The sequence below is a fragment of the Lycium barbarum genome, chromosome 9 (assembly GCF_019175385.1).
Source record: "Lycium barbarum isolate Lr01 chromosome 9, ASM1917538v2, whole genome shotgun sequence".
In the NCBI taxonomy this organism is placed as follows: Eukaryota; Viridiplantae; Streptophyta; class Magnoliopsida; order Solanales; family Solanaceae; genus Lycium; species Lycium barbarum.
In genome coordinates, this window is record NC_083345.1 from 31910949 (window position 1) to 31983037 (window position 72089).

General features: G+C 37.1%; 2 protein-coding genes, 2 long non-coding RNA genes, 1 other non-coding gene and 1 pseudogene across 5 annotated transcripts; 2 read left to right on the forward strand and 4 right to left on the reverse strand.

Moving 5' to 3' along the window:
- Window positions 1–3849: 3849 nt before the first annotated feature.
- LOC132611835 (uncharacterized) lies at window positions 3850–5409 on the forward strand. Its single transcript, XM_060326202.1, has one exon. The coding sequence runs from the start codon at window positions 3850–3852 to the stop codon at window positions 5407–5409; it is 1560 nt and encodes a 519-aa protein (XP_060182185.1).
- Window positions 5410–12873: 7464 nt separating this feature from the next.
- Window positions 12874–12945, reverse strand: TRNAP-UGG (transfer RNA proline (anticodon UGG)). Its single transcript has one exon. It is a non-coding gene; the product is annotated as a tRNA-Pro (tRNA).
- Window positions 12946–24794: 11849 nt separating this feature from the next.
- Window positions 24795–26210, reverse strand: LOC132610786 (F-box/kelch-repeat protein At3g23880-like). Its single transcript, XM_060325162.1, has one exon. The coding sequence runs from the start codon at window positions 26030–26032 to the stop codon at window positions 25352–25354; it is 681 nt and encodes a 226-aa protein (XP_060181145.1). The 5' UTR covers window positions 26033–26210; the 3' UTR covers window positions 24795–25351.
- Window positions 26211–27825: 1615 nt separating this feature from the next.
- Window positions 27826–30128, forward strand: LOC132609860 (F-box/kelch-repeat protein At3g23880-like; annotated as a pseudogene).
- Window positions 30129–30346: 218 nt separating this feature from the next.
- On the reverse strand, window positions 30347–32255 carry LOC132610843 (uncharacterized). The gene is made up of 3 exons (XR_009571330.1): window positions 31909–32255; window positions 31513–31568; window positions 30347–30571 (listed from the first exon to the last, which is right to left on the reverse strand). It is a non-coding gene; the product is annotated as an uncharacterized LOC132610843 (long non-coding RNA).
- A 4358-nt stretch (window positions 32256–36613) lies between these two features.
- On the reverse strand, window positions 36614–38601 carry LOC132610680 (uncharacterized). The gene is made up of 3 exons (XR_009571259.1): window positions 38255–38601; window positions 37859–37914; window positions 36614–36917 (listed from the first exon to the last, which is right to left on the reverse strand). It is a non-coding gene; the product is annotated as an uncharacterized LOC132610680 (long non-coding RNA).
- Window positions 38602–72089: the final 33488 nt, after the last annotated feature.

Consider the following 72089-nt stretch of genomic DNA (forward strand, 5'->3'; position numbering starts at 1 on the left):
TAACAATGAAGTAACGGATGAATTACGATCTCGTAAGTCGTAACCGGGAAGGACAATCTTGAAACACAAGAACAAGACCATTATCAAGTATAATAAATGATAAATATCAAGTAGGGGGGTTGTGGAAGATTCCAGGACCAAGCAAATCAACGAAAATAAGTTTGTCGAAAATTTGGAACAAGTTGGCAGAATTAAGGACAGAATTTTGAGTCAAATTTGGAGGGGTATATCTCCAGGTATATGGGGAGTTTTAAGGTGTTTCAAAAGCCTAAAATGAATTTCATCGAGTCTAGTTTCTAACTCAATAAACCTCTCGTCGATACGACGTCGTAGTAGAGAATTATGGACATTACAAGTTAGGCGGACAGAGTAGGTCGCGCTGCTACAGTGGTGCTACAGTGCTGCTACTGTGATGCCGACTTTGGCACACTATATAAGGGGCAAAACCCCATTTTTCCTTCACAAAAAATTTCCCAAATGCTCTAGAAAGTTCATCTGAGCACCTATATATCATATAAAAGTGAGGATTTTGAGTAATTTCAAGTTACGGAGTATTAATCGAGGTCCGGACAATGTGTAGTGTGATTATAGTATCGTTTTGCGGTGGATTTCGGCTTGGATTCAAGGTTGATATTGGAGATATTATTGTTCTAACAAGGACAAGGTATGAATCTCTCCTTATTGGTATCAATTTCGGCTTTTTTACGGAAATAAAGTTATTAAATAGTAGTATCATAATTTGGTTAGTTGAGAAATTTGAAAAACATCGTGTGGGATGTTTTAGGAAATATATTGGTATGGATAGTGGTGTTGATGATGTTGGTATTGTTGTTGTTAATTGGTTGTTGATATTATGATTTCGAGCTAGGCATATAAACAGGGGAGATGCTGCCCGAATTTCGGCAGATTCTAAATGGATTTAAATTAAGGGTTTAAGACGAGAGTATGACGATGAGCCTAACAATAGTGTGAATGGTCGTACATGTAGATTACAAGGCTACGAATGATCTTAAGTGAATTGCAAGACAGGAAGTAAGTTAGAAGCCGAGAAATTATCTTCCAGGTATGTTAAGGTTATTCCTCTTTCTTTTAAAGGTATGATTCATTTCCTATGAACGCATACGCGCCTTCCACAATACCATATTTCTGAAAATACTAGCAGTTCATGATTCTCAAAATCCTTATGATGCTAAAAACGAATGCTTTCTATAAGGACCATGATGAGGATTATGATGATCCCATTTCTGGATATTCCAAAGTTATGGTTTTAGTGTCATTATGAGATTACTGAGTTGGTTTCAAGATTTTGATTATGTTTGTTGATATTGATCTCATCTTATGATTTTGCTCAAAAGGCATGATTCCTATTTTGTGATTCCATATATGTTTCCATAACTCTCTTACTTCTAAAAGTTAGAAGTTCGTGATTCTTAAAAACTTCTTATGATACTTAAGATAAGATGTATTCTATGATGAACATGATAATGAAGATCTTAATTCTAGAAAATTCTAAAGTTCATGATTTTAATGCTATTATGAGATTATTGAGCTTATTTCATGGCTTTCTCGATTTTATTCATTGTTGTTGATATCGCCTTATAATAATTGTTCCTTCAAGGTGGGATAAATGATGATGACTGATCCATAATATAATCGGAGGCTACCGACCTTACGTCACTCCGATATAGTTGTGGCTTTTGATTGGGCTCTCATGCATGCTTTATATATACATATGTATTTTCTCACACTGCGCCGCGCTATAGTCGGTCGGCCATGGCACGTAGATGTGCACACCACTGCAGTGCGCATGTTATGACACTACTAGAAAATAGGCCTATAGCAACGGTTTTTAAGCAACAGTTACTAAACCGTCGCAGTTGAGTATATGTTGCATCGGTTTTAACCGTTGCAAATACACTTTGACCTAACAGGACATTTTTAAAATTAAACCGTCGCGTTAGTCAGATAACCGATGCTATAGACGTACATTTAGTAACGGGTATTAGAATCGTTGCAATATAGTATTCTATTGCAACAGTCATATAAGAAAATTTAGCTATTGGGACAGTTTTCTTTCCCCCAATATTTCCCCCCAATATTTTTCCCTCCACTTATTTTATTGGACCCGCCAAAACCCCCATTTTTTACTAAAAAATAATGACCCGAAAATAGACCGTATCTGAATAAACATATCAGTGTAAACATTTTATCAAATATTTCTTCTCAGTTGAAGCTTTTAACAATGGGTTTTCTTTAGCAATGTGACTAATTTATTCTGATTTGAAGTTTGTCAAGCAAAATTCATCATTGTCTTCAGCTAATTTCGGCCTCGATTTTTGCATCAACAGGTTTGCATCATCGTTGTCTTCATCGTTGTCTCTCTTAACAAGTATTATTGTTGTAGTATTTTTAAAAATCAGAAATTCTATGAGTTTGTTTGTGGATTTTTAGTTTCTTGGTGTGATAAGAATGTTAACTTTATGTAGTCTAGCTATGGAATTGTTGATTTTCGTACAACATCTTGAATCTGTATGAACTGCGTTTTTTTTTTTTTTTTTTGTGGAAACAAAATATCTACTGCATTTGGTTGTGAATTAATTTCTGGGTGTGAAAAAAAATGGGATATCTAAGTAGTGTAGCTGTAGAATTTACCTTTTTCTTTCATTTTCTTGGATCATTGTTGAAATTTGTGAACTGGGTTTTTGTGGAAACAAAAAATCTTCTGCATTTGTTTGTGGATTTTAGTTTATGGGTGTGATAAAATGTGATATTTATGTAGTCTAGTTGTGGAGTTGTTTTTACTTCCATTTTCTTGGGATCATCCTTCAAAGCTGAGAACTGGATTTTTAAGGAAAGAAAGGTTCTTCTGCATTTGCATGTTTTTGTTTGTGGATTTGATAAAAATGGGAACTTTATGTAGTCTAGCCATGGAATTGTTGTTTTTCTTCCATTTTGTTGAATCATTCTTGAAAGTCTAGGTTTTTGTAGAAAGAAAATATCTTCACCATTTGTTTGTGGATTTTAGTTTCTGGATATGATAAATATCTGATAGGGAAATCTATTCGCCGGTGAAGTCTGAGTAACCGATCAATATTAGGAGACATGTCGAAGTAAATGTGGGGTATTTCAAAGTGGATTTAAATTGTTTTGTTCAAATTGTTGGAGCTGTACATTGCAACAACTGAAGTACTGAATTTTTGTGCTCATGATATATCTGTTAATCAGTTTGATGTTTGAAACACTTTAGTTGTGTCACTTATATTGGACAGTATGTTTTCTTGACTAGGTAGCTTCAGTTGTAAATAGAAATGGCCCAATTTCCTTATTTTTAAGGCAAAAGTCATAGACTGCCCCCTAAACTTGTCCACAAATTCCTCATGGCCACCTAAACCTAAGCTTGTTTCAATTTGACACTCGAACTCTTCAAAACCTGTACCTATTGAATACTTTTTGCTGAGTTGGTATAATGTGTGTGTTGCACTTAGTTGAAGCGCGTGAGGAGGGTAACCTTTTTTTTTTTTTTTGTGAGGAGGGTAATATAATTAAGCATTTCCTTTTTAATTTTTATTTTATCTTCTTCTTCATCTTACTTTGCCATCATCGACCACCAAAAAATCACATATTTATCATATGGGAAAAAATCATTTGCATTTGTTTGTGGATTTGATAAAAATGTGATCTCTATGTAGTCTAACCATGGAATTATTCTTTTTCTTGGATCATTCTTCAAAGCAAAACATTGGGTTGATGGGGAAAAGTGATACTTTTCTCTTTTTGTATGCATTTCTGTTGAAATTTGCTATTTGAATTTTGATTTTGATGTTATGCTCGTGTCACGTAGGATATTCAATGGATACTATAGATAAAAGTTGGATGGATCTCCGAAGATCCACCAATGAGTATGATCGTGGAGTGAAGTATTTTCTTGATAAGGCATTTGAACGAGCTTCTCAAGGAAATGAAATACTATGCCCTTGTAAAAGGTGTTTTAATCGGTATTGGCATACTCGAACGGTGGTGGAGAATCACTTGTTTTGTTATGGATTTGTTAATGGATACACCAAATGGGTTTTCCATGGAGAAGGATTTTCTTCAACAAATATGCCGCATCCAACCAATGATGATGAAACTTCCGACATGCATGATGATATCAATGGACTACTTTATGATACTTTTAGGAATGTAGAAGGTGATCTGCTGCATGAAGGAGTGAGAGACGGACCATCTGAAGATGCAAAGAGATTTTTCAAATTAGTTGACGAAGGGAAACAAGAGTGGTACCCAGGGTGTAAGAATTTTTCTAAGTTGAGTTTCACCATTCGGTTGTACTTGTTTAAATGCATTCATGGGTTGAGTAATGTAGCCTTTTCAGACTTATTAGACTTGATAAAAGAGGCATTTCCATTTGCTCAGCTACCCGAGTCTTTCAACAAGGCAAAAAAGGTGATAAAAGATTTGGGTCTTGGTTATGAGAAAATTCATGCATGCCCTAACGACTGTATGCTATTTTGGAATGACAATGCGAAGATAGATAATTGCTCTGTGTGTGGTTCTTCTAGATGGAAGAATGTTCGTGATGATGTGACTAATAAGAACACTAAAATCCCAGCAAAGGTTTTAAGGTACTTCCCTTTAAAGCCTAGGCTTCAGAGGATATTTATGTGTTCTGAAACATCTGTAGCTATGAGATGGCATGCTACTGAACGACCCAAAGATGGGAATTTAAGACATCCTGCTGATGGGGAAGCTTGGAAGAATTTTGATTCATTGCACCCGGATTTCTCTAAAGATCCTCGTAATGTTCGATTGGGTCTTTCAAGTGATGGTTTCAATCCATTACGAACCATGAGCATTTCCCATAGTACATGGCCAGTTATGTTAATGAACTATAATTTTCCACCATGGATTTGCATGAAGCCGGAGTATATAATGTTGTCAATGATCATTCCAGGTCCATCGTCTCCTGGAAACGATATAGATGTGTTCCTACAACCGCTAATTGCAGAGTTGAAGGAACTATGGGAAATGGGAGTGGAAACATATGATGCTGAAACTAACCAAACATTTCTAATGCGTGCAGCTTTATTGTGGACAGTTAGTGATTTTCCAGCACTAGCAATGCTTTCCGGATGGAGCACCAAGGGGAAATGGGCATGCCCCACCTGTAATTATGATACTTGCTCTCAATATCTCAAACATAGTCGTAAGATGTGTTACTTGGGCCATCGAGCATTTTTACCTCCTGATCATCCATTCCGAAGAGATAAGAAATCATTTGATGGTAAAGAGGAGCATAAAGCTGCACCTACTCCCTTATCAGGCATAGAAGTGCTTGAAGAGCTACGTGAATTCAATAATGTCTTTGGGAAGGGCCGAAATAAAAGGGCTCGGAAGAGTGATGGTCCATGAAAGAAAAGATCCATATTTTTTAAATTGCCATATTGGGCACATAACGAATTGAGGCACAATCTTGACGTGATGCACATAGAGAAGAATATATGTGATAGTTTGCTTGGGACTTTGTTAGATGTACCTAGAAAGTCCAAAGATCATGTAAATTCTCGCTATGACTTGCACGAGATGGGGATACGCAAGGAGCTTCAACCATTTAAAGATGAGAAGAATGGTAAAATTCATCTGGCTAAAGCTTGTTTTTCTATGAAACCAGAGGATAAAAGGTTGTTTTGCACTGTTTTAAAAAATGTCAAATTACCAAAAGGGTGTGCCTCTAATATATCACGTCGTGTGCAAATAGAGGAGCTGAAAGTATCAGGATATAAGAGCCATGATGCTCATTTCATAATGCAGTACTTGCTTCAGGTTGCGGTTAGAAAAGTGTTACCCAAGAATGTGTCTTTGGCCTTGATTAGGTTGGGGAATTATTTTAGAACCATATGTAGTAAGGTTATAAGAAGAAGAGATCTTGATAAAATGAAGGCTGAAATCATAGATATAGTATGTGACCTTGAAAAGATTTTTCCTCCAACCTTTTTTGATATAATGACACATTTGCCTATCCATTTAGTAGATGAAATTAAGCTTGGCAGTCCGGTTCATTTGCGTTGGATGTATCCTAATGAGAGAAACATGTGTAAGTACAAGGGGTTCGTTCGGAATCGATCCAATCCAGAAGGATCAATAGCGGAGAGTTTTCTGGCCGAAGAGTGTTTGACCTTTTGTTCAAGATACCTACATGATGGGGTGAAGACAAGATTTAGTAGGTATCAGACTGAGGATGAAGATGTTCAAACAAAGGGAAATGATTTTTCACATATATTTCCTAAGACAAGCCATCCAATTGGAAGTGAGAAGAAAAGGAAAGGCAAGACATTTGACATGGATAGTCATCAGTGGGTTGAAGCACATCGGTATGCTTTGTTCAATACTGGAGATGAACAAGTAGAGACGTTTATCAAGTAAGAAAAAGTAGTCATTTGAATTTTGAACTTTATTTATTATGATAATGTGTTATAAATTTCATTTTTATATACCTAATGATTAATATAACATACATGCTTGCAGGGAACATAAGAGTATAATTGATAAACGTGGTAGAGGAAATGCATGGGCAAAAGCACGAATTCATAGTCGAGAATTTGGTGATTGGTTAAAAGAGAAAGTTAAAACAGTTAAAGTGCCCAATCATATAATATGGCTATCTTATGGGCCTAATGTAGTGGCCAGAAGATATACTGGATATTTCATCAATGGATACCAATTTCATACGATGAAACGGGATGCCTCATGCAAGACTCAAAATAGTGGAGTGAGTTTGTCAGCAACAACTGATAGTTTTGCTAGTGCCAGAGACCAAAATCCCGTTGATGGAATGGTTGCCTATTATGGAGTTATTCAAGATATTATTGAGATTGATTATTGGGGGTTTTTTAGTGTTGTACTATTTAGATGTGATTGGTTTCATAGTGAAGTCGATGGCTATGGGTTGACTCGGGTATACTTCAATAAAAAATGCAGCACTGACGACCCTTTTGTACTAGCATCTCAAATGCATCAAGTTTTTTATGTGGAGGATCCAATTGAGAAAGGGGTTTATTATGAAAGAAATAAAGTCCCGGTTGATTTGTATGAATTGGAGGAAGAGAATTATCCTAATATTGAAGAAACATTTTGGAGGGAGCCTAATGATGACATTGGCTCATCAGAAAGATTACTCGATGTCGATGTCAGATGGTCGAGAGAAGATCTCCCTGTTGATATCATTGATGTGTCTTCCCTTGCACAACATTCACAAGATGTATCTATGGAAACATCGGAAGAGGAGGCTGACTTCGATGATACCGATTGGGATTGGATGGAGCCTGATGATTGACAAAGGATCTTTTGAACTTGTACAAATATATACCCTTCATCAATTTTGGTAGTGAATAATAAATTCCCTTTTATAATGATGTGAATTGAAAAGTGGACTCCGTTTACTATCTGTTATTCTCTTTCTGTTAATGTGCTTACCTTCATGTTTGTCTCTAAATTAGTGCACATACTGTATGATACATTATGTTATCTTTCTTTCGTATATTCATTTTGAGATTTTTATTGATGAGAAACTTATTATGTATTTTTTTCTTATATTCATATGCAGTATCCATATTTCTGCAATATCTCTGAGGAATCTTTAACTTCACAGGAGACCAACAAAAATTCAGGTTCTAGTCTTTCACTCTATCTCTTAGGTATTTTCCTTCAAATCTAAGAACAAGAAGCAAAACTTTGTTATCATGTTATTGATAAACGATATCTCTTTTCTTCTGCGTAAATAGATGCGCAGAGATTTTTTCCTTTAATTTTCCTTTGTTATAATTATGTTGGACTTCAAAATATTTGGTCTATCTTTAATTTGACCTTTGAACTTTTTCATGTTTTTATCTTCTGTTGACTGAAACTTCATGCCAAGCTACTCTCGATTTATGTATTGAGCATATTCCTCATTCATAGAATCATCCAAAAATCTTGGCATTTCTAGTTACAAGTTCTGTCCAACAAAACCAGTACATTGCCTTGCTATTTTCTGACTAATATACTTACTTATTCTTGGAAACTTGCATTGAAATCAACAATCAAGACAAAACTGTGTTCACCTAGGTGTTGTTTGAGGACTATTCTGATCCATTTTAGATGATAATGGCCTCTTAATGTTATTATTTGCTTCAATTTATAATTTGACACTCCATAGAACTTGTTTTGTGTAGATTGAGACTGTAACTAGCCAATGCATGTCCTTGAGGATTAAAAGTTGCAAAATGAACCTGTTTTGACCCTAGGATACTCAACTGTGGCCATAAGACACTTTGGAACTTGTAGCTCTGATTGTTTCACCCTAAGTCTTAAAATCAGAGACAAAATAGAGCCTACTGATGCTAAGAATTTCTAAAATGTACTTTAACTTCTTACCTTTGTCATTTGATTTCAAGGTTGTAAGGGAAGGGCTTATGTTCTTGACCAAAGGATTAGTGTTGTTGGTGATTTTATCCTGTTCCTTCCCTGCGTCCTGTTTGCAACCTGATTATAGTGTCCATATTAGCTGCCATTGTGTCTTACACTGATATTGCTTATAGTTTATAACTGGCACCATGCTTAGGTGATCCTATTTTTACTTGATTTACTAATAATGTTTAGTTACCTAGTCTTATCTGTTTGTCTAAATCAAGTCTTGTCCGCTGAACCATCTCCTGCACACAAAATAGTGCCATGAACCATTTTGTCTCAGTTTTCCCTTTTGGAATTCTTGAAACTTGTCATTCTTCCTACTTGAAGTTCATTTGCACCTCTGATTTGTTTGTGACTTACAGACCATCTGTCCTGTCTCATGTTGGTTATTTATTTGCAATATTCATGTTGTTTGGTCACCTGTAACTTGTATTTTGCACTTGTATTGTTTATGGACTACTTGGTTCTCTTTACCTAATATAATCACCTATTGAACTAGGTATAGGGAATCTAAACTAGGAACTAAGGCTTCTTAAAAGGTTAAGAGTGATACTTGCTTTTGTGATGCACCCCTCCCCCCCCCCCCCCCCTTCTTTTGCTTAGGAAATTTGAATTGTCTCACATACATTTTTCCTCCTTGCAAACTGTTGAACCATGTTACACTTGGCATTTCATTCCTAGCTTAGGGTAGCATTCATGCACTCATTATGATCCCATAGGTTCCTACTTGTATATGTGTTTTTTTTTTCTGTGCAAGTTTTGGAAATAGAACAAGTTTATGGTGTCCTAGAGACTCTACTGTTAGTCTGTCAAACTTGCTATATGCTGAGGTGATTTTGAAGAACTAAAAATGACTAAAGCTGATTACAGCAAACCTTGATTGAAACCTGGAATGCTTGTTAAACCTACTGACCTGTCTTGAAGTTGTGTTTGAAAAGTTTAGAACTTGTTTGAAATGGCTTAAAACTCTGTGGTTAAGTCTGTCTTGATTATTCTATATGTCTTCTTAGAACCATGCTTGATCCCACATCTGTGTTTGGGCTTCTTAGAACAGTGTAGGAGCAGACTTGAGGTAGATTCCAACATCCTGCAAAATATAAGTTATCCATGTGAGTTCAGCTGCTGTAGCAGCTAAGGCTCTATATTCAGCCTCTGCACTTGTACATATCTTAGTATCCTCTTGACAACCTGAAAGTGCACAGAGTTGGGATTCTGCATGAACTGCCAAACATCACTAGGGATATAGCATGGCATCTAGATGTTGGTGTTGTGATCACCTTAGACTGGAAACATTGGCTCATGTTTTTCATTTGATAATAAGATAGGACTAGGGGATCTATATTTTGTAACACCACCTGACTTTTGGTGTAATGAGGATATCAATAGCAGAATGTGGCATGGCAAATGGAAAAAACAGCAACTAAAGGGATGTTTATATGAAGATTTAGCTCAATACATATTGGATAATATCAAGCCTCCTAAGTAGCAAATAGAGATAGATAAACAAATATGAAGACAGGATACCAAGGGATAGATAAACAAATATGAATACTAAATTATGTTATTTGGAGAATGGGATATAGCATGGTATCTAGATGTTGGTGTTGTGATCACCTTAGACTGGAAACATTGGCTCATGGTTTCTTCTGATAGAGTACCAGAAATCCAACTTCTCAGTAACACATCAGGTAATGAGATGGTGCAAAGAAGAGGCTGAAAGAGTGTTAGGAGTTGATGCCATTTTTTTTTTTGGGACTGAGTTTTAATAACTAGAGATTTTCAGTAGCGGAAGAAGAGCTTAAAGCTCTGATTCCATGAGAAATCTGAGGCTATGCAGAAATGCTTTGTATTCACTGATAATACTTACAGATGCAGTGGTAGTGTATTTATACACATGCACCACTCGTATATCACACTTCTAATGCATGAAGGAAACTAGTCTATGATAGAGTTATATATTTAACTAAACTCTAATACTTAAGCTTATCACAACTACTTAACAATAATAATAATAAGATTGTACTTATCCTAAGTAACCTTATCATGATCAGTGATCTTATCATGATCTTCAACATCTTCATCATGTGTTATATCAGATTTTTAATAATATGTATCATGCTTATTATTTTTGTCCTCCAGATTTTCTCACTTGTTCAGTCTTAGATTTACACAGATCTGGATAGTCATGAATCAACAAGGGCCTTCAACAAGAAGCAAAAGAGCTCAAACCAGAGCATATGCTAAACCTGGTTCATTGTCATCCTTGGCAAATAAAAAACGGCAGTTATTAACCACAAACGAAACTGTTCAAGCTATAAGGTTAGAGAGAGATCATCTGCTAGAATTAATTAGAGAACAGCAGCCAGTAGCACCACAAGCTAACCAAAATAAGCAACTTGTAGAAGAGCAACATGTAGAGGAGCAACAGCCCGTCGCGGAGCAACAACCCGTCGAGGACGAAATGCAAATGGATTCTACAATTCCTCCCACAAATGAACAATGTGAAGAAGGTAACACATAGCTTATGAACTTATTAAATTCATCCATGACTTCTAATTTCTTACATTTTCTTTTAACTTTAGGCCCTTCGACTCAGAATAGAAAAAGAGGCAGAACGCAAATGCATAGTGTGCATAGCCGACATGAGCGTAAATTGATCCTACTGAATAGGCTCAATCAACCTATTGGTCCTTCTGAAGATGTTGTAATAGAGTTTGGTAGCTTCCTCGGTACATTAGCGAGGAATGCGACCCTTTGCCCATTTGATATACTTGATTGGAGGAAAATGGACACAAAAGATGATTTATGGATATATACCAAGGTTTGAAGTTTCCAATATTTAAGTATCTGTTAAAAGTATTGTTTATGCTAACAAAATGACACAAAATTGTAGGAGAAATATGATATTCCTGAAGCTGGCAAAAAGTGGACTTTGAATGCAATTCATGCTGCTTGGAGAAGGCATAAAAGTGACTTGAAGAAACTTTGTTACAAACCAAAAGTTACTGATGAAATCATAATGGCAAAAAGGCCAGTCATATTCCGGAATGTCAATTTAAAGAGCTCCTCGAATATTGGAAGTCTGAGAAATGCCAAGTAAAATATATTTCCAGAATACATTTGTCTTCTCTGGTGCAAGTGCCCTCCTGTCTCTCTGTCTTCTCTTTCGTTGCTGCGATATGGCTGTCGTTGTAGGCTTTTTTTTACCTTTCTCTTCTCTGTTGCAGTATCGCTACTGCTACTGCTTTCTTTTTTCTTGTAATTTCTCTTCTTATCTTCTTGTCTCTGGTGCAGAAAATGTCTAAAACAAATGCTGAAAATCGGAAGAAGTTGTTGAATCCGCACACAGTCGGCAAAAAAGGTTTCGCTTTAGTCCGCAATAAATTGGTGTGTTCTCTTATTTGTTTTTAATTAAGTCTTAACCTGTCATTTTAAGCGATTTTTTATATCCATTTTGATGTGACTAGGAAAAAACCAAGGGAAATGTATCACTTAAGGAGATTTTTGTGGAAACAAGAGTAAGGAAACCCGGGCGCTTGTACAAGGAGTCAAATGAAGACACAACTAGTAAAATTGTATGTATATTATGTATTGCAAGTTATTATTGAAATCTATTATTTATTGTTAGTTTTTGTTTGCTTGAGTGCGGTTGTTGGATTTTCTTTGTTAGGCTGAAATGGAGGAAATTGAAACACAACTAAGCGCAGATGGTAGTCAGCTCGTTGATGCATACTCAGCCGTTATGGGTCCAGAACATCCGGGACGTCTAAGACTATATGGACGGGGGGGTTACAAAGACTTCTTTGAAAGGAAAAGCTGGAACTTTTGAACCAACTTCAAATGCCACAAATGATGTAGTGCAAGAAATGCAAGAAAGGATCCAAAAAATGGAGGAACAAATGGAGGAACAAAAGAGAACTATGCGAGCAGAAGTTACTGCAGATATTACTGCAAAAGTAATTGAAAAACTCCAACGTGCAGGATTAATTAGTCCAGACATGCTAGCAGCATTGTGTGCTCCTTCACCGGGAGAGGCTACGTCTGCCCCACAAGTAGATAGCAACAATTAAGGTTAGTCTCACTTCTTCTCTGTTGCGATATAGCTGACTTATATTGGTTCTACAAATGGCTATACAATGAACATGGTAAAATTAAACTAAAACTTTGAAAAAAAAGTTGTTGATAAGTTGCATACACATCTGTGTGTTGCTGTATATATATCCTGCAAACTAAAAAGGATAAATTATAGCATTTTTTTTTTATAATTCCAAGACTGTAGAAAAGGAAATATGAAGTGTATTTTCTTAGAGATCCCTAGCCAATCGAATTAGGTTAACAATTAATGGCCTGCTTAATTTGAATATAGAGTGGAGGATCAGAGCTGCAAGTTGCAAGTAGTAAAATTGAAGTAAAAACTTGTATTAACTAGGGGCATTCCGAGAATCGAACTCGGGACCTCTCGCACCCAAAGCGAGAATCATACCACTAGACCAAATGCCCTGCTTTTGTTGGTACCCCAGTCTAAATAATAGTTGGAAGTTTCATCTCAGTTTTCTGGAGTTTGTACCATTTTATGAATTAATTTTCTAGGAGGAATGACTGATGAGCATTCTCTGGTGTCTTGGGGGTCCCCTTTTCTTTCCCTTTTTTAAGGCTGAAAGGTTGAGATGAAGGTATTGACAAAAGAAAAGTGAAGGAAAGAAAAAGTTATGCTTTGCAGTTAAATTCTGAGATACTGTTATCCAACTCGCCTCTCATTCGAATCATGTTTCAGTGTATATGTATGTTACGTGCCCTGTTTATAACTATGTGCATACCTATTTGTATATTCGAGTAAAATAGTACATGTTTAAAGGGGACCTCATATAAGATCTGCTATAAATGAATTTAACTGATTTTCTTGATAGTTCAATGTTTTTAAGTATCTGAATAGTCATCATGTTTTTAATATTATGTTTAAGAAGAATGGCATGTATTATTTGGTCTAACCTGAATGTGTAGTACTATTTGCGCATCTTAAAGTTTTCGATTCTATGTGTTGTTAGAATAGCTACTAACTATGATAATATGCCTATCACTCCCTCCTTTATTAGCTGGTGCTGTTGCTGCTGGCCACAAACAGCTTGTTTGGCTGGTGTTGCTGCTGCTGGCTGAGCGGAGAAATATTCATATATCATCCATTCTCTAATTTTGCAACCTTTGATTATACCAGAGATATGGTTGTCCAGTACATTAGGGTGTGTGTTTGAATAAGGTTGTCGATCAAGTGAACACTAATACCTTTGAATATGACTAAGAGTATATTCATTTCTAGTCTTGTCATCATTAGTATGTATGCATTGTAGAGATTAAATTCTTTTATTAAAGCTTTTCTAAATTATTTTTCCTTATCATTTTTTTATAGGTGGTGAAATTGATGAACAAGGGCATGAAAGAAGTGAAGATACATGATCGACTAAGGAGGATTGGGTTAATTTTTGGGAAAATTGAAGACTTGTGTGTTCCACCTCTTGAATGGTCAAACATTATCTTGATATTTTGCTTTTATGTATATTACTTGACCTCTTGGATTATTATTTTGGTATGATCGATGTTGGATCTTGTATTAGTATTTTGGTATGATCGATGTTGGATCTTGTATTAGTATTTTGGTATGACGTCGGATCTTGAATTATTATTTTGGTATATATGATGTCGGATCTTAGATTATTATTTTGGTATGATGTTGGATCTTGAATTATTATTTCATTGTGATGTCGGATCTTGAATTATTATTTTAGTGATATCGGATATATGTGTGGTCTATATTGTGTTAACCCTCTATAGTCTGTTGCAGTAGCACCATAATATCCGTTGCAGTAGCATCATAATACTCGTTGCAGTAGCACCACAATAACTGTCACGGTAGCCCCATAATATATGTTGCGGTAGACCTACAATAACCGTTGCAGTAGAATTATAATAATTGTTTCAATAGTCCTAAAAATAATCGTTGCAATATTAAATAGCCGTTGCATTAGCTCTATAACGACCGTTGCAATAGGAAGAAGCAGTAGTTGAATAGTCATAAATGAGCGTTGCAATAGCGTTGAATAACCGATGCAAAAATCTATATTGCAACAGTTCATATCTGTTCCCGTAAAGACATAACCGTTGCAATGATCGTGAAGAGCAAACAGTTGCAATAGGATAATCTATTGCAACGGTTTTGAAAACCGTCACAATTAACCGTCACAATAGACCTATTGTAACGCAAGCTGTTGTAACAGTACCTAAAACCGTTGCAGTATCAATATAGCAACGGAAAAACAAGCTACTGCAACGGTAACGGCACCGTTACCATAGACCAAATTTCTAGTAGTGTGATATTGCCCCGGATGTGGGCTAATGATGATAACACCGAGCCTTAATGGGCGGGCATGATACTATATATATGACACCGAGCCTTAATGATCGGGCATGATACTATATATATGACACTAAGCCTTAATGGCCGGGCGTGGTACTATATATATGTATAAGAATATTTTTTTTAAAAGGCTAAGCATGCATGACACCGCCATATGAGGCATCCAGATGTACATGTATCGCTCATATTCCATGTTATCTTTCATATCTATATTATGTTGTTATTCATGAATTACATACTCAGTACATTATTCATACTGATGTCCTTCTTGTGGACGCTGCGCTCATGCGCGCAGGTAGGCAGAGAAACGGATCAGACCCGTAGGTGTTCTATCAATGAATTCTCAAGAGCTCTCCACCTACTTCGGAGTTGCAGTCTATTTGGTATTGTCCTTATGATCATTTGTGTTCTATGTAGAGGCTCGTAGACGTGTATGTATAGTTAGATGTTTTATAGCTCCACCGGTTCATATTGTTGTATAATATATTGGTGGCCTTGTTGGCCTTATTTTGTGCTCTTGATACTTTACTATTAGCCTTGCCGGCTTTATGATATACGTTATGTTGTGGCGACCTTGTCAGTCCGCATATGTGCTGAATGATCGGATATTCCTATGTTGGGCCTTTTCTGCGTGCAGGTGTACTTTGAGTTATGGTTTATAATGTTCAAAGTAACGGATAAGTCAGGTGGTTCCCGGCCTACGGGTCGGAGCCCGTCATACTCCTAGTAGGGGTGTGACAAAGTGGTATCAGAGCAGTTCATCCTAGGGAATGTCTACGAGCCGTGTCCAGTAGAGTCTTGTTTATGGGTGTGAAGCGCGCCACACTTATAAACAAGAGGCTGCAGGGCATTTAGGAACCATTGACCTTTCTTTCTTATCTTAGATCGTGCCATAGAGCTAAATCATAGGATATGATGTCCCTGATTCTAACCCCAAATGTTTTGATCATGGATAAGCAGTTGATTATGCCGCTACGAGATAATTGTTGAGAATTGAAGTTGTTCATTCGAAAGGTATGTTTCCTGTTTTATTAATATGGATAGACGTTGATATAGGAACTTGAGCAAAATATTATAGGTATTTGTGATTGCTCTACGGGGCATTGGATGTGTTTCCTGGGCTGTGTGCAGGAATGAGGTAGTAAGAATTATAGAGGAAACTCTGCCGAAATTTTTGCAAATTGAATTGTTTGCATGTCTATAGAGAAAGAGTAAAGGGAAAATGTGACCATCAGCCATTTGGTAAGTCATGATTGAAGGAACAACTATGCGATGCTTTCAAAGAGAAGTTTTAGAGTGATTTTAATTTAATTTAAAGGAGGAACCTTGGAGGGGAAAATGATTAGTAGTTAAGAAATTGGGATGAGTTGCATCCGAGATTTCGGAGGATTGGGACCTATTAGAAACATAAAGAAACTTGACATTAGGAACTCAAATACAGTATTACGATTTATAGATTAGATTGGTTAGTAAGTGATAACAAAGAGATATTGATATGGGAAAGGAAGTTAATGAGTACGGAAAAGTTCCACCCTATATATATATATATATATATATATATATATATATATATATATATACGAGATCAAGATGGGTTTGTACTCATAGTGGAATGTTGTGCAAACTTCTAGGTAGATATTATTAAGTGTCAAACGGGAAAGAGCACTTTAAGAGCAAAGGAAATCAAGGAGGACCTTGAGGACAGAAGTACGAGAAAATGCAGTTATAAATTAATTAAAGGAAGTTATGTGATCGGTGACGATAAGAGGAAGTTTAATAAATTATTAAGGTTGGCCAAAGGTAGACAGTGATGACATACGACAGTGGACTTGGAATAGAGATGCGATTATAAAGGAAACAAGACGAATATACAAGGAATAAACATACATGCGAGCAAGATATGGCATCGTAAAAGGAAATAAGAAATGAACGAAGGGAGAACGAAAAGGGCGTATTTTACTAAAATTTCATGATGAGAGCAAGAATCGGCGGGACATTAGAAGGATTATGATGCATGATTATGATACAAACACTTAGTTAAAAGAAACTATGGGACACTATGAGCTAAATTAAGGAAAGGATGAATCGTGAGAATGAATGAGAAAGAGCATCGACTTTTACTGGTATGGTATAAACCCAACTCGGAATCGAAAACCAAGAGGAAGAGGAATCTCAAGGGTACTGGTGAAATGATAGCTATGAAGGAAAATTGCCGCTGAAGGAGCATGGAATAGTCGGGCATTCTATAAGGAGCCTTACGAATTCCGGTGTCACCATTGATTCATTAACTTAGGGAACTATTAGGCATGAAGGAAGGAAGTGGTTTGAGTTGTGTCCAATGTGTGTGGACGTTTAACTTGATACAAGAATCCAGTTACCAAAAGAGAAATAAGTCAAACCATGCGATGAAAGTAACTCCGGCATTATATGGACTAGAGGAGTTGAACGATCGCTAGGGTCGGCCAAATGATTACCAAAGACGGTCAATACTCGAATGTTACTGGTATATGAGAACATTTTTAGACGAATTAGAATATTCCTAAGTACAGAAGAAGGAAATGTACTGGCTTGAATGAGTCAAAATTCGAGATGAACTAATATAGTAAGGATGTGCTAAAGAAAAGTGGAAATGGACTAAATGCAAGCATATTATGAGACAAACATGGGAAAGGAGACATGACAAGATAATGAAGGTTTAGCAAATCAAGGAAATAAGTTTGTCAGTGCAATACGTTGTGTTCTGGGCTATGATTCGAATTGCTCGTACCAGAGAAATTTTTGGTTACAATTAAATATGCAGCAAACATGCCTCAAAAAGGTAACAGAAGAAGTAAGAAGGCCTACAAGTGACCAAGGATAAGTGTCAGGGATTAGTATAGAGGAATCATAACTGGAAGAGATGAGAGTTTTAAAAGAGGAATATTTATAGGAATTTCAATGATTGTCAAAAGAAAGAAAGACACTATGCCTATGGATAGCACGACAGTAGCACTGCCTGAGACTAGAAAATACCTCATGCATCGGGAAATCATAAGTCACCGTTTATATTAAATTGCGAGAGCATATGTCATAGGACCATATAAATAATCATTCTGATGAAATGGCTAGTAAGATGATGCGGGGACGACAATAAATATTTGAAGAAGAATGGAAGCTAGTTAAGTATCAATTAGCCGCTTGTATAGGAGAGCCAAGGACTTAAATAGGGAAGAATACTCGTATTGAAAAGAAGTCGTGATTAAGTAAGATTTTATTTTAGTCTCATGCTTATGAGTTATTTTGTAATGATGTTAAGATTGGAGGAGAGGAAATTGGAGGAAAGATTCAACCATGGATTTGAAGATATTTTGAATAGTAAATTAGCTTGAGATATGATTATTATTATGTTGTGAGTATAATTTTGTTATGAGGGATAACAATGATGATAAGAAAATGTTGTATACAAGTATATAAGGGGTGGCGCTGAGGTTGTTGTATGGGTCGAATTGAGTCCCATTTGAATATAAATCCCTTGGCTATGGTATTTTTGACGCATTGGATGAGTAATCTGAAGTAGAGTAATTAATGAGAATAATAAGCCATTATCAAGGAAATGCTATGACAAACCATCTAGGCGCTACCATTGGTGGAGCTATGATGACAATGCAAGGAATTTAGGAGTCCGACCAAAGAATTGACAAGGAGATGAGATGATATGTATGTAAAATTGATTAGTACTAAGAGGGATAATCTAAAGTAGCACTAGAGAAGCAAGCAAGGAAAAGTGTCACAGCCGGATAAGAAAGTTGTCCACTAGTAGTGAAATAAAGGGCTGCAAAACAGGAGGGACTAAGTCAACGGAAGGTGAAGTCATGGAAGTAGACGAAGATAAGATCGCAAGAAAAGGATTCAAGGATATAAATAAAAGAGATGGACATTTAAGGAATTAAGAGATCCGTTTGATTGATAAACCGAAATGCCAGATAAGTGCGTCAAACTATGCGAAAGACTTATTAAGTTAGAGTCGGGCAAAGATTAAAAGTAGAAGGAGAACCCCAAAGGAAATGATCAAAAGATATCGTGTTTGATTAGAACAATCGGGTGACAATGAAACCTCGTGGAACAAGCAACATGATGGCTCTTATTGGAAAAGAAATGAATGAAGGTTACAGACAAAGGAAAGAATGAAAAGATTCGAATTCGCTGCATGACTAGGAATCTTGGTTATTCTTCGACAAACTTTTGAATTCACCCCTAATTTATTAGCCGAACTAAGGATCAGAAACTTTAAAAGTAAATTGAAGGAAAGAAATCATTAAAGAAGAGATTTGAGATGTTTTTGATATAAGTACAAGAATTATCGTTAGTTAGCCAAGTGCCAGAAGTCCAATTGAAGGAAAGAGAAATTAAGCAAGACACTTCGGTGTTAAACTAGTTGACAGATAAAGTACTGCAAAGATTAATTCGATTGCTATATAAAGCAAAGGATGCTAAATTATGACCAGTCTTGAGGTTATCTTTAAAGGAGGAAGACTAAGAATAAGTAAGCTCTAAGAAGACAAAGGCCTGGGACATCTATAAAACGTAAGAAAGATACGTGGAGATCGAAGAGAACAAGAATTTCTGAATAAAAAGAAGATGGGATCAAAATTGGATAAAAGTATATGGTAAGTACTGGATAAAAGAGCATACAAGAATGTAAACAACGGAGGTCATTAAAGAAGAGATTTGAGATTTTTTTTGATAAGTACAAGAATTACCGTTAGTTAGCCAAGTGCCAGAAGTCCAATTGAAGGAAAGAGAAATTAAGTGAAACACTTCGGTGTTAAACTAGTTGACAGATAAAGTACTGCAAAGATTAATTCGATTGCTATAGAAAGCAACGGATGCTAAATTGTGACCAATCTTGAGGTTATCTTTAAGGGAGGAAGACTAAGAATTAGTAAGCTCCAAGAAGACAAAAGCCTGGGACATCTATAAAACGTAAGAAAGATACGTGGAGATCGAAGAGAACAAGAATTTCTGAATAAAACAAAATGGGATCAAAATTGGATAAAAGTATGTGGTAAGTACTGGATAAAAGAGCATACAAGAATGTAAACAACGGAGGCTGAAGAGACAATGAGAATGGTAAAGCATAAAGAGTTAGTAGACAGACAGATAATAAGGGAAGGGACGACCTTGAGTACGGGAATAAATTTCGGCTACAAAAGAACAAGGATAAACTACGTGATTCGGATAAGTTCAGTTTTAAATGAGCAAGTAAGAATTCAAGTAAGTAAAGTAAATACTGACAAATACAGGTAAGAACATTGACATCTACCTCAGAGCGAACTCTACTTCAACATTCGAGGACGAATGTTTTTTAAGGGGGGGGGGGGGGGGGGGGGGGGAGAATGTTACATCCCGCACTTTCAGAGCATGAGCATGCCACGTACATAACCATAGTAATGGAGTATCGGAGACGTCCCATGAAGTTTTGGAGGGTACAAGCCATGGGAAGTACGTAACAATGAAGTAAAGGATGAATTACGATCTCGCAAGTCGTAACCGGGAAGGACAATCTTGAAACACAAGAACATGGCCATTATCAAGTATAATAAATGATAAATATCATGTGGGGGGGGGGGGGGGGGTTGTGGAAGATTCCAGGACCAAGAAAATCAACGAAAATAAGTTTGTCGAAAATTTGGAACAAGTTGGCAGAATTAAGGACAGAATTTTGGGTCAAATTTGGAGGGGTATATCTCCAGGTATATGGGGAGTTTTAAGGCGTTTCAAAATCCTAAAATGAATTTCATCGAGTCTAGGTTCTAACGCAATAAACCTCTCGTCGATACGACGTCGTAGTAGAGAATTATGGACGTTACAAGTTAGGTGGACAGAGTAGGTCGCGCTGCTACAGTGATGCCGACTTTGGCACACTATATAAGGGGCAAAACCCCATTTTTCCTTCACAAAAAATTTCCCAAATGCTCTAGAAAGTTCATCAAACATATGAGAGCCTATATATCGTATAAAAGTGAGCATTTTGAGTAATTTCAAGTTACGGAGTATTAATCGAGGTCCGGACACCGTGTAATGTGATTATAGTATCCTTTTGCGGTGGATTTCGGCTTGGATTCAAGGTGGATATTGGAGATATTATTGTTCTAACAAGGACAAGGTATGAATCTCTCCTTATTAGTATCAATTTCGGCTTCTTTACGGAAATAAAGTTATTAAATAGTAGTATCACAATTTGGTTAGTTGAGAAATTTGAAAAACATCGTGTGGGATGTTTTAGGAAATATATTGGTATGGATAGTGGTGTTGATGATGTTGGTATTGTTGTTGTTGATTGGTTGTTGATATTATGATTTCGAGCTAGGCATATAAATAGGGGAGATGTTGCCCGAATTTCGACAAATTCTAAATGGATTTAAATTAAGGGTTTAAGACGAGAGTATGACGATGAGCCTAACAATAGTATGAATGGTCGTATATGTAGATTACGAGACTACGAATGATCTTAAGTGAATTGTAAGACCGGAAGTAAGTTGGAAGTCGAGAAATTATCTTCCATGTATGTTAAGGTTGTTCCTCTTTCTTTTAAAGGCATGATTCATTTTCTATGAACACATACACGCCTTCCACAATACCTTATTTCTGAAAATACTAGCAGTTCTTGATTCTCAAAATCCTTATGATGCTAAAGACGAATGTTTTCTATAAGGACCATGATGAGGATTATGATGATCTCATTTCTGGATATTACAAAGTTATGGTTTTAGTGTCATTATGAGATTACTGAGCTGGTTTCAAGATTTTGATTTTGTTTGTTGATATTGATCTCATCTTATGATTTTGCTCAAAAGGCATGATTCCTATTTTGTGATTCCATATATGTTTCCATAACTCTCTTACTTCTAAAAGTTACAAGTTCATGATTCTTAAAAACTTCTTATGATACTTAAGATAAGATGTTTTCTATGATGAACATGATAATGAAGATCTTAATTCTAGAAATTCCAAAGTTTATGATTTTAATGCTATTATGAGATTATTGAGCTTATTTCATGACTTTCTCGATTTTATTCATTGTTTTTCATCTCACCTTATAATAATTGTTCCTTCAAGGTGGGATAAATGATGATAACTGATCCATAATATAATCGGAGGCTACTGACCTTACGTCACTCCGATATAGTTGTGGCTTTTGATTGGGCTCTCATGCATGCTTTATATATATGTATGTATTTTCTCACACCGCGCCGCGCTATAGTCGGCCGGGCATGGCACGTAGATGTGCACACCACTGCAGTGGGCATGTTATGATATTGCCCCGGACGCAGGCTAATGATGATAACACCGAGCCTTAATGGCCGGGCATGATACTATATATATGACACCGAGCCTTAACGGCCGGGCATGATACTATATATATGACACTGAGCCTTAATGGCCGGGCATGGTACTATATATATGTATAAGAATATTTTTTTTTAAAGGCTAAGCATGCATGACACCGCCTTATGAGGCATCCGGATGTACATGTATCTCTCATATTCCATGTTATCTTTCATATCTATATTATGTTGTTATTCATGCATTACATACTCAGTACATTATTCATACTGACGTCCCTTCTTGTGGACGCTGCGCTCATGCCCGCAGGTAGGCAAGGAGACGGATTAGACCCGTAGGTATTCTATCAGCGAATTCTCAGGAGCTCTCCACCTACTTCGGAGTTGCAGTCTATTTGGTATTGTCCTTATGATCATTTGTGTTCTATGTAGAAGCTCGTAGACGTGTATGTACAGTTAGATGTTTTATAGCTCCACCGGTTCATATTGTTGTATAATATATTGGTGGCCTTGTCGGCCTTATTTTGAGCTCTTGATACTTTATTGTTAGCCTTGCCGGCTTAATGATATACGTTATGTTGTGGCGACCTTGTCGGTCCGCATATGTACATATGTGCTGAATGATCGGATATTCCTATGTTGGGCCTTTTCTGCGTGCAGGTGTTCTTTGAGTTATGGTTTATAATGTTCAAAGTAACGGATAAGTCAGGTGGTTCCCGACCTACGGGTCGGAGCCCGTCATACTCCTGGTAGGGGTGTGACACAGGTACAAGAGCTCCTACTATACATGAAGACAAAATAAATGACACAGCCTCTGCCTGGAGTGAGATGAGCGAGACTGTAGGAGAATGCCTGATAAATCCACATGACAAAACCTCAACTAAAACCTGCAACATATCTACACCCAAAAAGGGCGTAGCAAGAGTAATATCAGTATACCACACGTACTGGCACACATCATTGGTCGACTAAGATTAGTTCGCGCAACACAATATAAAGTCAATAAGATAAGCAAATAAGTCAATGAACCTCAACATTCTCAATAAAGGTTATTACACCCTCACTACTTACCTTTCCACTTTCAACTGTTCACTGCTTTTATTTCCAAGAATTACGGGTATTCTACTTAATTTACTTACTACAATACGATGCATCTAGGGAATGTTTCGCTATCTGAAAGTTTGCTACTACACTTATCTTATATTAACCACCCTTCCACACACCATCTTAACGAAATCATAAAGATAAATAAGCAATATCATTGACGGTAGTGCACACATGCATAACATAGAAATATTAGATGTAGTGTAATGTAGAATGCGATGCAAGGGCCCAACCACATTATACATACATGCTAACTGATGTCATTGCTCAGTAGTCATGACCTGCAGGGGACCCATGGTGTCCATGTACCACTCGTTCCAGATTCACTCCTCGGACCCGAGCCAGAAATCTTCCTCTCCGGAAAGAACCTCGAATGCAGATCCATATCATATATATTCCTCGTATTCAACTCAACAGCCAAAAGACCAGATAACATAAATGCCCATACTCCGCCTTTCCTGCTACATGTATTTCCTCATAACCCATGCAATGCAATGCAAAGATGCAATAAATCAAACAAGTCATGAATCATGCCCTTGTTGGGCGTAGTGCTAATCCAACTCACTTCGATCCTCTCAATACAAATCTCTTATTAACAAGAAAGACAGCCATGTGAATATTTCAATATAACCGAAAATAAAGACGGAAATCACCCACTCCTAGGGATGCATAATTTAAACACGAAGTACCCCTCAGTGATAATAGCATTCCCATTAATAAGCTACTATTTACACACGATTTTAATTACATTATAGAATATGTCCAACCAAACTCCATGTCCGACGACCTAATCATGCAGTCTCCCGTCAACTCTAAAAGTATATACGATTCGCTAATCAAAGTCTAACTCAAGTAAATCATAACCTACCTCGTTGACGAACAACTAATTGATTCCCTTTTTGAATTGCTCGCCTTTCTAACCTTCATCCGAATCCATGAGAGGTAATAGCCGTAGGGAATGATGGGGAGGAAAATAGAAAGGTCTCTTTTTCTTGGTGTCAAGGGTTTTTCTTTCATATGGAACCCTAGGAGCAGCCTTTGGGAGTCTTTTATTGAAAAAGAAGAGAAAAATAAACTAAGTGACCAAAAACGCGGTCACTGCCCTGCGTGGACCTCTGCGGCGGTCGAATTGCCGCTATAGCGGTACTGCTATGGCGGTCTATAGCGGTCCGCTTCCTTCCCTGGCCCAAAATTTTCTAATTCTGTCCAGAATTGATTTTTTTCCCACTCTTAATCCTTAAAACACTCCATAGGGCTTATTATTAACGATCCTAGACCTAGATCGGGCATGGGTTCGCGGAGTATTAACTAACGACCGGACGGGTCGTTACATCTAATGGGCTAGCGTTATCGCCTATAGGCGCATTCACTTGCCATGATCTTCACATCCCCTTAAACACTGCTCAAAAAAAGAGAAAAAATGTCCAATGCCATTTACTTTTGAGTGCTGAGCACAATAAACACTACCACAACCTATAATTGTTCTCATAAAAGTTTCTTCTTCATGGAAATATGCAAAAAATAAAAGGACAAACATGATCCCTAAGCAGATGTGTAAATGTGTCCCTTAAATTGTGCAAAGTCTTTTTTCCGTGTTTGACAAAAGAAACAAAATTGACCAGCTCTCGTGCAAAAAATGTATGAAGTGGAACTCTTACAAGTCATAACTTTCACAATGGCGTCCACCTGAGCTTCCATACCTTTCAGTCTTGTTGTGCCCATGGTTCGTTTTGCAAAAGGGGAGAAACTAGGCTTTCAAAGAAAAACACGAAAGATTGTCCAAACATAAGCAAAACTTCATCATTATTTGAAATTAAAAAGGGTGGATAAAACACCAATGCAACAGGACTATGAGGACACTTGATGGTAAACATCTTTGTCCAAGATTATTTAACCCCATACTCTTTCATAACCCACACATCTAGATCAGTTCTTTGACGATTACCATTGCATATCACAGAGAGATTATTTCCCAACACTCCCAGCACCAAAACACCATCTTTTTCTCCATAGCAAGGCTGCTCCACCTTTTTCCATTTCTCATCAGTCAAATCAAAACAATGATGCTCTAGCCCTTATACAAAACATAACTAGTATTATTAGCCCAATGAAGCTTCCCATTCACACACTTACCCGAACCAAAGCATTTCAGCCCATTCGGAAGATTTTGGATGCCTCTCCAAGAATCACTCTTTTGACTATATATTTTGACCTCAACTTTATCTAAACTCCTGTTATCAAATATACAGCCTACTACCTTATAATCACCATGCAACTTATCATATCCAAAACCATCTATGAAACGGTCTCTAAAATTAGTTGTAAAATCAGGCAATTTCCTGTGCTTTCTAATTGATGGATTCCATATACACAAATCTTTTGCCCTATTAGAAAGACAAATCAGTCCATTAACAGAACCCACAACAACCCAAAAAGGTTTAGGTTGTTTTTTCATAGGATAATCCAAGTCTGCTGCCTCCGGAACAGAGTCATAAAGTAAAGACCTAAGAGAACAGTCCTTCAGATTGTACTTAGGTTGATAAAACCTCAACATAAGCCTATGGTTGGTGTACTCCTTGTTATCAGCAGATATACTAAGATGGGCCTTGATAAACTTAGGGCTAGAGATGAAAGCGAGCCAAGATTTTGAAACAGACCTGATTTGCAAGAGGAAGCTCACTGGAAGCCTCGAGAAGATTTCAGTATTGAGTTCTGGTACAAGGGTAAGGAATGGTAAGATCAAAATCATGCATTGAAGTCGATGGAAATGGAGAATGCTTTATGGGTTTGCTTCGTTTTGGATGTTCATGGGAGGCTTCATCTCCCTTGGATTTCATTTCAATTGCCATGGAAAGAGCAGTGTCAAAGTCATAACAAAGTCTTCCTATATATATAATCTTGAGATGACAATTAATTTTCAGAAACCTCCTTCTATTCGTAACACACACCTTCCTTATAGTTTAAAATAATACCCTCATCTCCCTAAAGATGGGCGTTCGGTTTTTCGGTTCGATTTTTATTAAACTTCGATTCGGCTATTTCGGTTTTGGTTTCGATTTTTTGAAGGTGGACACTGAACACCGAACCAAACTAGTTTGGTTCAGTTCTTTTGGTTTCGATTTTTTCAATTCGATTTTTTTTATATGATATTAGAAGTAATTCCATTTACACTAATTCATATTTTCAAAAGCAATAAAACATAAAACTGATAAATTAAAATCAAAATCAAACAAACATGATACACAAGAACAAAAAATTATAACCATGATATAGGATTACTAGGCATACATACCTTAAGAATAATTAAGAAAACACATAAAGGACATACATTAATCCTAAAGACACATCCTAGTCACATTTCTTTGCTAAGGATATTTGATTTTCTCAATGAAGTGGAAAATTAGGAATACAAAACCAAAAGAGGGCTTGTAACAATTGAGTTTTTTCTTAGTTTTTTTTTTTTTTTTTTTTCCCCTCCCATTTTACCATTAATTATTACTAAGTCAAACAATCAAAATACTTTAAAAGTCATGCAACCACTAATAATTTCTTGAAATTTTCAACTAAATAATTAATAATAAGGATAAAATAGGTATGTATTGATAAATTATCTTTATATTTCCCAAACTATACAAGTAAAAATAGATATTTATTTTTAAATATACTCCCTCTGTTTCACTTTATGTGAACCTATTTCCTTTTTAGTTCGTTCTAAAATGAATGACCTCTTTTCTAATTTGGAAACAAATTCACTTTATGAAGTAATTTATAGCCACACAAATATTCAAGACTTATTTTGAACCACAAGTTTCAAAAGGCTTCACTCTTTCTTAAATATCATGCCCAGTCAAATAGATTTACATAAATTGAAAAGGAGGAAGTGTATGATAACTAAAAATGGAGCGAATAGTAATTAAAAGAAAAAAAAGAATAGCAGTCTTGTTCTGGTACCTGATTTGAAACATCTATCTACTCGAAGAGCTCAAATTTGTTCAATACTCCCTTCGTCACAAATTATGTATCGTGATTATTAAAAATAATTGTCTCAAATTATTTGTCATTTTTAGAAGTTTAAGGCACAATTGATTATTTTTTCCCAATTTTACCCTTGGTAAATTTTATCATTAATGGAGGTGACACATCAATAGAGTAAGTATTTAATGGAGAAAGATTATAACTTACCCATAAATAAGGGTAAAGTTAGTCAAATACTCATATTAATTAATACTCCATCCGTTTCAATTTATGTGAACATTTTCAGCGTATGAGCGTTGAACTTTATAACTTTGACCGTATATTTTGACATAAGTTTTTCAAGATTGTAAAAATAAAATTTATATATTTAAAAATTATATAAAAGTAATTTTAAAAAAAATGAAAAAACATGATTAAAAACCTACCTTATAACTCTCCAAATAATAACATGTTCATATAATTTGAAACAGTATTTCTTGATAGGCTTGCAAAACCAAAAAAGGAAAAATGATTTGACACGGAATGAGTAGAATCTACCCCAAATGGAATGTGAGGGAAATGAGGCCCTCCACCGACACGCAAAACGCAAAAAACCTACTAACATTTCAAATTTTGGTTCAATAACTATCCACATAATAGTTCTTCTACGGGAAGCAACAAGTAGATGACTCATTGAGAGCATAACCTTATGATAATCACAATCTTATCTTTCTTATACATAGAAAAAGAAACGGCTTGTATGATTTTCGTGTCCAAGAAAGAGCTCAAACTTGTGCTACCCAAATGGAAGACCCAAAACGCAGCAAACCAACAATGGATTCTCAATTTCCATCAACTTCAATGCACTTGTCAAACCCTGACCTTCCTCCAGAACTCATCACTGAAATCCTATCAAGGCTTCGAGTGAAACCCCTCTTGAAATTCAGGTGTGTCTCCAAGTCTTGGCTTGCTTTAATCTCTAGCCCGGAATTTATCAAGACCCATCTCAGTATATGTGCTAATAACAAGGACTACACCCGCCATGCACTTATGTTGGGTCCTCGTCAACCTAACAACAATCTTATGTACTGTTCCCTTCGTTCCTTACTTTATAACGACTCTGTTACCCATGCATTTGACTTGGATTATCCTATGAAACTACCCCATAAATCTCTTAGTATTGTGGGTTCAGTCAATGGGTTGATTTGTTTTACCATTGAGGAACAACATAACTTTCTTTGGAATCCATCAATCAGGATGTTCAAGAAATTGCCTTATTCTAGGTCTACATTGAGGTCTAAATACTTTTTAATGTATGGTTTTGGATATGATGAACTTCATGATGATTACAAGGTAGTTGGTATTACTACTTCAGATAATAAGGGTTCGTGTCATGTCAAAATATATAGTCTAAATAGTCACTGTTGGAGAAGTACTGATGATTTTCAGGGTGGGTTGCCAGTCGGTAAGTCGGGTATGGGAAGCTTCATTGGTTTACTTTTATTGCTGGTCTTAGTGCTATTGATCTTGTTGGGCATAATGGTCGGGACATCGTTTCTGTTAATTTGGCTGATGGGAAATATGGAAAGGTGGAGCACCCTTGCTACCGAGAAGGAAAATTTGACCTTACGCTAGGAGTGTTGGGAAGTGATCTTTCTGTGGTTTGTAATAATGGGAAGACTTACACAGATGTGTGGGTTATGAAGGAGTATGGGGTTAAAGAATCTTGGATAAAAATGTTGACCATCAATCCTCCCGATAATCCGTTGAATCATCTGCTTTGTCCGCTCTTTTGCATGTCAAATAAAAGTCAAATTTTGTTTGAGGATGGATCAACTTTCATGATTTACAATCTAAAGGATGACTCGATAAGATATCGAAACATTACCAACTGTGCTGACTTTCGGGATGCAAACATCTACATTGAAAGCCTCGTTTTGCCCTTCCGCCAGAAGAAACCAAGGATGCAGCAAAAACGAGGGCTGAAAAAGTGTAGATGAAGAGGAGTTCTCTGTACATTGGTTCTCAAACTTTTCTTTCTTTTGTCAAATATAGCAGAAGACATTCCTATTACTGGTATCATTGATTGAACCATATCTGCTTGCATATCTTTTTGTCCATTTTTCCTTTTTGCTTCATGAAACAACAATTTTTGCAAGAGCAACTATTTGATTAAAGTTCATGGTTTCTTAATCGTCAAACTAAATGGCACTCAACATTGCCTATCCTCTTGAACAGTACTGATAGGTGAAATGCACCAATAACCCCTGTGTGTAGCACTTCCAAGGCTTATTGTTTGATCTAGGGACTTCTCCAATAATCTTCTTTAGGTGAAAACTTAATAGGGTGAAGGAGGAACCACAGGAATGACGGAACATCAGTTAAGGTCTGAAATAGTATCTTGTTTTGGTACTTTTCCTTGCTCCTAATAGCTAATTTCTTGTTTTCCACTAAGTTTTATTCTTTCCGTGCTGCCAGGTGCTAACTGTATATTTTCTTTAGGACTATCTTCTCATTGTTTTACTTATTTGGTCAATCAAAGGCTACATTGTCTTTTAGTTTGGGCATAATGTTGACATATGCAATGGTATATTGCAAGATAGAGCATTTTAGGAAGCAAATTTAGCTATGAAAATGAGCTATATTTAGGAAACAAATTCTTGACATGTGATCATGATTGTGTGTGGTGTACCAAAGGACATGGAAATGTAGGAGAAAAAGATATGAGAATGAGCTATATTTAAGAAGGCCCTGTCTAAAAGAAGTAAATGAAAATACAAACCTTTTTCATTGTTGTTATTTCTAACAGCAGTTGTTCCTACAATAGTAAACTCCTTTATCATGCTTAGAGTATTTATAATTCGACTTTTTTTAGGAAAAAAATTCTTGTACGTTATTGTCACGCCCCGAACCATGGCCTGGACGTAACACGGCACTCGGTGCCTGACTACATGTGACCGAGCGAACCACATGACTTGCTGAATCATCATGATGCATAACATAAGCGGAATATAACGTGAATGCATGATGAGCCTTTATAAAACATAATAAGTCATAATACTTAATAAAGTACTTGTTTAAACATGAGTGAGCCAAAATGGCTATGCGACTTTGATTATCTGACATGACATAACTGTCTGTTCTAGTCTATGAAACCTCTATCATGAGTCTGACTGAAAAACATACTTACTGGGACAAGGCCCCCAGCATACCTTTAGATGCATAACTAATCATAAGATAAAAGTTGACTAAACCCCGAATGAGATGGGGCTCACAAATAAGCTGATACGAATGCTGTCCTACTGAGCAGATGTGTCGTCCTGTATATCAGTACCTGCATCGTGAAATGCAGGCCCCCGGGCAATAAAAAGGGGACGTCAGCACATTGAATGTACTGGTATGTAAAGCAACCGGAAGAAACAACATGGAACATGGAATAACATAGTTAGAACTGAAACTGAAAACTTGGACATGAACATGAGCATGAGCATGAGTACAAAATCATGAAATTTAAAACTGAAACTGAGTACTGGAAGCATGAGATAGTCTGTAGTAATCTGTAATAATCTGTAATACCGACATAAACCACCACGGGGAGGAGCGTGGAGTCTGATCTCTGCCCGATCAGCTAAGCCATCTCGTACCTTGCCGGGGCACGAGTCATGAACATAACATGAATGGATCCAAATCCCTCAATGGGGAACATATAAAGGAATCGTCCTACTGGGCGGAGCGATTCTTATCCTACGTTGGCATACGTAGTTTCAGGCTATCTGAGCCTTCTCGGTATTATTACAACTCCCGAACATGAAAATAATATAGTTGGCTAAGAAGCCCATGACTTTCGGGAATTAACTTGTACTTGTCTTGAAATCATGATTTCACGAAAGGACTTGTAAACATATTTTCATGAAATAACTTGTAAACTTGATCATGAGAAATACCATAATGCATAATCATACGTTTGTAGCTGACTTGAAAACATGCTTGTAATTTGTAAAATAACATTTTACAATTTCATATAAACATCATGAGAACACATGAGGAAGAATTCATGATTCATGGATTAAGCTAGGATTCCTAATGTCCGAAATGGAGGTTTAGGAACACAATAACGAACATATATACGGAATTCATGTACATACATACATACATAATTACGGGCTACCAATACATTGGGTTTAATGCCCTAGGAGTTGAACTTCATAGAATTTACTAAACGGATCATGGGGAAGAACATAGAAGTTCCCACATGTGGATGGAAGTTCTACATACCTTAACCTTCCGCTTTTGGGCGTATCACAATGTCCTTCACCCCCTTCAACTTCAATCTATAGCATACAAGTCATAGTGATTCTATATTAGCAACAATATCCATGTTTTGTTCATCTAAGCATTTTATCAAACACTTAGTGGGCATGAAGCTCTATAATCCCCATTAATGGTGTTTTCTTCACCAAATCCCCATTCTTTTACTTCTAACAATTTCTACAGTCTCAATTAGATGCAATTAACATCATTCTTCATAATCCATATGAATACAACAATCCCAAGTCATCAATCCAACAATTCTAACATAGTTCATATAATCATCTTCAACAAACCCAATTATTATACTCCCAAGAATTCATCAATTCATAACTATAAATGATTGGGGAGTAAAAATATTACCTTTTGGGTAGTCATCACGAAATCAACACCCCCAAGTCCGATCTTGGGCTTAAAATGACGACAACGACTTGTACTACACATTTTCCTTCACGAGCTTTGGGATTCGGGGCCTTAAACTTGGTTGATTTTCTACTTTCTCTCTCTAATTTCCCTTCTCTCTCACTTCCTCTCTCTAAAATCTGAGTTTTGGAGGAAAAATGGGCTGTTAGGGTAATATTTTCTTTATATACCAAGGGGAAAATGGGTTGACCCAACTTGAAAACGGGTTGGGACCTTGCTGTCTTAAAACATCCATATCTCCTTATCCCGACGTCTCCTGTGAACCCACAACCTATGGTTGGAAAGGTTTTTCAATTATCTACAACTTTCGTTCTTTGCGTTTTCCCAAATTCCCAAGTTATGATAGGGTTATGGCCTCCCGAAGTCAGGTGACCCGAAACGTACTTAACGGACCAAACGACGGTTCAAACGACGGAGCGTCGATCTGCTCCGTCGAATTGGTCAAATTTCCAGTGAACAATGGACAATCGACGGTTCAAAGGACGAACCGTCGATCAGATCGACGAAACGTCGATCTTCCCGTCGAAGTCACCCATTTTCCAGCGAAGACAGGCTTCAGTGAAATGGGCATAACTCTTTGCAAAGATGTCCGTTTGACCTCCATAATATACCGTTGGAAAGCTATTTCAAAGGGCTACAACTTTAATCAAGGATGTTTTCCCAAATTCCAAATTAATAATGGGGTTATAATCGTTGGAAGTATGACCTTCTATAAACTCTCTTGCAAACATGCTCCGTAGAGTGGTTTTCAACTTTGCTTTGCCCAAAGACATTTCTTATGACTTAATTGGTTTTCAAAACACTTCCTATAATCCTCATATTGGTTCCATTATATTATCATCTTATGAGTCAAACTTTCGTCCGAAGTTACGAGGTGTTACAATATCTCCCCCTTGGGATCATTCGTCCTCGAATGATAACCATTCGGGATTCTACAAAAATTTCGCTAGAGTTTCCCCTGTAATAAGGCACTACCAACCTGTCACAAAAATCCATAATATCATTGCCTCACAGGGCTACATCACAATAGCATTATAAATTGGCCACACACGACCAAAAACATGAAAAGAAAGCTTCCATACCTCAAAATCTTGGTGCTTCATCATAAATCTCTTCTGCAGGCTGAAACAAGTGCGGGTACCTGGATTTCATATCCTCCTCGGCTTCCCATGTAGCTTCCTCAACTTTCTGACTCCTCCACAGGACTTTCACTGAGGCTACTTCCTTAGTTCTCAACTTGCAAACTTGACGATCAAGAATGGCTACAGGGATCTCCTCATAGGTGAGGCCATCCTTAACTATTATAGCATCAGCAGGAACAACCAACGAAGGGTCTCCCACACACTTCTTCAACATCGATACATGAAACACTGGATGAACAACAGCTAACTCTTGTGGCAACTCTTGTGGCAACTCAAGTTCATAAGCTACTAGACCAACCTTTCGTAGAATTCTGTAAGGTCCAATATATCTGGGATTGAGCTTCCCTTTCTTTCCAAATCTCATAACACCCTTCATAGGTGAGACTTTAAGGAACACCTAATCATCAACTGAAAATTCTAAGTTCCCTTCGCCTTACATCTGTATATGACTTCTGGTGACTCTGAGCCGTTTCAAACGCTCCTGTATTAACTTGACTTTCTCCATATCCTGATAAACTAAAATCTGGTCCTAGCAACTCTGCCTCACCAACTTTGAACCAACCAATTGGTAATCTACACCTTCGCTCAAAAAGGGTTTCAAATAGTGCCTTACCAATATTAGCATGGTAATCCTTTTTCTTTTATTGTAAGTAAACTCAATAAGAGACAGGTGGTCATCCCAATTACCATTGAAATCAAGGACACATGGTTACTGAACTGAATGAATACAAGATTACTAAACTGCTGAGATACTAAACTGAATGTCTATTGTCCTGACTGAAGACTGGGCTGACTGAATACTGAGCTAACTGAATACTGGATTAGCTGAATACTGAGCTGACTGAATACTGGATTAGCTGAATACTGGAATGGCATGAATACGTGAGTACTGGACTGATATCTGAGTACTAAGTTGACATAAATATCTGAGTATTAAACTAATCATGAATATCATAACATGAGATCTGAATAGCGTATCTGTCTGACCATTTATCTGAGGATGAAAAGTTGTGCTATGGTTCACCTCTGTACCCAATCCTTTCTGAAAGGATTTTTAGAAGTTCGGTGTGAACTGAGCACCATAATCTAAAATAATGGACTCTAGGGTCCCATACAATCCAACAATTTCATTAACACATGACTTGGCATAATCTTATGTTCAATTTGTGGTCTTAACTGGCAAGAAGTGCGCTGACTTCGTAAGTCTGTCCACAATCACCCAAATTAAATCATGCCTCCTAGCTGAATGAGGTAGACCTGATACAAAGCCCATATTGATCATTTCCCGTTTCCAGACAGAAATATCATTATCCTGAACCAAGCCACCAGGCTTCTGGTGTTCGGCTTACACTTGCTGACAATTCTGACACTCAGCTACGAACTCTGCCACATTCTTCTTCGTATCATTCCACCAATAAATATCCTTAAGATCATGGTACATCTTAGTGGAACCTGGGTGGATGGAATACCTAGAGTTGTGAGCTTCTGACATGATTCGCTCTTTAAGCCCATCTACATCTAGAACGCGTAATCTGCCTCGATATCTCAAGGTACCATTATCTCCCCCTTGTTCAAAAGCTAAGGCTTTCTGTTCGTGAATCTCCTCTTTCATCTGCAGTAAGTAGGAATCACCAAACTGCTTCTCTCTAACTTCGATGACTAAGCAGGAATGCCATGTTCTGGGCAATAACTCCACCTACTTAAGAGTCTGAAAGTCAGATTTCTATCTTGGATAAGCAGTGAACTTCTTTCACCTTAGTTATCTTGTCTGCCTAAATCATGAACCATACTTCCCATACTTGATTTTTGATACTTCCTAAAATACTCATAGTACTGTTGTGCGCTAAGTCTATGACTAGCACCTTAAGGGTTAGAGTCTTGTGCAATGGCACTACCCTTTTGACACATAACTGGGCATGATCTTATAGATTTTCTGTGATCGCCTAATCGATAGTAATTGAACTTGATAATATTCGTTCGATGATCATTCTACTCAATTCAGGTTTCCTCTAAGACGAGGCATATTCCTTATGAAGACTATCTCATTATGCCAACTTAACTGAACTAAGGTTCTTCATATCTCATAATAACCATTCGGGTCTTCAATTATCTCGCTGGACTTACTGGTGATTTCTGCATCTCCCCCTTAGACCAAGGCTAACATCTTATACTTATAAATTCTTCTCTTCTGATGGGATTGCAATTAACATTTCTTATCTTCTGTAATTTCTTTGTATTCTACAACACTGACGATTTTTTTTTTTTTTGACTCACATCTGAGCAATTTCTCATGGGAAAAAACTAAATTTACTTACATGAACGGGTTGCTACTGTATTCATAACTGGCATACTCCATCTTAATGACTTAACTCTGCTCACACTGTAAATATTAGGACAACCCCTTTTTGACAACTCTTAAAGGCTATTCTTCTGTAGTTTGCTCTTTTACGGCTTAGCTGATTTCTTCTTCCACTAATCACTCTACTCTGAACTTAACTTAAGCCCTTGGTTTCTAACACACATTCGGATGTATCCGAACTGTCACCCACTCAAGGTGTTCATCTGAATAGGGAATCAAATTATATTTCTCAAGGTTAGCCGCACTCGTAACTTAGTCAAATCTTACCATTCCTGTTGACATGACTTTTCCAGACATATTACGAACTTATATCTTATTCTCCTTCTATTTCTAGGAAAATATTTGGCAGAGTTTCCTATGTATTTCTTACTATCCCAAAACCTGCACGCAGGAAATACCAACAATGCCTCACAAGGCCAACATATATACATATATCATATCATATCGTAGCCACACAGGGCTCCCAATTTTGACAACAGTATAGAAATGATGAACTTACCTCATATGTCCAACTCAAACTGTACCTGTTACACTTTCCTGTTTATTTTCCCTTTCAATCTTTAACTAAAGATAGAGTGGGTCCTGATGACCTCCGGTAGAAAACTGTCTACCACCACTCCTTTGAGATCCTCCATGATTTACCTTTCTCAAGAACATCATTATCATTCAACATACCATTCATTCCACTTTCAATAGCACTTGAAGTCTCATTCGTTACCAGTAAGTACTGCACAATTGTACCCCCTATGGGTAAACATCCTTACTTGGACCTTGAATTTTCTATTCATCTCCTGCACATTCGAAACGTACGTAATTCGAGAGGAAAAGAAGTTTCTTATTGCTCTAAGATTCATGGCACGATCTAGAGTAGAAAGAAATGAGACAATCCTGAATGTCTTGGTGGTCAACTGTTTATATGTATGGCGCGCACACACATATAAAAGTGACCCCACTGGACACGGTTTCATAGACTCCCTAAGACACTTGAACCTAGGCTCTGATACCAAGCTTTGTCACGCCCCGAACCATGGCCTGGACGTAACACGGCACTCGGTGCCTGACTACATGTGACCGAGCGAACCACATGACTTGCTGAATCATCATGATGCATAACATAAGCGGAATATAACGTGAATGCATGATGAGCCTTTATAAAACATAATAAGTCATAATACTTAATAAAGTACTTGTTTAAACATGAGTGAGCCAAAATGGCTATGCGACTTCGATTATCTGACATGACATAACTGTCTGTTCTAGTCTATGAAACCTCTATCATGAGTCTGACTGAAAAACATACTTACTGGGACAAGGCCCCCAGCATACCTTTAGATGCATAACTAATCATAAGATAAAAGTTGACTAAACCCCGAATGAGATGGGGCTCACAAATAAGCTGATACGAATGCTGTCCTACTGAGCAGATGTGTCGTCCTGTATATCAGTACCTGCATCGTGAAATGCAGGCCCCCGGGCAATAAAAAGGGGACGTCAGCACATTGAATGTACTGGTATGTAAAGCAACCGGAAGAAACAACATGGAACATGGAATAACATAGTTAGAACTGAAACTGAAAACTTGGACATGAACATGAGCATGAGCATGAGTACAAAATCATGAAATTTAAAACTGAAACTGAGTACTGGAAGCATGAGATAGTCTGTAGTAATCTGTAATAATCTGTAATACCGACATAAACCACCACGGGGAGGAGCGTGGAGTCTGATCTCTGCCCGATCAGCTAAGCCATCTCGTACCTTGCCGGGGCACGAGTCATGAACATAACATGAATGGATCCAAATCCCTCAATGGGGAACATATAAAGGAATCGTCCTACTGGGCGGAGCGATTCTTATCCTACGTTGGCATACGTAGTTTCAGGCTATCTGAGCCTTCTCGGTATTATTACAACTCCCGAACATGAAAATAATATAGTTGGCTAAGAAGCCCATGACTTTCGGGAATTAACTTGTACTTGTCTTGAAATCATGATTTCACGAAAGGACTTGTAAACATATTTTCATGAAATAACTTGTAAACTTGATCATGAGAAATACCATAATGCATAATCATACGTTTGTAGCTGACTTGAAAACATGCTTGTAATTTGTAAAATAACATTTTACAATTTCATATAAACATCATGAGAACACATGAGGAAGAATTCATGATTCATGGATTAAGCTAGGATTCCTAATGTCCGAAATGGAGGTTTAGGAACACAATAACGAACATATATACGGAATTCATGTACATACATACATACATAATTACGGGCTACCAATACATTGGGTTTAATGCCCTAGGAGTTGAACTTCATAGAATTTACTAAACGGATCATGGGGAAGAACATAGAAGTTCCCACATGTGGATGGAAGTTCTACATACCTTAACCTTCCGCTTTTGGGCGTATCACAATGTCCTTCACCCCCTTCAACTTCAATCTATAGCATACAAGTCATAGTGATTCTATATTAGCAACAATATCCATGTTTTGTTCATCTAAGCATTTTATCAAACACTTAGTGGGCATGAAGCTCTATAATCCCCATTAATGGTGTTTTCTTCACCAAATCCCCATTCTTTTACTTCTAACAATTTCTACAGTCTCAATTAGATGCAATTAACATCATTCTTCATAATCCATATGAATACAACAATCCCAAGTCATCAATCCAACAATTCTAACATAGTTCATATAATCATCTTCAACAAACCCAATTATTATACTCCCAAGAATTCATCAATTCATAACTATAAATGATTGGGGAGTAAAAATATTACCTTTTGGGTAGTCATCACGAAATCAACACCCCCAAGTCCGATCTTGGGCTTAAAATGACGACAACGACTTGTACTACACATTTTCCTTCACGAGCTTTGGGATTCGGGGCCTTAAACTTGGTTGATTTTCTACTTTCTCTCTCTAATTTCCCTTCTCTCTCACTTCCTCTCTCTAAAATCTGAGTTTTGGAGGAAAAATGGGCTGTTAGGGTAATATTTTCTTTATATACCAAGGGGAAAATGGGTTGACCCAACTTGAAAACGGGTTGGGACCTTGCTGTCTTAAAACATCCATATCTCCTTATCCCGACGTCTCCTGTGAACCCACAACCTATGGTTGGAAAGGTTTTTCAATTATCTACAACTTTCGTTCTTTGCGTTTTCCCAAATTCCCAAGTTATGATAGGGTTATGGCCTCCCGAAGTCAGGTGACCCGAAACGTACTTAACGGACCAAACGACGGTTCAAACGACGGAGCGTCGATCTGCTCCGTCGAATTGGTCAAATTTCCAGTGAACAATGGACAATCGACGGTTCAAAGGACGAACCGTCGATCAGATCGACGAAACGTCGATCTTCCCGTCGAAGTCACCCATTTTCCAGCGAAGACAGGCTTCAGTGAAATGGGCATAACTCTTTGCAAAGATGTCCGTTTGACCTCCATAATATACCGTTGGAAAGCTATTTCAAAGGGCTACAACTTTAATCAAGGATGTTTTCCCAAATTCCAAATTAATAATGGGGTTATAATCGTTGGAAGTATGACCTTCTATAAACTCTCTTGCAAACATGCTCCGTAGAGTGGTTTTCAACTTTGCTTTGCCCAAAGACATTTCTTATGACTTAATTGGTTTTCAAAACACTTCCTATAATCCTCATATTGGTTCCATTATATTATCATTTTATGAGTCAAACTTTCGTCCGAAGTTACGAGGTGTTACAGTTATGTTCTATCTTTCACATTATTAAAGCTAAACTAAGTAGGTGCAATTGTTATGTACCACCAAGTGAGAGATGAACTTGTTTAAAGTATTTCAAGTGTAACTCCTACTCATATGCATCAACGATGTATCATGATATTTTGAAAAATTGACCTAAGTCAATGTAGCAAAGCTGTAATAAGGAAAACTAGATAATCCTTGTGTGAATTAAGAGACAATGTCAAGCGTTTGATAGACATGCATCGCCTTATATCAATTTGTTGATTTGCGTCTTTTGTAAGCCATTAAATTGAGGAAGCAAGGGAGAAATGTAGCGCCGGCCAAGGTAACTTAATGTGCATTAGTGGAACAATATGAAGGAGAAAAGGGAAAGAACCAAGAGGTTTGTATTTGTGAGTTAGATTTACTAGAGCTAGAGAGGGGCATGGTTTCTATGTAAATCTCCTTCTCTAAATCAATAAGTTACCCATTTTTGCTAGAATAGTATATTGGATCAGTACGAGTAGCTTGTTATTTATTCTTAGCTTTTATTCTTTTGGCATTTAATAATAGAATATGTATAGTGCATATATACTACTTGAAGTTGCATCATGTTCCATCTAGATATCAGATAAGATATATATAATTGTTTCCTGTTTAGTGCTTAAAAGTTGAATGGGACATGTCTCAAATGTAGTTGGTAGGGAAATGGAGCTCATACTTTACCTTAAACAAGAATGCAGTTTCTAATTAACAGTGATGTTTGCTACATGATGTAGACCATGCATATGGCACTTCTTCCTGAAATCTACACTCCCTTTTATCTAGGAGGTGTTTAGTTAAATGTTATGTACTATTGAACTTTCAAGAAGTGAATGCTGGTGTAAGGAACAACTGATATACTCCTTGCTGACTGCATGAATTGCAATGAGTATGATTTTTCTCTGTAGTTGTTCTTCTTCCTCTATCCTGTAACATTCTGCTGCCTTCTGCACCACCCCTAAGTGTTGTTGGGCTTTTCTTCTTTTATTTTATCGTTATTATTTTGTTCTTGGAAGTCTTCTATTCCTTCTTCTTTCTCCTCTAATTTTTCCATTTTCCAATCTTTTCATTGCTGTACTTGTTCAGCCACTCTGAGCATAATTGGTTATCTGATTGTTAGCGATTGCTCTGCATTCTTTAAACTTTGTGATTTGTTATTGGCTTTTCTATTTTCACGATTAGTTCTAGGGTTTGATTAGATTTCTTCTGTTTGTGCTGGTTGCTGGGTTGTATCTGATGCACTTATGGTACAGCAAAGCGATACTATACCTAATTAAAAAGTTATTCTTATTTATTATGATTTGAAGGAAGTGAAAATTTGAAATGAAGAACACTGCATCTAATATGATGTTCCTTTGAAGTTCTGGCGGTCTGTGGATCCAAACATTTGTAAAACTTATGTCAGTCTGCTTTCTCTTGACGTCAAAACTATTGTTTACTTACAAAATCATAATGGAAGATCAGTGGGTAAACCTAGACAGATCATTGGTAGGAAGCTTGCGCCGAATGTAGAGGATTGCTTATGATGGGAATTTGAACCCTTAAGACTTAAAAGCACTCTTATTAGATTTAACTTCAAATGAGCTGGTTGGCAAAATTGTCTTCGTTCTGACAGTGAACCAAAACAGTTGTTTGTTTGTTAACCTTATCTTCTTTTTGAAGAGATATAAAGAGAAGGGATGAATTAGTCTTAGTTTTTTTTTACCCAAAGTTGAACTCTAGTTTTTTTTACCCAAAGTTGAACTCTTATCTATCACCATTCAGTTTAAACCAAAAAAGGACCAACAAAATTCGATGTCTCAAGTACACTAAAAAACCAAAACATTCTGAGATAAATAATTTCTTGCTAAAATAGCAATAAAGTAACTAAAAAGAACCGATGAGTGAAGAATAATCCAACAGTCTGCATGATATCCCCAGCAGTAAACTTAGTACCCCTGTCCTTGTCAGCTGCTGCACGTCCCTTAGCCTTTCGGTCAAGTACTGATTTCCTGTCTTTGTCAAGCCTGAGTTTTGTAATAACATCTTAGAACAGTGAATACCAACATTAACAGTAGATCCATTGACCTTCTCTCTAGTTGTACAGTCAATGTGAATCACCCTTTTTCTTATAATCTAGAAATCCCCATGGGTTTGTGGTGCAAGGTTTGAAGCTTGGTGGATACTGGGCTTGCCCCTCCACCCTTCTCCTCTTAAATACCAAGCTTTTTTTTGCAGCAGAGTTCGACCCATACATCCCGTGATGTGCTCTTACTAGTAGTCCAAATCCCTAGGGGCGTGAATCACCCATTTCTTGCGGTACACTTGCCCTCTCAAGTCTCAACCTTTGGAGGTCCCCATTGACAACCTGAATTTTGTCGTCATTCCTCACCGGCATAGATGGTACATTGTACTTCGAATGTAAGTCGGAAGATAATGATACACTCATCAACACCCTGCACGCGCTTGACGGCCATGTGGAATGGCCTTCCTGCTGAAACTAAAAATGCTGAAGCACATGTCCTTAAAAGAGTAACTGGTTGAATAATTGAGATGACATGTAAGGTTTGGTCACTTGGATGATAGGAAGTTCTCTTCTTTGTTCCTAATATATGTGGTTCTACTGCGTGATGTTACTGAACATGGATACCAATTTTGCTTCTTGCATAATCTCTGTTTTGTTGTTACTGCAGTGAAAAGGTCTAGAAAGGCGAAACAGCTCTAAGGGTTTTGTGGGCAGTAGTAGATAGCCTCTTGACTGATGTATAATGTAAAAATGAATATCTACTGACTAAGTTAAGCATTGACATGAACCACTATCAGGTTTTTGACTAACATGGATTTTTCTACTTTACTGTCTTTTTGGCCATGCTGTTTTGTTTGTGTGTTGTGTGTGCGGGCGGGGGGGGGGGGGGGGGGGGGGGCGGGGGGGGGGGGGGGCGGGGGGGGGGGGGCTGCTGCTCGATGGATTTGGGGTTAGGGTTCGTTTTGTTTCTTTGCTTTCATATAGTTGAAACTGGTAAGCTGAAATCTCATTGTGTATCTGGAGGAATATGCACATTTGCAAGGGGAACCTTTTATGCTCTGTCCTGTTCATCAACAGTTCAAATGCCATTTTTTAAAAAAAATTGGTACCTGGAGTTGGGCATCTGTGTGCTGTTAATGGCTAAGGTGTAGTCCATATGTGAGGATGAGACTACTAGCTGGATTTTATATGTGAAATGTTCAAAAGTTATGGTATGATCATTTATGTAAAATTGTAAATGTTTTGACTTTCTGGATGAACATGAAATAAAAAGGTGAAAATAGTAAATCGCTTTGCGGTAATGGGTGATCAAGATTTAGCACCTTCTCTACTTAACTTTGTTAGCACCTTCTCTACTTTAACTTTTTTAGCACCTTCTCTAGCATATTTGTTATCTATCATTATGCAATGGCTGATTCTACGAACATCCGGTGAGAATTTTTAGTGACTCCAAAATGAATTCATTTTTATAATGATCTTGGTCAATGGCCAATTCTTGCCTTTATTGTGATAAGGCATAAGTACCCTGACGAAGTGTCATCACCACAAAAATCAAAATTTAAAAATACAAGATATAAAATTTAAAAAAAAAAAATGCAACAGAAAATTAGTAAATAATCAAAATTACACAAAAAACTGCACATTTACACAACCCTACGCAAAACTGAAAACTGCACTACACATCCTCAGAAAAAACCTATGTTTGTAAATTCCTTAAACAAATAATCAGAAACTAAGTAAATAATAAAAAAAACCTAAAAGTAACTGCAAATTTAAATTAAGAGGAATTTAAGTCTTTAAGTTGATGTTCATGTAATTATGGGGAGAGAATATAGGAATCAGGTAGTTATCTTCCGTAATTATCTTCAAATCAAATATTTGACCCTACGTGGGAGACTCCATTGGCCCTTTTTCAGGGCCATTTAGAGACAACAATTGAATGTTTCTTCAAGAATTTGCTAGCATTGAAGATTATACTGTTTGTGGATTTCCAATTTGTTCCACTTGGTTGATTCCAACTCAATCGGTGCCGTTTACCCACTCCCAGGGGTGAATCCATTTACTCGCTCTCAGGGGTGAATCCATTTACTCGCTCTCAGGGGTGAATCTATGTATAAAAAATAGGTCACGTGAACTCATGATCACCCGACTAAACTCGCTATGTTATGTATATAATCCTTAAAATATATCTAATATTAACTAAAGGAACACATGTCAAAAAAAAAAAAAAAAAAACTGAAGGAACACATGGTGAAACTATATCAAGTGCTGGGTTTAGTCCCTTAAAGTTGTGGGATCGAACCCTACTAAATGCATTTTTTGCGTCTTTTTCCTTAATTATAAGGTGAACTCATCCTTTTGAAATCCTGAATTCGCATCTGCCCACTCTACACCATTGAAGAAGCCACTCAACTCTCTCTTCATCCTTTCTGCTATCAATGCAGATTCTCTGGTAAAATAAAATGAACACTCGATCTTTTTCTCTGCAAATTGGTTATGAATCGTAGTACTTATGTTCGTTTATTATTTATGGAGTATTGTTTTTGTGTTGTTGAAGGATGGGGCCGCCATTATTTTAAAGTTTTGTGATCTAAGTAAACAAAGTTAAATTATAAGAACTTTCTGATAAAAGGAAGTAGTGTTGTTTTTTATGCTTTCCTTTGTATATGGAAAGGAAAATTTGTCAAAAGAACTATGAAAATGATTAAGAAAGTATACAAAGGAAAGCATATATAAACAAGATTACTTTCTTTGTATATCGAGCTTTCCTTATTGTTATTTTGACAGGAAAAGTTCAGTGAATGATATGTCAATATATATAATTTCAATTGGATGTCAAATATGAGGATGGACATTTATTTGTTAAAGTACTAACTTTTCTGATGTAATGGCCTTTGCACTCCTTTAGTCTTAAAAATCCCTTTTCCTTATAGTATTTGGATTCTTTGATGTAGCATAAAGTAATCAAAATATCGATTCATTATGTTCCAGTACTTGTGCAGTTGTAATATTTCCGGAACTTTTTAAATAGTCCTAACTATTCTACCAGCAGATCTTTCTATTGGTATAAATCGTTAATGCATCCTCGTTGAGTTTTCTTGGAGAGCAATGTATAGTGATTTGCACTGAAAAATTTTCTGGTCCAGGAACATATGAAATGAGCATTTCCATTTATATTTTTTGGTAGTCAATGTGTAGAGTCGTATTATATTACTTTTCTAAATTCTTCAGTATTTGCAAAACACACTACTTAATCTGAATGGCGTCAATTTATAAAGTAGGAGCATTTGCAAAATATGACTGTAGATGCTAATTTCATCAGCAAAGTTTCCAGCAACAAGATGCAATTGAACTTGAAGGTTCGCGTTGTTTGATTGTAGAAAGTTCTGGATTGTGAGAGACCAGGAAGTTCATTATCGCTAGAGTTGATTCTGCAGGATGAAAAGGTAACGCACACTACTTTTACAATTATTATATTCTAAATTCAAAAATTTGGGTATGTGACAATATATTAAGTAATTGGTTTGTCCAAACCAAGAAATGTCATATTTTCCCCTCTTCCATCACAAATTTCAGTAATGGATAGTGTAAAACTTATTGTTGAGATTGAAGGATGTTTGTATGAATTAAAAGAGGTGTAGTTTTGGAGATCTATCATATCTTGGCTTAAGGAAAATAAAGGTGTGCAGAACATTACTTTTTTCATTTTTGTGAACCAAAATAGTGAATTTTAAATGGTTGAACAGATAGTATAATTTATCAACGTAAACACCAATAGTGTACCCTATCCACCTAAGAACATAACCATCTTTTTTCTCATACTTAAAGAAAGGAATAAATCGGATTGATTCCTTTAAACCCAGATATATTTAGCACCTTTTGCAACTATTTCAAATCTATTTTCGAAAAACATCCAAAATTGTGCCAAAGAAATCAGGTCATTCCCGAAAAATGTTTGACATTTATTCTTGTATTGTAAATCAATTACTTGATTTGCGAAAATAATTGGGTTTTGAAATGACTGCAACTTCAATTTTTTTCGCCGGGAAATGGTGTAATGGTGTTGGAGGGTGAAGATGAAAATGGTGGGGATTTTGCCTTTTTTCAATTTTTTTTTTTTTTTTTTTTTTTTGTAAAAATAAGGCAAAACAATAAAGAAAAAGTCAAAAGGTTATTTATAAAAATAAAAATGATTTGGCACAGTTTTATCTGATGTGGATTCTGACATCAGCAAAATTGAAAAACTCACATCGTCAGAGGGGTTTAAAATGCTTGTTTTGATCATGTTCCGGGGCCTGGATGAAACTTCATGAAGTACAGTCACCAGGATGTCAAATCAGGACATGTAAAAGGGTCTCCCAAGCCATTCTGCCTTTATGAAATAATATTTATGTAATTTTGAAAAGTTTGTAATAATCCATTCCTCTAAAGTTTGGTGCTCCAATGATTAAGCTAAACTTTGGCCTCAAGACCTACAATTTAAATGTACACATGACGATAACCCCACCTTACAAAATGCATCTAGTTCTAGTGTTTCCTCTCAGTTACATGATCAACGGGATCAGTCGGCTAGAGAACGGGGTTAAGGGAAAAGGTGCAAATATACCCCTCAACTTTGCGACATAGAGCAGATAATACCCTCGTTAAAAAACTGGTGTATATATACCTCTGCCGTTACAAAATGGTGTAATTTTTTTTTTTCTGACATAATTTTTCGTAACAATCATTTATCTTATTTTTTTAATTAAAAAAATGCTACGTGTCTTTAAAAAAGTCTCCCATATTTTAAGTAGACATTTTTTTAAAGCCACGTGGTAATTTTTTTTCTGGTGGGTCAGGTCAGGTTCATTTTAAAAAATGAATAGATTTTTTTTTTTTAAAGTCACGTAGATATTTTTTAAACGAACCAGATCTGACACGCCAGAAAAAAAATTACCATGTGGCTTTAGAAAAATATATCGACTAAAAAAATGGGTAGACTTTTTTTTAAAGTCACATCACATTTTTTTTTTAATTAAAAAATAAGCTAAATGAATTTATCTGAAGGAGACACCCAGAAGCATGTTGTTCAGGCACGGTTGGTTGCTTCGGGTGAGGTCAGCAGGGCCATTATCTGAAGGATTTACCATCCGCAAGACAGAAAACTGGGGGAAATGTAGCTCGGTCTACCAATTCAGCGGCTCCCCGAAATTCCCAAGTCTAGCAGGGGTGCGGGGCAGTAAAGTCCGGCAATATGGGCGATGATCAGAACTGTCTGCATGCACTATCAGGTCGTCAGGATATAGAGGCTCGTGGAAATGTTGTCACAGGTATGCTAACAGTCTTCACCTTCGATGTATTTGCTCTTATGGACCTAGGATCCACTCTATCTTATGTAACCCCTTACATTGCTAAGAAATTTGGGATATAACTCGAAAAATTGCATGAACCCTTCGAAGTATCCACACCAGTTAGGGAATCAGTTATAGCTAGACGTATCTATAGGGGTTGTCCAGTGTTAATCTACCACCACAACACCATAGCAGACTTAATAGAATTAGAGATGGTAGACTTTGACGTAATCATGGGCATGAATTGGTTATAGTCCTGTTATGCCTCAGTGGGTTGTAGAACCAAAACAGTAACCTTTGATTTTCCCGATGAACTTATAGAATGGAAGGGTAATTAAGTAGCACCTAGGGGTAGATTTATTTCCTACTTTAGAGCCAGAAAGATGATTTTCGAGGGGTATATTTACCACTTAGTTGGTCAAGTGGCTTATGGGCTTGAATTGCCACAAGACTTCGTTTTCGTACACCCAGTATTCCATGTGTCCATGTTGGGAAAGTGTGTGGGAGACCCGTCGTTGGTTATCCTGACTGATAGCGTAACAGTTAAAGATGGTTTGACTTTCGAGGAAGTCCTAGTAGCAATCCTTGATCACCAGGTTCGCAAGTTGAGAACTAAAGAGGTAGCCTCAGTAAAGGTTTTGTGGAGAAGTCAAAAAGTTGAAGAGGCTACATGGGAAGCTGAAGAAGACATGAAGTCTGGATATCCCTATCTCTTTGAAGAATCAGCAGAAACAGGTGAAGGTATTATAATTTTCCCTTTCAGATTTTTCCTTCTATAGTTTCCACGTTATCAGTATTCAGCCAGTTAGACAGTCAGCTTAGTAGTTACTCAGTTCAACAGATAATTCAGTTTAGCCCCTTTCAGCTCAGTTTTCATGTGCTCATGTCAATTAGTGTGCACGTGTCTCCGCAGTCCCTTTTAACCAAAATCCATCATTCGAGGACGAATGATCCCAACGGGAGATATTGTAACACCTCGAATCTTTAACTTAAGCCTTGACCATGATTTAAGACTTAGAAAACTAGATAAAGAATGTGGGAATTGGAATTTTCTCCTCAGTTGTTAGATGGGGATTTACGCCCCAGATTACGGACCGTATTTCAGTATATGACCTATATTCAAATAGTAATTTGTCATCTAAATCACTGTGCATTCTGGAATTTGGCTTGAGGAATTATATTGTTAAATACGAACCGTATTTTGGAATACAACCCGTAAATTATGGTTGTATTTGAGAAGGAAAATAAAAAAGTGTTTTTGTTTTGAAATATGTTAAATTACGATCCAGGTTTACGGACCGTAATTCAAAATACGAACCGTATTCTAGTCCATATTTCTCAGCCCGCACCAGAAACTATAAATACCTGGTTTCAGTTCTAATTTTTATCTTTACAAGTCCCTAAACCCTAGAACGACCTGTTCCTTTCCTCCATCACCAAGAACACCAAGGTAAGTCAATTCTAATTATCTCAAGTCAATTCTAACATAAGATTACAAACATTAAGCATGAATTCAATGTTCTTAACCTAGGGTTTTCAAGAAAACCCATTAAGGGTTCAAGACTTAGGCTTTTGGGGTTCTTCTCAATTTCAGACCAGTAGTAACAAGACTTGGAGCGTATACAGGTATGTGAGGCTAACTATCTATGTTAGGGATTGTTCATGATTCTCCTTACGCCTCATTCTTCACACTTGTCAGTAGTTTGACTCATAATACAGTTTAGCCCTAGTTTCATGATATGTTATAGAACTGCTATCTTTTGGGTTGCAGTTACAGAATTTGTTCATGGTTGTCAATTCGAATATCATGAAATCAGCACGTAATCTTTATAGACTATGTATTGTTACCACATGAGTCTCAATCCAGAAATTCAGTATGCTCAGAAACAGTCAATGTTTTCAGCTCAGTCCCGCATGTCTATTTCAGTTAAGTATTGTTCATTGTTGTTATAGTCTCAGTATTTATTAATTATCCATAATTGAACATATGTGATTTTACCCGAGGGCACAGTCTTATGTATATGTATACTTGGCCGAGGCCATTGACTGGCGCCCTACTAGGCCGAGGCTATAGCGTGCATTTATTATTAGGTTGAGACCCCATATATACAAACACAGATAAAACATTTGATTCGGATACAGAGCAGGGAGTATTCATATCTCTACTTCCTTTGCTATCACAGTTTATAGTTATCAGTTTCAGTTTCAGTACTTTATTGTTTCAGTTGCGGTACATGTCAGTGCAATTCAAATGTGCTAATGTCCCTTTTTAGTGCTTGGACAGATGCAGGCAACTATATACAGGTTGATGACTAAGCTATTTAGGAGTGCACATATCAGCTATTGGTGAGCCCCAGATTCTTTCGGGGCATTGTTAGCTATCCAGTTATTTAAGTTTTTAGACAGCTATGTTATTCAGTATTCTTATAGGCTTCATAGACACAGTCCAGACAATTAGATATTTGTTATGTTAGCCTTGTTGGCAGTTATACTCAGTTGTTCAGTTGTTTTTGTTTAGCCATGTTGGCTACTTTTAGATATTTCAGATTGTCTAAGTATTTCCGCAGTATGATATTTCAGTCAGACTTCCAATTAATCATCATGTGTTAGTTTTATTTTATAAATCAGTTATGTTTTGGTATCACATGTTGATTCAGCTAGCCAGTTGGTTCGCTCGGTCACATGCAGTCATGTAGCGGGTGCCGTGTTATATCTAGGCCCAGGTTCGGGGCGTGACAGATTTTCGATCAATAGTTTTTATGATTTTCTTTTATATTAGTTTTTCATATGTAGGTCGATTGATCAAACCTTATTTATAAAGATTATGCCTCTAGTATTATTTCTTGTGTAGTTTGATTTATCGTCGTCAAGGTTTGCAATTGTTAGCTTCCGCATGACGTCCTGATTATTTTAATCTCGACAAGTGGTTTCAGAGCCAATGATTCAATCAAAGGTTTAACGAGGTTGAAAACAAATTCAAGACGAGTTCAAATCAAGAGCAACCAATTTAACGATAATGAAGAGTTTTGTCAGAACACACACACACACACACACAAAAAGAGTTTGAAGTGCAACATGCGGAGATGAAGTTTAAACCATATTTTCAACATTCTTGCTGCTGAGTCTTTAAAAATTTAATAAAAATAAAACATTTTAAACTAATTTTCAATCCATAGTATTCTTAACCTTATTTTTAACAATGACAAGTAACAGTGATGAAGATTATGTGAAGCAAAAAAATTCAGGCCAAGGGAAGATTTGTTAGGGTTTTTGCCTTGATTTTCTTACCATATTTGATTTTTATTTTTCTTTTGAAGAAAAGTCAAAATATTACCATGATTGTTTTTACTTTTTCCTGAAAGGAAAATACTATTCTCTTCCATATTTGACTATTCCTTATATTGGAGGAAAAGTTTTGCGCATCTATAAATTGAATACATCCTTCACAATTGATAGAAAATCATAGCTAATAACTTGCCCGGAGACTTTAGCTCAAAGCTTCTCCAAGGCCCACACCATTCTAATTCCTTACTTTTACGATTATACTTCATTCTTGTTAATCTCTATTGCTGATTTTATCATTAGTTTGGTCGCACTGATCCACCTGTTCTTGATCATGTGTACACATTCCACAGTACCGATTTAAGGGTAAATAATTTGACACCCACCGTGGAGCCTGGGCGGTAGTGGTATCATTGTGACTCTGTCTTTTAAACTAATCCTTTTGAACTCTTTTTCTCTTTAGCATATGTTTTAGGTATGTCAGGAGTCAACAACAACCAAACTACCGGAGATGATGCTAACAACGAGCGGATTGGCCCGAATGGCCATCCCCTTCGAGACCCTACAGTAGTTGATCCATCGACCTAAAACATGGACGACATAAAAGCACCAAAAATAAGCCAATCCAAATTGGCTCTTAATTTCTTTCCAATGCTTAGTGATTTTTTTTCCTACTTTGGTCACATACGTGGTTGTAATTAATAATATTTGATGCATATTGCACCCTATTTTACCAAGGCTAAGCCAAGTACAACTTATGGGGCTCTAAAAGGATTAATTATGTACAGAGTTGCTATCTAGTAATTTAAAGTATGCAAAAGTACCTATAAATAATTAATATATGAAATTTAAAAATGGTCAGCGAAAATAAGTGAGATTCTAGGTAAGGGTTCAAATTATTCTGAAGGAAAGATGTTAAGCATCCTTCAAAATCCACAAAATGTGGTTACCGGCTGGACTAATTTTAACTATAGGAGAGATGTGTAAGAATGATTCATTATTACTTACAATGAGTTTTAAAATATTCAAAGAAAGAATGATAAATATGAGTGTTAAGTAGTAAAAGTAAATATCTATATACGCAAAGTATAAAAATAAATTTAAAAACAATAAGATAGATAAGGATGTAGACAATAAAATTCGCGTCGAGAAAATAATAATCAAGACAGGAAAATATCGCAACAATCGTTGTATTTGATTATAGAATATGAGTGTTATAATCTCTATGATTCCTCTGATTCGTCTTTCAGCAATAAAGTCAAGGGCTTTTGAGCTTGATCTTGAACTTGATGGATTTGATCTTGACTTGTACTTGGATTCACGGGCTTGAAGCTTGATCTTGAATCTTCGTCTAGATCTCTAGAACTTCTAGTGAAATACTTGAGTGCTTGAATGCTTTTAGCTTGTAGAGAAATCTACGGTTTTTGATCCACGAGCTCTCCCTGATTTCTTGTTAGAATATTTGTCCTTTTTTTTTTTGAATTATGAGACCCCTATTTATAATTGTAGGATTGAGGAGTTGTGATAAAGACAGACTTCTTTCGATTAATCAGATTTAAGCCGACATGTCGATATTTGATTGTCCGGAACATGTCACTTGTACACGTGACACGTTTTCATTGGCTTTTGACTTGACTAGGCATGCTGCATCATTTTGATATGTGTTGTGATCCTATTAGTTCCATTTCTTGACTTGGCATGCCACATCATTTGACACGTGGCACCAATTTGGGCCTCTTGGATAAGATGACATCTTGGGCTTGACAAAGTGGGTTCATCATTTGTAGCCCAATTAAATGGAATAGCCCAATGAAATTGGATTATTACTTAAATCCATGTTTATTGGACTTAAATAATTAACCCAGTTATATTAGCCCACAATTTACGTATTCGAACTAATATATATTGAAGTTAATATAATATGAATTTCTCACGGATTTAAATTTAAGAAAATTTCGTTATCCACAAATGCCCCCACTTCAAAACTTGTCATACATAAAATTTATATGACCAGACTTGAAGTATTATGAAAATATTATTTGTTTGCATGTACCCTCCGAAGTGCGGCTCTGAATTCCAAAAAATAACATAGGCATAATATACTTCTGCCAAGTGAACATAGGCATAATATACTTCTGCCAAGTGAAATGGATATATATAATCAAGGTTGACGTAACCAAGGCGGGTCCCATATAATATATGCAAACCAAGATGGAATTGACCAACTTATTTCTGCTTAAGGTGAGGAGTACTATTTCTTCCAAAAGGAAATGGATTTAAAAAAGGTGGGTTCCATATGACTCCCCTTTGATTTACTCCTTAAGGACTCCTCCTTATTTTTTTCCACCGCCTTTAGTCTTCCAATTAATTTAGGATACAATTGTTCAGTCCTTCTCGAACTCTAATTGTTTCTTTTGCCATCATCAGACGCCTATAAATAGGAGTCCCCTTCCATCATTTTGGCTTCATTTAAATTCTTTGCTGTACGACAGGAGCAAGGGAGCACAACGCAAAGTATTTTTTGTTTCTTCAATGTAGTTTTTTTTGTTGATGTTTTCCTTTTTTTTTTTTTTTTTGCTTTCTGTTTTTTTTGCGTTTTCTTTTGTCGTCTTTCTTCTTCTCTTTTTTTTATAGGTCCAAACGACAATGATGAGTTTTTGTTCAAGGGGATGATCGATGCATGAAGAAGTTAATCTTAAGGCGCAAAGGGATGGATGCTCGTCCCCGCCCTAAAAACGGTAAGGTAATCTTACGGCGCAAAGGGATGGATACTCGACCCCGCCCTAAGAACGACAAGGTAATATTACGGCGCAAAGGGATGAATACTCGTCCCTACCCTAAGAACGGTAAGGTAATCTTACGGTGTAAAGGGATGGATACTCGTCCCCGCTCTAAGAATGGTAAGGTAATCTTATGGAGCAAAGGGATGGACACTCGTTCCCGCTCTAAGAGCGGTAACGTAATCTTACGGCTCAAAGGGATATGTTCTTCTTCAATAATGATGGAGTATCCATAATGACGAAATACCCATATGGACAGAGTGTCCTTATCGACGAAATGACTATATTGACGGAATGTCCTTATCGACGGAATGCTCACTTTGACGGAATGCCCTTATCGATGGAATGCCCTTATAAATGGAATATTAAAGGAGAAATCCACGACGCTAAATGTCCATATCGACGGAATATCAAAGGAGAAACCCACAATGCCAAATGTCCATATTGCTAGAGTAATAAAAGACAAGTGCACAAAATAAACAGCTTAGAGTGCGAGAGATTATCGTTGCCTCTGACACCTTGAGACAGACAAATGGGGTTACTTTCAATGACATATCCATGAAACATTCATCTTAGGGTGCGAGATATTAACATTTCCTCCGACACCTTAAGACTGACAAGTATAGCTCATTTTAATAATGTATCCATGAATCAATCAGTGGTGCAAGAGATTAACATTGCCTCTGATACCTTAAGACTGGAAATTCAGAAGGCCTCAGCTTGAAGACCATACTTGGCGAACTTTGAATACTTCAACTTACCACGTGGTGGATTTTAAGCTTCAACTTGAAGACTTGTCGTATCTTATGACTTCAATTTGCGGGCATGGTGGATTTAAAACTTGAACTTGAAGACTGGCAGATTTGAAGACTTCAACTTGCAGATATGGTGGCTTTGGCTTTAACTTGAAGAGTTGGCAGATTTGAGGCCTTCTACTTGAAAATCAATGGATTTGCAGATCTCAACTCGTTGATTTTACCACTTGCTATGAGATTACAGTCATCCCATTGGAGAAACCTATTTTCCATGGAAATTTCCCCCATTGGACCATCGGTATTTCATGAAAGTCCAAATTTTAATAAAAGGATGCTTGTATGTACGATTTGCATGTGCCTTGTTAGGCGGATTTCATTCCATCATACTTCACTCAAAAAACATATAGAGTAATTTTGTTTTAACTCATGAGACTGAGCCTAGAATAAAACTCTAAGCGGCCTACGTACCTCGGTGAAGAAGATCAAGTCATTCTATAGTTCAGAAAAATGAGTTTTTTTTTTGTGTCCTAACTTTTGCCTAGGCCGCCCCTTGCGAGGTTTTCAACCTAGCGAATATTTTTTTGTGTCCTAACTTTTTCCTAGGCCGCCCCTTGCGAGGTTTTCAACCTAGCAGACATTTTTCTTGTGTCCTAACTTTTGCTTAGGCCGCCTCTTGCGAGATTTTCAACCTAGCGGATATTTTTTTGGGCTGTGCATAGTTTATACTCTTGTGGGCTAGGAGTTACATGCAGTTTATGCTCGTGCTTTAAGGGGTGTAATATTTCTTCAAGGATAGTACTTCTTCAAGAACTTTGCGTTGATAGGACCAATCCTCAGGCCATCCGCATCAATAAGCTTGTAAGCGCCACTTGAATATGCTTCTTGTATGACATATGGTCCATCCCATTTTGAAGTGAATTTGCCCCCAGACTTATGGGAAACGATGATGGGTCTTCTTACTATAAGGACATGATGTCCTACTTGGAAGGACCTCAAGCGAACCTTCTTGTTGAAGGTACGAGATAGACGGGCTTGATAACATTCAAGATTTTGTTGAGCCTCCAGCCTTTTCTCATCAAGTGCTTGTAAGCCTGCAAGACGCAATTGAGAATTTTCCTTTTCGGTGAGCCCTTCTTGAATAGCAAGTCGTAAAGAAAGTATTTGGCGCTCAAGTGGTAGGACTGCTTCAACTCCATAAGCGAGTATGGGGTTGCTTGTGTTGGTGTGCGGTAAGTCGTCCTATATGCCTACAAAGGTTCTTCCATTCGTTCATGCCAATCTCGTTTGGACTTGGAGACAACCTTCTTCAATAAGTTACACAGAGTCTTATTGAATGCTTCAGCTAGACCGTTGGCGGCAGCATGATACATAGAAGATTTAAACCGCTTAAAGCCGAAGAGATCGCAAATCTTGTTCATCAATTTGTTATCAAATGGCTTGCCATTGTCCGTTATTTTGTAACGAGGAATGACGAAGTGGTAGATGATATTTACTCGGATGAAGTTCGCAACATTCTCCTTCTTCACTTCTTTAAGAGCGACAACTTCGGCCCATTTTGAGAAGTAGTCAGTTGCAGCCAAGATGTACAAGTGCCCACCAGAAGATTTTGGCAACGGACCAACGACGTCTAACCCCCAAGCGTCAAATGGCCAAGATGCGACGGTCAAGTGTAATGCTTCGGGCGGCTGATGTGTAAAATTCGCATGAAACTGATAAGCCTTGCATTTTCGAGCATAATCCAAGAAATCTTTCACCATCGTTGGCTAATAATATCCCATCCTTTTTATGTGGAAGTCGAGCTTTGGTCCATATTGATGTGATCCACATATTCCTGAATGTGTTTCTTGCAATGCTTGGACTGCTTCATCCTCTCCCAAACATCGCAAGATTACTCCCTCAAAAGATCTTCTATATAAAGTATACTTATAGTAAAGGAATCGAGGTGCACGACGATGAATTTCGGTTCTTCTTCTTGAGTTTTCTGGTAGTATCCCATAACTCAAGTAGTGAATGATGGGTTGTCGCCAATCTTCCTTCACAGCTTCAGAAACGGCTACGAGATGCTCAAGCTCATTTTTCGCGCCTTCATCCTCGTTTGGCGAAGGTACTATCTATTTTTGGCAGATAGTCACTTGTGTTTGATCTGGCAGAGTAAGCGTTTAATCTAGAGCAGCTAAAACATTGGTGTTCTTATTTTCCTTCATAGGAACGTGCTGAATAGCCATATCACCAAGCCATCCTATCAACTTCTGAGCATAACCATGATAGGGGAGTAATTCGGGATTATTGAGTTCGTAGCTTCCCAATAGTTGATTGATTACCAACTGAGAGTCACCAAAGACATGCTACTGCAACTGCTTCATGTCGACAACCATTTCAATTCCAAGTATTAGTGCTTGATATTCAGTGACATTATTGGAGCAACATTATGTCAGAGTAAAGGAGTATGGTAGTACTTCTCCCTGCGGAGTAACAAACACCACACCAGCACCAGCTCCATTACGCGATGCAGCACCACCAAATTACAGAGGTCGAATTTCAACGACCATTGCATCTTCATCGGGAAATTCATCAGTTATCTCCCATTCACCAAGTATCAGGTGATCCGCTAAGAAGTCCGCCAATGGCTGTCCTTTTACAGCCTTTTGAGGGATGTATGTAATCTTAAATTGTTGAAACTGGAGGTACCACCTTGCTAGTCGACCATTGAGGACTGGTTTTGATATCAAAAACTTGATGGGGTTTGCCCTGAAAATAAAGTTAACACTATGAGCTTTAAAGTAGTGCTTCAACTTTTGAATCGAGAAGACTAGCGCCAAACACAACTTTTGAATCGGCATGTAATTCAGCTCATTTGGTGTCATCATTCTGCTCAAGTAGTAACGAGAATTTTCTTTCCCTTCACTATTTTCTTGGGCCAACAACAGTCTGACCGACCTTTCCTGTGCTGAAATGTATAGTATTAATAGTTTTCCAGGTACAAGGGCTACTAGAACTGGAGGCTTCATCAAATATGACTTGATATTCTCAAAGGCATTAGTACATGTTTCATCCCACTTGAAAAGGGTGCCCTTCTTCATAAGACGACTAAATGGTTGGCACCTTCCAGCTAAATTCGAAATGAATCTTCTAATGTATGCTAGCTTCCCTTGCAGACTTTTTAACTCATGAATATTTCGAGGCTCAGGCATTTTCAAAATCGCATCAACTTTGGCTTGATCAATTTCGATTCCTTGATGTCGAACAATGAAACTAGTGAATTTTCCAAAAATAACTCTAAAGGAACATTTCAATGGATTCATTCGAAGTTGATATCTCCGAAGTCGCTCAAACACCATTCTCAGGTCTTGCGAGTGGTCGCTCCTCTTTCTTGATTTTACTACCAAATCCCCTACATAGCATTCGACATTTTTGTGGAGCAAATTATTAAAGATATTCTACATAGCCCTTTGGTATGTGGCACCAGCATTTTTCAAACCGAAAGGCATCACTTTCTAACAATAAATACTCTTGGGTGTACGAAATGCAGTAAGCTCTTCATCTTTTGTCGCCATACGAATTTAGTTATATCCAAATGAACCATCCATGAAATACATTGCTTCATAACCAGTGATAGCATCAATCATCAACGCTGGGATGGGAAGCGGGAAATTATCTTTAGGGCATGCATTTCTAAAATCCCTAAAGTCAACACAAACTAAAATTTGGCCAATCGTCTTCTTTACGGGAACAATACTCGAAATCCATGTAGGGTATTTAACTTCACGAATAAAGCCAGCTTCAATGAGTTTGTTGACTTCATTTTCAATCGAAGGAACCAAATCTGGTCTAAAATGCCTTTGGGCCTGCTTAACAGGACGGGAACCATTCTTGACTACCAGATGATGGACTGCTACTTTGGGATCTAATCCAGGCATCTTTTTATAACTCCAAGCACAAACATTCCAATATTCTTTGAGTATTCCCATGTACGTGTCTTCTTCATCGGCTGTTAGAAAAGCACTTAGGTAGGTGAGTCTTGGGTCTTCATCAGTACCAAGATTAACTTCTTTCAAGGAGTCTACCGTGGTTTTCACCCCTTCTTCAAGTTCTAGAGGAGCATCTCTAGCATCTTCATGCTCTTGAGGATCACCATTATTGAAAGATATGTGGTAACACGAGGAGATGTCCTCCAATTTCTTGGCAACCTCCATCTGAAATGAGGTATCTTGATTACTTTGTGCAGTAATATGATATGAAGAGCCTACACTTTCCTCATCTTCGTCACGCTCCTTGGTATACACCACAGTGTGAGGCTTTGCTTTTAGTACCTCCCCACATGAAGCCACAAGGTTTGTTTGTCGCCTCATTTTAGAAGGAATTAAACTTTGTATATCCTTCTGGGTTCTAGGCAAAGCGAGCATTTTCACGCTCTGATAATTTCTGTAGAACTTGTTCTTCTTTTTCATTTTTAACGGTCGCAATCTCTTAAACACAGAACCTTTTGCAGCCGACTTTTCAAAACGATCAAACACCGAAGGCCTTTTATTGGAAGCAACAGACTCATCTTCCACAGTGATGTAGTTGGTACTTGACCTTTTTATGGATATGCGAACTGGCGGAGGTTGTTTGAGTCCCAAACCTTCACGTGATTGTATCATGGTAACTCCAGATGGAAGTTTCCCTAACTTTGATGGTTCGTTGGGGTTGTACCCAGCCTTGACAAATAACTTGTAAGCATTTGGATCAAAGCCTTCATTTGTACCTTTTGTAGGGAGTGCCATATTTTATGGCCGATTCTAAGCCACGAAGTCTCCAAGTAGCTTTGAGGACAAATTTATCACGTCAATTTGTTTGATAGGAAAAGTTAGCCCGCTAGCACATTTTCTTGAGTTTCAGATAGTTGACCTTCTTCTTTCTTCAACTTTGGAATATAGCAGGGCACGGGAGTTGTCTTCTCCTTCTTCTTCTTCAAAGACACGATGTTCCCTTTATTCGGACTAGAGTGCGGCACCTCAGCACCAACCTCAGCTTTTCCAATAGTCTCATCAGCTCTTTTAGTTGCAATCTTATCACTCTTAGTTGTTGCGATGTCATCAAATTTTACTGCTCTCATAATGTAGTTCTTTAAATAGAACTTCGCATCGACAAAGTGTGACTCAGCTTCAGTAAATGGCGTATCATCAGCAACTATCTTCTTTTCGACTTTGCTTTCGAGATACTTTAAACATTGATAGTAGGAGGATGGAACAACTTTGTTCTCGTGTATCTATGGCCTGCTAAGCAACATATTGTATGAAGTCTTTGCATCGATGATATGCATCCATGCACTTGATCGCAAATCTTCGATGGTGATATCTAATTTGATGGCACCTATGGCTCGTTGCCCCTTTGATTGAATCCTTGTATTATCAAGCGGCTTTCAGAAAGTTCTTCAGTTGTGATACCAATTTCCTTCATTGTGCGAATAGGAAGAATGTTAACTCTAGATCCATCATCTATCAATATTCTGTTTATTTTCTTCTCGAGGGCATAACCCATCATGTACAAAGGACGATTGTGTAGTGGTTCACCAAGTAGAAGATCGTTATCCATGAATGTGATTCTTGTATCACATGCGTGTACCTCTTGGGGAGAAGATTCAATAGGCTTTTCAAATGATGATAGAGACAATGTTGATAGGCTTTCATTATTTGCTTCTTCTTTGTCAGTATTGAAGCATGATGCCTCAATGTTATCTCGAGCAGTCTTATTGCGGAACCAACATGGTAGGAATTCCTCCAAAGTTACGGGATGTTGTGGTTCTTGGTGGTAGTTCTCCTCCACTTTTGTTTTCTTCAGATGCTCAACTGATTTTTGCTTCGTTGGTCTTCTAACCATCCTCTTCCTAGTTGGTTGTTTAGATGATTCTTTTTGTGGACTTATTTTACAGCGTCTCTGCCTAGTCACCAGAATCCAATCTTCATCAACCTGGGTTTTATCTTCCTCCAATGGTCCTCGCTCATATTCTTCAAAGCTGCATAACTAGACCGGATAGAAAGAACCAATGGTGATTGAGACTTGATTTGAACTTTCCTTTTCATCGTCAAGCAAAATCTTGTTTTCATTAGCCAACTGCATAACTTTGTTCTTAAAGAAAAAGCACTTCTCAAGAGGATGGCCCATAAGTCGATGATACTTGCAATAGTTCGGGTCATTTGTTCTTCCAGCTTCGTTGGGCCGCTTCATCTATGGTAACTCAATGAGTTTCAGCTCAAGTAGTTTATCAAAAATTTCAGGGACATCAGAATCCAGGAAGGGTATTTTTTTTCTTGCATCTCCTTCAAGGTCGACTTTTGACTTTTGTTATCTTGGAATGAAGTTGCTTTCATACCCTGCTTCTTGCTCACCTTCAAAGTAAACTTTACAGGCGAGATATTGAAGTTCATGGATTCTTTGTTATCACTCTTGGGAATGAACTTGCTCTATTTCTTGGGTTCCTGTTTGTCCTTTCCTTTGCGAGGGTCGTAGATAGGTATTACTTCATTCCCATTGGAAGACATGCTCAACTCCATGTCATGAGGACGAGTAGCTAGTTCTTCAAAAGAGCTTGGATTAATTCCTTGCAAGATGTAGTGAAGCCCCCAATGCATTCCTTGTATACACATCTCTATCGCAGAAGCTTCGTTGAGCCTATCTTTGCAGTTTAGACTTGCATTTCTCTATCGATTGATGAAATCGATAACTGGTTCGCCCTTTCTCTGGCGAGTGCTTGTAAGTTCGATCATGCTCACGGTACAACTTGTGCTATAAAAATGATTGAGGAACTCCTGCTCTAGTTGCTCCCAACTATCAATAGAATTAGGCTCAAGATTAGTGTACCAATCAAAGGAATTCCCCTTTAGGGAGCGGATGAACTGCCTGACAAGATAGTCTCCATAATTCCCATTGTTGTTACATGTTTCAACAAAATATGCAACATGTTGCTTTGGATTTCCCTTGCCTTCAAATTGTTGAAATTTGGGAGGTTGATAACCGGCGGGCATCTTGCAGCTATCAATTCTTGTAGTGTACGGCTTTCCATAAGTAAAAGAAGACTTGGCAGCAACTTTGTACTTATACTTGATAGTCCCTTCGATGAACTCCTTTAGTCGGTCGAGCATTATCCCTTCAGAAGAAACTAGAATTTCCTTGGTAGGCGGTACTTGTTTTCCACGAGGTTCAGTCTCTTGTGCTTTTGGACCCTTCCCAGGTGCGTGGCTGGATTCTCCTTCGATTAATCCATCATCTTGTTCATCAACTTCTCAATCCGAGCGTCTTGATTTTGCATATGCTTGGCCAAGCCATCAATCACCTTTGCCAAGTTTTCTAGTGTTTCCTCCATTGATGAAGCGTTAGTTACCATTGCTTGCATGATTATTGGGGATGTTGGAGAATAGCACGGATTGTCGCACAAGTTGATCTTTGACTGGCCTACTTTATGTGGTGTGACTGGAGAGGATCTGTCACTTAAAGTATCATTATCTTTCTTCATAGCAGAGTTCTTGGATCTTGAGAGATCAAGTAGAGCTAGAGTCTTCTCAATCCTTTCAGCAATGTTTCTTTCTTCCTCCGATGCATTAGTAGAGGATCTTGCTCCTTTTGGGGATGAAGATCCAAAAACAGGAGTTGTTGCGGACGCCACTTGAGTGATAGTTGTCCCAACATGCTTGCTTTGCTCCTCGTAACTGGTCCAACGCTACCAAAGGTAATGTCGAGGATGCTTTCCACATCAGCAGAGAACTTGGAGTTAGCAACCTTGGAGGAGACTGATTTGGAATTGATCTTCTCTGAAGTCATTTTGATATTCTTGAACTTTGATTGTCGAAAAGTTGAGATGAGAGGTAGAGAGTGTCCCACTGGGCGTGCCAAAAATTTTAGACAATAAAATTCGCAACGCCAAAATAATAATCAAGACAGGAAAATATCTCAACAATTGTTGTATTTGATTACAGAATATGTGTGTTACAATCTCTATTATTCCTCTGATTCGTCTTTTTAACAATAAATTCAAGGACTTTTGAGCTTGATCTTGAACTTGATGGATATGATCTTGACTTGTACTTGGATTCACGGGCTTGAAGCTTGATCGGGAATCTTCGTCTGGATCTCTAGAACTTCTAGAGAAATACTTGAGTGCTTGAATGCTTTTAGCTTTTATAGAAATCTGCAGCGTTTGATCCACGAGCTCTCCTTGACTTCTTGTTAGAATATTTGTCGTTTTTCTGAATTATGAGACCCCTATTTATAATTGTAGGATGGAGGAGTTGTGATAAGGACAGACTTCTTTCGACCAATCAGATTTAAGCCGACATGTCGATATTTGATTGGCCGGAACATGTCACTTGTACATGTGGCGCGTCTTCATTGGCTTTTGACTTGATTAGGCATGCTGCATCATTTTGACATGTGTTGTGATCCTATTGGCTCCTTTTCTTAACTTGGCATGCCACGTCATTTGGCACGTGGCACCAATTTGGGCCTCTTGGATAAGATGACATCTTGGGCTTGACAAAGTCGGCTCATCGTTTGTAGCCCAGTGAAATTGGACTAGTTCTGAAATGGGGAAAGGACACAAATGGCCGGTCGGCCCAAACTTATCCCACCCAATGGCCTAACTTTGTACAAATCTAAATTATAGCCACCAAAATAATTCCAGCCGTTAGCCACTTTCCTTTCTTTTTCTGCCTTCTCCATTTTTCTTCTTCATCTTCTGCCTTCTTCTCCATCTTCTCCTCCTCTTTCCTCTTCCACCTTCTTCTCCAATTTTATTTGATGCCTTGAAAGGACGTCTTTCAATTTTATTTGATACAGATTACTTTTACAATATTTGAGTAAAATATACGAACAAGTGCAAAAGATAAAAAAAAACCAACAGTTCATAAGGGAGCACGTACAAAAGGACACATATGATTGTCGTTTTTTGTGAGTTGCAGGTTACGAAAATGGCAGAGGATTCATATGAAACGCCATTGCGGGACTGAAAAAGCTTTGATGTGTAGAAACTGTATCATATGTGTATATAATATGTATCCCTGTTGTATATGTATATAAAATATATCATATGTATAGAAACTGTATCATATGTGTATATAATATGTATCCGTGTTGTATATGTATATAAAATGTATCATATGTATATAAAATGTATCATTCTTGTATAGAAAGTATATATATAATTCCAACATGTGTATATAAACTGTATCATTCTTGTATAGAAAGTGTATATATAATTCCAACATGTGTATATAAATTGTATCAGTCTTGTATAGAAAGTGTATCATACGTATAAAAAATGTGTTATAGAAACCGTATCATTGTGGTATATAATATGTATCACTATTGTATATGTTAAAAATAAATATCGTATCATTATTGTATAATATGTGTACAATAAATGTATAATTAACCTATAATTTATGTATAATAAATGTATGGTTAATTCCAGCATATGTATATAAACTGTATAATTTTTGTATATAAAGTGTATATATAATTCCAACATATGTATATATGCTGTAGCAGCCCTTTAGTGGCGATGTTTAAGTCGCCACAAAAAGTCTTTTTTTTAAGCGCCTGGGCTGTTGGGCCGGCTAGCCTTGGCATTATTTTGGGCCGTCCGGCCATTTTTTGGCATTAATTTGGGCCGACCGGACACCTAGTAGGATTAAGCCCAAACAGTGGTTAAATGTGGGATTAGTTTGGCTGAGTGGTTCCCTACTTAAATCCATGTTTATTGGACTTAAATAATTAAGCCAATTATATTAGCCCACAATTTACGTATTCGGACTAATATATCTTGAACTTAATCAAATATAAATTTCTCACAGATTTAAATTTAATAAAATTTCATTATCCACCAAGTAAAGTATAATTTTTTTGTATTTATGAACGGATATATAAAATAAACTTTAAGTTTGTAAAGAACTAGATTCGAGAAGAAACAAATTTATGATTGCTAAATTATATAAGGAAAGCTCATAAAGTGACTTAGAGAATGAAGTGGATATATAAAGAATAAGTAGCTAATGAAGGATTTAATTGAGAAAATAAATAAAGTATAGAAAAGAAGGGGAATAAAAATATATAGTTAAATGACTAATCAATACTAGCTAATGAAGGATTTAATTAAGAAAATAAATAAAGTATAGAAAAGAAGGGGAGTAAAAATATATAGTTAAATGACTAATCAATACTCCCTCCGGATTAAAAAATAAAAAATAAAAAAAGAGACAACTTAGCCATTTTCACACCCCTTAAAAAATACTAATTTCTAGATAAAAAGAGTTAATTTAACTATACTACCCCTAATTAAATAGGCATTGCGATTTGATCATATAACACTTAATATGGGTACATCTGAAAAAACAAGGTTAATTCTTTCTTGATTTGATAAATGAACACTTTTTTTCATACATTGTAATTGTTCATGGATATTAAAATATTAAATGCTTTTGCTTCATTTAATATGTGTGGCTAAACTTCTTAGTTAGGGTTGGGACCAAAATGTGCTAGTTATGTGAATGCAGGGTCTTTCTATTTAAGCTTGTCTTATGTGCCATAGTTGTTTTCTTAATTTTCTTCACTCTTTGAATGTCATTTAATGGTGGCCAACTTTGAATCTGCCTAGAAAACCTTTATTTTGGTTGGTAAAGAAAGTATTGGTTAGGAAAAGAACAGTTAGCAAGTATTTGGTGTTTTAGCCCTATCTAATGACTTGAGATAGGAATAGGAGTCAACTTGAAATGAAAATGGTCAGACATATTTTTACATGCTATGGCTTGGGAAAGCTTAGTATGAAATTCACTTATTTGGTTGAAAAAATTTCGGTGAACTTAAAAGCAATCATCATTTAGAACAACTCGGCATGTAAGTAAAGTTAAATTGGAGAACCAATCGCATTAAAAAGTTAAATTGGAGAACCAATCGCATTAATTTCCATTTGGGACCACAACCCTAGTCGTCTTCCTTATTAATTACAAATCAACTGAAATTCCTGAAATTGTAGTGTTGTAAACAAAACAAAACCTTAAACAATTATTTTCCCTTACCTAGAAATCTAGACTAATAGTTAAGTGTACACTTTACAAGTATATTTCTTCATTGTATTCTCTGTGGGATTCGACCCCAACCTCGTTGGGTTCTATATTTGACCAACGACCGCTTTATACCTATTTTAGAGGTGTAATTTGGGCGTATTAAATTTCGGCGCTGTTGCTTGGTAATACAGTCTAGAAATTTACCAATTAGGGTAAAACTCTACTTTTAGTCTTTATTTCTCTTCTTACTATTGTTGTTGTTCATGTTGACTTTAGGTGAAATGTTTGAATCCGAATCCAATGATGGAATTGTGGGGGAGACTGGGTATGCCGCCGCTATCCAATCCCCCCCCCCCCCTCCCCACTTCAAGGAAATGCGAGTTTTTATCTCACCAATACTATGTTGCACCAGCTCAGCACCAAGGGCCTATTCGAAGGTCTACCCATTAAAGACCCGAATAGGCACCCTAAGAACTTTCTTGGAGTGTGTGCCACCAATGTGCAACCGAAATTCTCAAGCAAGGAGGTCAAATTGAGGCTTTTCCCATTCTTTCTTACGGGGAAGGCTATCGCATGGTTGGATGATCTTCCATCAGGGTCCATCACTACATGGGCAGAATTGACCAAAGCATTCCTCAAGAATTTTTTCCCTTTATCCTGGATGTTACAACTCCGTGACGAAATCAACAACTTTCATCAACTTCCAAATAAGGCACTATATGAAGCATGGACTAGGTGCAAGAAGAAAGTCAAAAGTTGTCCGATGCATGGTTTGACCAATAGTATTATCCTCCAAACCTTTATAGGTCACTTGACTTGGTCAACAAGTCAGTGGCTAACAATATTGCGGAAGGGTCCGTTATGGACAATTCATCCGATGTGGTGAGTGCTCTACTCGACAAATTTCCCGAGACTAATGAAGCTTGGTATACTAGACAGACGGAAGTAGTTGGAGAAGGACCTTTTAAAATAGTATTGTCCCGAGAGACAATAAAAAAGAAAGAAGAGAGAGATGAAACAATGGCTAAATTAGTCAATCAAATGAAGATTCTCACAAAGGATGTATTGGGAGGAAGTACTAAAACGGTGAATGAGTTAGGGTCTTGTGAAGGAATCCCTCAAGATGGACAATGCTTCCAAATGTATGATTAAGAGGCTAATTTTGTCAACAATCAAGCGGGGGGTTCCCAGCCTAATTACCAAGTTTCTAATCAAGGACCTTGGCTGTAAGGTTAAGAGAATCAAGTAGGAACAAGGATTAAGGAAACTCACAATGGTGAAACAACAATCAAGGTGGTTAAAATAACTATTACAAAAATCACCGGAGTTCTAGTTCCCACCCAAGGTGAGTCAACAACTTTCAAGCCAACCATCCACTAGTGATCCTGCTAGTTCGAAAATGGAGGACATGTTATCTAGAGTGTTAAAGAAGGTTGAATTAACCGACACCTTTGTCAAATAGGTGAAAGATGACATGAAGAGCATGAGAGATGGCATGAGACAAGTTGTAAGTTCTCACTCAACTTCCATTAAGTAATTGGAATCACAACTTAGCCAAATCTCGGCTACCCTAAATCAAAGGCAATAGGGCACACTACCTAGTGACACGATTGCGAACACGAAGAATGATGGTGACCATAATTCCATTACCACTAGGAGTGGTAAGACACTTGGGGAAGAAAAGTTGGTGAAATATGATGTGGTTGTTAATGATGATGCAAGTGCCGATGAACCCATGGTTATTGAAGAGGAGTGTTGTCCGACAAAGAATGGGGCCATTGAAAAGCCCATTATTATTGAAGAAGTGTCCGAAAATGATGAAGGTACCCAAGGAAATAAAGTGGTGGAAAAGGTACCTAAAGCTTTAATGCCTATTCCAAAACCTCTTCCTCCATTTCCTTAAAGGTTGGCGAAGAAAGCGAATGATGGGAAATTCATAAATTTCATCAAAAAGTTGAAACAACTCCCAATCAACATCCCATTGGTGGAAGCCCTTGAACAAATGTCGGCTATATGCTAAATTTATGAAAGAACTTGTTACCAAGAGGAGGCAAACTAGCTTTGAGAAGGGGGATGTTATGCACCATTGTAGCTCCATCGTCACAAAGGCTTTAATACAAAAGAAAAAGGACCCCGGAACCTTTACTATTCCATGTACCATTGAGGCGTATAAATTTTCCAAAGCTTTGTGTGAACTTGGTGCAAGTATCGACTTGATGCCGCTTGCAATATTCAACAATTTTTGTTTGGGCACTCCCCGACCCACAATAATGCGGTTACTAATGGCGGATCGAACCGTTAAGAGGGCTGTTGGGATTCTTTTTGATGTACTTGTGAGGGTGGACCGCTTCATATTTTCGGCCGATTTTGTTATATTGGATAGTGAGGTTGACTTTGAAGTCCCTATTATTGTGGGACGACCATTCCTAGCCACCAAGAGAGCTCTTGTTGATGTCGAAAAAGGCGATCTCAAATTTCGGATGAACAATGAGGAAATCATATTCCATATGTGCAAGTAAATGAAACAACATACGGATATGAGTGTTGTGTCGGTTATAGACACTATTGATGAGGTCGTAGAGACCACCATTGCTTATGAGTATGTTGGTGAAGTATTGGCGGCTGTTTTGATAAATTATGATGCGAAAACTGTGAAGAACTTAAGGAGACGGTTAATGCATCAGTTGGATTGGGGTCATACAAATACAACCCCAAGAAACTTGATCTTGATTTAGAAAATCAAGAAACTCCTCCCGCAAAGCCATCAATGATTAAACTACCTACTGTGGAACTCAAACCTTTCCCTTCACATTTGAGGTATGACTTCCTTGGGCCAAACAACACCTTGCTCGTCTTAGTGACCACTCTTTTGATGGAACCTCAAATTGAGAGATCATTGGTTATTTTAAGAAGGTTCAAAAAGGCTATTGGGTGGTCCATTGCGGATATCCAAGGAGTTTCTCCCGGCATTTGTACTCATAAACTTCAACTCGATGAAGATTGTGTCCCTAGTGTTGAACATCAAAGGAGGTTGAATCCTCTCATGTAAGAAGTTGTGAAAAAAGAGATCATCAAATGGTTGGATGCCGGTGTTGTGTATCCAATTTCGGATAGCCTATAGGCGAGTCCAGTTCAATGTGTTCCCAAGAAAGGTGGTATTACTGTGGTGCCAAATGAGAAGAATAAGTTAATCTCAACTCATACAATCATTGGTTGTAGGGTTTGCATGGATTACCGAAAATTGAACCATTGGACAAAAAGGGATCATTCCCAATGTCGTTCATTGACCAAAAGCTTGATAGGCTTATGGGGAGGGACTTCTATTTCTTTCTAGATGGATATTCGGGGGATAGTCAAATCACTATTGCACCCAAGGATTAAGAAAAGATGACTTTCACTTGCCCCTATGGCACCTTTGCCTTCAAAAGAAGCTCTTCAGCCTATGTAATGCACCCACTACTTTCCAACGATGCATGATGTCCATATTCTCCAATATGGTGGAGGAATCCATTGAAATCTTCATGGATGACTTCTCTGTAGTTGGAAACTCCTTTGAGCATTGCTTGGAAAACTTGGCACAAGTTTTGAGACGTAGTGAAGAAACAAACTTGGTTTTTGAATTGGGAAAAATGTCACTTTATGGTGAAAGAGGGCATCGTTCTTGGACATAAAATCTCGGAAAAGGGAATAGAGGTCGACAAAGCCAAAATAGAAGTCATTGTTAAACTTCCTCCTCCCATCACCGTCAAAGGTATCCGAAGTTTCTTAGGCCATGCTGGATTTTATAGGAGGTTTATTAAAGTGTTTTCCAAAGTAGCTAATCCCATATGAAAATTGTTGGAGGAAGGATTCAAATTTGTGTTTGATGATGCCTGTCTCAAAGCGTTTGAAAGAAAATCTCACTTCGACACCTGTCATTGTTGCTTTGGATTGGTCAAAGCCGATTGAACATATGTGTGATGCAAGTGGTTTTGCTATGGGAGCCATTCTTGGCTAAACGTGTGAGAAGATTTGCCACCCCATTTATTATGCAAGTAAAACTCTCAATGGGGCTCAAATAAATTATATCGTCACCGAACAAGAGTTGCTTGCAATTGTCTATGCTTTTGAGAAATTTCGAGCCTATTTGTTAGGGAGTCATGTCATAGTCCACACCGATCATGCAACTGTCTGGTATCTCATGACAAAGAAGGATGCTAAGCCAAGATTGATCCGTTGGGTACTTCTCTTACAAGATTTGACTTTGAGGTCAAAGATAGAAAAGGGATTGAGAACCAAATGGCGGACCATTTGTCACGACTTGAAGAAGAGGGGAAACCAAAAGATGAGCTTGAAATTAATGAATATTTTCCGGATGAGCAAGTGATGGCGGGTTCACATGATATGGTGCCGTGGTATGCCTACTTTGCAAATTACCATGCTAGTGATATCATGCAGGAGGACACGAATTTTCACCAAAAAAAGAAGTTTTTGAATGATTTCCGTAAGTTCTATTGGGATGGTGCATTCCCGAAGTTGAGATGATGCCTATGATTGAGGAAAAAGTGAGAAGCCCCTTAGTGTAAAGTCAGTTTACTAAAATGCCCTTCAAAAGTTAAACGATTATTTTACCATTTACCTAAAAATAAAATTACCTCCTATTAAACGATTTTTAAGAACTACTTAATGATAACCAACATTTAGTGGAATACATTTATACCGTAAAAAATTAATTTATCTTTCTCAATTCAATAAATTAATCAAATTTGTCTTAGTTAGTAATCTCAAGCCGTGGAGAATTCGAGAAGTTATCACATCATATGAAGGGACTACTACATCTAAGTTTACAGTAAATGGAGGGTCAAGAAGAAAACAATTGCAACATATTTTGATTCATTTGGTTGTGCTTATCACGATCGTATATCACCTGTTATCCTCCTTGATGCTCTTCTTAATTATTTTTTCTTGTATCTTCTCTTCTTCTTCTTCTTCTTCTTCTTCTTCTTTTTTTTTTTTTTCCTTTTTCTCTATTTTTCCCTTATTTTTTAAATGATTAAATATATTCTATGTTTTATTTATTGAGTTTCATTAAACATTAATCAATAAAATCATTTGATTACATATAAGGTACATATTTTTCTTTTTTTTAACTTCCTACATTAATTGAAAACCAATCCATTTCCCAAAATATTATCTGAAAGTTCTACTATATTAGATAAGTTCAAAAGTCTCTTCGTAAAAGCCATGCGAGCTCTGATGTAAAAGTGAGAGCCGATCTACTGAGAAAATCCCCTGCTCCAACATTGAAGTGTTTGTTGCAGATTTGTCTAATTGTCTTTTCCTTTTCTTAATTCTCACCCATATCATTTTTTTTTTCTACCTCAAATGATTAAAGTACTAATTTTGAAAGTTCACATGCATTATAATGCTCGTGCTCTAGAAATTTAAATACATTTACAGAGAATGAGTGGTAACTTCTTTTTTTTTTTTCCTCATTTTGTGTTGTATGAATTACTGTTCTCTGTGAGCTTTTTGATTCGTTTGCTGCAACTAGTTGTTATTTTGTTTGTGTTATTTGTTACCCTTTTTAATTGGATTAGCAATCACTAATAATTCTTGATTTCTGTTTTTACTTTAGGCGCATTTTCCTTGTTTTCTTACTTATAATGACGTAAAGCGGACGTTGTCAAATATAGTAACCCAACAAGGTTGGGGTCGAATCCCACAGGGAATATGGAGAGAAAAGAGTATTAATCGTATGCGATACCGATCTTTAAATGCTTTAATCCTATTCCGGATAGTTTGAATTGATTGTTGAATAATGTAATTTAATACTTTGACTTAAAATGTAATTAATGTGAGAGAGAGAGACTAAGGTTGTGTTCCCCAATTTGATTAGATATTATGCTTCAGGTTTCAAAGTGATATACTTCTAATGGTTGTTCTATGAATATGCACTTGGTCTCTTAAAGACTTCTTAATGTTTCCCAACAGTTAAGCAGTATTTCCTCTTTATGATTCTTCCGAATATAAAAGAGTTACAATCGAAGAGCGACCAATGATGCCAATTTAGACTTATTCTTATTCCTAAGTTAGTCTATTAAACGAGGGTTAACGCCCCGAGTCATTGTTATTCAATCTTACCAATATTTACTTTCTTTCCCAAGAAAAGTCAATATAATGGCTTCGGCTAATGCTTGCAATCATTACCCAACGTTACAACTCAAAGATAGAATAAATAACAACAACCATTATGCATATATCAATAATAGAAACCCATTCACATAATACCCATCATGGGATTCACAACCTTAGAATTGAAATTAGCTACTCATAATGTTTCTTGACAGAAAAAGCTTAAAGATTAACATAATACACTTATAATACTAATACAAGATTGAATGAGAGTGAAGTTGTTGCCTTAAATGCTCCAACCACTTCAAGATTAAAAACCTAGGGTTTATGCCTCTAAAATAAAATCTCAATCATGAATTAAAACCCTACATTATGTATTTATAGAGCCAAAAATCGCGCCAAGTTTCTGGACAAAAATGCCCTTACGCCGCATTGTTACGGACCGTAACTCAGGTTACGGTCCTTCCTTCATTTCGTCATTTGACCACTTTGACGTTACGACCACCATGCGACGGACCGTACCCTGTGTTACGGCCCGTCCTTCTGAAGCGTAAGTGGTGACAATTACTTGGCAACTCTCTGGAATTTTGGATGATGTTACGGTGAAGGGTTACGGACCGTAACATGAGTTACGGACCGTAACACTAAACCGTAACACTGAAGGTTTTATTGAAACTCTCTGGAAATTTAGCTCATGTTACGGTGACATGTTACGGACCGTAACATGAGTTACGGACCGTAACACTCCACCGTAACACTGATGGTTTCAATGAAAACTTTCTGGAAATTCAGGCCCTGTTACGGTACAAAGGTACGGACCGTAACATGAGTTACGGACCCTGTTATGGTCCGTAACATGAGTTACGGTCCGTAACATGAGTTACGGAGCGTCGCTTAGCTCCAATTTGTCCGTTTTTTCAGCATTACTTCTCATTTCCGATCCTTAGTTAATCAACCCTATAAAACACAAAAATAACATAAGAAACAATGTAAAAACACTTTAAATCAAGCAACATGTCTAGTTACAAAGGCATAAAATGTGCTAAAATTCACGGCACATCAATATCACTAGCAATGTGTTATATTTTTCTCTCTTTTCATATATTAACGATTTTCAACCTTTCTAATTGAGTTTATGAAGCTCTTCACAGTATGTAAATCTCATTCCCTTTATATTATTACAAAAAAACTAGTTTCTTGTCACGTGCATCGCACGTGTATGTCGAGTTATGTAGTATATGATTTGTAAAATAATGTCAACGTCATGAAAATTTCTTCGAACAAATAATTATACATAATATAATAATGTATAAGTTTCCGTGAATGATTAATTAACATGGCCTCGTTATACATTAACTTGTTTGTCGAGGTTAAGATGATTGGATATTGTTTATGTACGAAAATGAACCATAAAAGTTTAATCAGATACAATAATATTTTCTTACTTATTTTGATTTTATGAGATATAAATATGTAATGAAACATATATCTCACTTGATACATTCTCATAAACAATATTCATGGTGTATGCATCCATTTAGGTTGCTCTGCCATGTCCAAGACCTTTAGAA

Coding starts and splice junctions, on each gene's coding strand:
- LOC132611835 (XM_060326202.1), top strand. CDS start 3,850: ATGGATACTATAGATAAAAGTTGGATGGATCTCCGAAGATCCACCAAT.
- LOC132610786 (XM_060325162.1), bottom strand. CDS start 26,032: ATGATTTTGATCTTACCATTCCTTACCCTTGTACCAGAACTCAATACT.